Below are 72,089 nucleotides of genomic sequence, written 5' to 3' on the forward strand. Positions count from 1 at the left end.
CCCCATGTGTTCATTGAAACCTCTTTACATCCTGAAAAGGTTGGTGTTTGGGCAGCATTAGTAAAAGAAGAATAATTGGACCAATATTTTTTGAAGGTAATTTTAATGATTTTAAAATCAATTTTTAAAAATTAATATCTGGTTTCAGGCAATATAAATGCAGCAAGGTATCGACAAGAAATTTTGCAACCATTTTTTGAGGAACTGCATGATGATGAACCGCAGGAAGGATACTTCCAACAGGATGGAGCAACTCCACACTGAACGAATGAGACGTTGACAATGTTACAAGCATTTTATAGTGATCGAATTGTAAGTCGAAATACTAGCATACCTTGGCCTCCAAGATCTTGTGATTTGGCTCCGTGTGACTTTTTCTTGTGGCCCCATATTAAAAACAATATATACACAACACCGATTAATGATTTGGATGACCTTAGGCAACGTATTAGAGGAAAAATTGAAGAAATTAATAACGCCCCGAATATGTTAGAAAATGTAATAAATGCATTAAAAACGCGAATATTAAGGTGTAGTGAAGAAGAAGGTAGACATTTCCAGCACCTCATTTAATAAATTGATTAATTTGTGCGTGAATTGTAATTGTGTTACCTTTTTATCATAACTCATGTCATGCTGTTATTTTGTAGTGAGGTTATGTCGTATTTTATCGCTGCGACATCCGTTTTTTTAAACAAAAGATTTCCATTGGTGATGCTAATGAACACCCGATATATCGTTTATAGCGAAATCTAATATAACGACATATCGCTTTAAACGACAAAGTTTAAAGTCCCGGCCAGAGATAGTACTTTTCTTATGTGAGGCCTATCGTTAATAACGAGATCGGATACGAGTATAACGACGAAACTTATATGGCGACGAAAAAATTTGTGATATTTGAGAGCTTTATAACGACGGACTCGCTACGCCCTTGGGGAAGTACCAAATTAGCTAGGGGAATTACCGAGTTCCGAAAAGTTGACGCGACAGAAAAACAACAATAAACGTATTCAGTCAATTCGTGTTTAGTTCATTGGCCAGTGGAGTGGACGCTGGACGAGTGATTCAACATTTTTTCACATTTAATGAAAATTTAAAAGAGGCTCTGATACATTTGGAAAAAGTTATTGAGACACTTTTTAGAAAACAAAAAAAAAATTACAAAAATAAATTTAAATGACAGATTTTTTTGTTAAATTGTAATTAAAATTATCTGTGCTACGTTGCTCGTAAGATATGTACACTTGCTTTCAAAACTTTCGCGTACACCTATTTTTCGCTGTATTAAATCAGGGTTGTAATTAATCAACTCTGACATTTAAACTTTTGAAAAGTCAAAATGCCTCGACTGACAGAGCAAGACAAAGTTTTGATGCTTTCCAAATTAGAAGATGAGTGGTCCATAGGAAGGGTTGCTACTCATAATAGGCTAAATAAAAGCACTGTTCTACAAATAATAAGGAACAAGAAGGGACCGTGAGTAGAAGACCTATCATAATTTTTTTAATTGCTGTCAATGTCATCTTTAACCTAATTTCAAAATTACCCGTTCACACTGCTTAAATTTTGCAAAATCGTTGTTACTTGATTTTGAATGCGTACGCGAAAGTTTTGAAAGCTAGTGTACATACAGGGTGACTGACGAAAAACCTTTGATGCTGTATCTTGCTTATTTTTTATCTGATTTGAATAAATGATACATCAAATGAAATAATTTTGAAAACACGTCAATACCAACTAAATAAAAAAAAAATCTTGCCTCCACTTTTTGACAGATGAACATGAGTTTCTTTTTTTCAAATAGCACTGTACCTTTTTTTTATTCAGTATTGTAGAGATTTGTCTTCTGAATATAAAAATGTAAAGAACTATACCCATTCATTAAACAAAAGTCAGGAAATTAAAGAGTAAATGTACAAAATTTAAAAATCAAGTGACCAAAATAAATAAGAGAGAAGTTTGTTCTAAATGCTCTAAATGACTAAGTAAGCTCTGAATATTCATTTGTCAAAACAGTTTGATAATAATAATAATAATGTTGCTGTGGAAGAAAATTTCCAAAGACGATTTAGTGTTAACGTGTGGCGTGGCATTTTTGGAGATAGAATGGACTAGTGGCTCCCTTTTTTATTGATAGCAGTCTCAATCAAACAAAATATCATATTATTTATTATCAAACGAAATAAGCAACTTTCTGGATGAGATACTATTCGCAGTGGTGAATAGTGTCGTGTTTCATCAAGACGGCGCCATACCACATAATGCACGCATGAATTTTGTATTTTTAAATCATTTAAATCATTTTCGTGAACGATGAATGGGTGCTCATAGAGCTATTCGATGACCCGCTAGATCCCCAGATTTAAATCCATTGGATTTCTATATATTCATTCGAAATTTTCGAGACAATGTTTATTTGACCCTACCAGGTACCCAAAAAGATTTAAGAAAAAGTGCGAGTATATCAGGAAAAACCTCGAAATTTTTTACTGAATGCAAAGGTGGGCATTTCTAGAAGGGATCGACAGTGTCTGCAACACCATTGAGGAAATTTTGAGCAACTAGAATAGATTTTGTATTGTTTACAAATTTGATTACTTGTTTTTTGATTTTCAACTTTTTTCAATTAAAATACATTTTTTGTTTTTTCTTTTAATGTACGAATATTCAGAAGAAGATTCTTTATAAGAACGAATAAAAAAATATATAGAGTGTAGTTTGAAAAAAAAAAGTTGGCTATCGTCTGTCAAAAAATAGATGTCGAAAAAAATATTGAATAGAATAATAATGAACTGTTTCTCGAACTATTTCATTTGATGTGTCACTTATTTAAATCGGCTAAAGAATAAGTAAGATACAGCGTCATAGGTTTTTTTGTCAGTCACCCTGTATAATCTGTTTCAAAATCAAAAATCCACCAACAGTGCATTCTACCTCGAAAATATAACCGACAACGTCGCCGACTTTTATTTTTAGTTTGTCTGCAAGTGTCAGCAAAAAGTGGGGTTATGAAAGAAAACTATTGGACAGTCGTTTTGGTCGTAGTTCATCGTGTTTTTTATTCCCATTTTATTATTTCACTCAAAAAGTATGATATGGTACTGGTAGTTAAAACCTTTTTGTACATAATAATTATTTTGTGTTTCGTTTCAACAGTTCAATGTCAAATTTTGGCAGGAGCTTGTGCCAACCCAAAAAAAATAAACTTTTTCTAGGGATTTCTTTTTTCTGCCAACATAATTCAACAGGTGGTGGATTTTTGATTTTGAAACAGATTATAGTGTTAGGAACGAGATCCTATGTTTTGAAAAAGGACACGTTCTAGAACTCTAGACGTACTGAGTCACCGCCGCCTGTCAACATTCAGCACTTTCTGGCTGACTGTTGCCTGGAGCACACGGCTGTGCCATTTTCATATTCAGTAAATTAGATATGTAATTGTCCTGTTGGATTTTTGAATGTGTTGTGAGTTATTTGTTCTTTATGTAAAATAAATCTTACATCAGAAGTGGGATAAAAGACCCGAAAAGTAGTGTAGTGAAAAGAGTAGTTAGTTAGTTAGTCTCAGTGAATAAGTGCGAAAAAAAAAACAATGCCCCGTTCACGAGCCTCGAGGAGATCACGCTCCGGATCTGGATCCCAGGAGTTGGAACTTCGGGGTAGCAGGTCCAGGGCCAGGTCTCATGAGCGTCGACCCAAGCGTCGTCGGTCGGGGAAGGAGAAACGGCGTCATCGTCACCGGACCCCGAGGTCAACAACCGAGGGCCGTTCTGGGAAATCGCGGAGGCGACACCTGAGCGAGAGCCGCACCAGCTGCCAGCGCACGGAGGAGACGGTCTCCCGCGTGAGCGAAGTTATCCTCAAGGGCATGTCCGAGGTGGTAAGACAGGTTAAACCACGGACTGAGGTAAGCGTCGGAACCATCTCTAGCGGCATTCTTAATGAATTCAATCCATTGACGGGTAACGTCAACGACTGACTTCATGCGGCCGACGAATACGCGCAGATCTACCTACGGGTGGGACGACAAGGTGGAAATTACATGCGAGAGTACCGAATTGGTTTTTATAATCGTTCCGGACGGCATGTTGGATTTCGATGTTCTTATCGGTTGCAACTTATTCCACGACTCTGAATTGTTTGCTGTAACCGATCACTCTGGAACGCATGTTTTACGTAAGCAGGTTCCAGCCGTACGACGCGCCTTCGAAGGTCGGACGTCTCAGATTCAAGTTTACGACGTGCCTTCTGTGTATGCTGATGATGTCATAGCCCTATTGAACGCGTATTCCGAACTCATAACTTCAGGGTATAATGTTCCAGCTATAAAAACGGCTAATTTAACAATAAGATTAATTGATAACCACATAGTCAATCGACCGGCGCCTCGTCTTGCTTTGACGGAACGAATTGCTGTTAGGGAAATAGTCACAAGTTTGCTGAAACATGAGATCATTCGCGAAAGCGAGTCCCCCCTACGCTAGTCCGATCCTGCTGGTGAAAAAAAAAGGTGGGAATTACAGGATGTGTGTGGATTACCGCGAATTAAATTCCCATACAATCAAAGACCGCTATCCATTGCCACTAATCGATGACCAACTGGACAGGTTGGGAAAAGGAAAATTCTTCACGTCCCTTGATTTAGCTTCTGGTTTTCATCAGATCCCCATTAGTGACGAATCGATCGAGAAAACAGGTTTCATTACTCGTGACGGGCACTATGACTACTTGCGGATGCCATTCGGGCTCGCAAATGCCCCCGCGGTGTTCCAGAGGGCTTTGTTGAATGCGTTAGGTGCCTTAAAGGATTCCATAGCAGTAGTGTATCTCGATGATATTTTGATCCCGTCTGCAGCGGTAGGAGAGGGTTTAGAGTTTCTCCAACTAATATTGGAGGCCCTGAAAGTAGCGGGGTTTTCGCTAAATATTTCAAAATGTAAATTCCTACAATCGTCAGTCAAATATCTTGGCCGCGAAATTTCATCAGAAGGGATTCGCCCTGATGCGGACAAGGTTCGTGCGTTCGTGAGCTCCCCAACCCCTACGAACCCCAAACAGGTGCGCCAATTTATGGGGTTGGCTGGTTACTTCCGAAAATTTGTGCCCAACTTCGCATCAGCGACGTCTTGTATTACTAAGCTCACAAAGCTTGATGAACCTTTTCGTTGGGGTGCTGAACAAGATAAGGCGCGAGAATATGTGGTAACTCATCTAACAAGTAGACCCTTACTCGCTATCTACGATGCTACGCTCCCCACAGAGCTCCATACTGACGCGAGCGCGGTTGGTTACGGTGGTATTCTAATACAAAAATGTGACGGACAGACTCGAGTAATTGCTTACTTTAGCAAGCGTACTACGCAAACAGAAGCCAAATATCACTCGTATGAATTGGAAACGTTGGCCATTGTTAATTCATTAAAATTTTTTCGTGTATATCTTTTGGGGATCGAATTTATAATCGTTACAGACTGCAACGCGGTCAAATCCACTGCTAACAAAAAGACCCTCCTACCACGAGTAGCCCGGTGGTGGTCCTACATGCAGGATTTTAACTTTACCCTTGAATACCGTAAGGGCAGTTCATTGTCACACGTCGATTTTCTTAGTCGTAACCCTGTTTCCGTTCGTCGTGTGGCACATAACGATTGGTTGCGCGCTGCGCAAAGAGGCAATGAAGAAGTTCAGAGATTATTGTCCTCCCTTAGAGACGGAAAACTAGACCCCAAGCAATATGTTGAAAAAGACGGTATGCTACTCCATCAAGAGTTGAATTCCGATGGTACGAATACTCTGCGTTGGTTCGTGCCTCGTCAAAGTAGACTAGGGTTGTTGCGCATTTTTCATGACGAACAATGCCACATTGGCACCGAAAAAACATTAGAATCGATCCGACAACATTTCTGGTTTCCACGGATGAGAAATTTTGTTAAAAATTATGTAAAACATTGTCTCCCGTGTGCTGTCAAGAAGACTCGCACTGGTCCATTGCAGGGGTACATCGGGCCTCTGCCTAAGCCCGATGAACCCTTGCATACTGTTCACGCTGACTGTTTAGGACCTCTCACCCCGACAGTAGATGGTCATAAACACGTCTTGGTTTTCATTGATGCTTTTACCAAATTTTGTCTATTACTACCAAAAGAAACGAGAGAACACATACAAAATTTCTTTTCATTATTCGGGGCACCGAAACGGATTATAACCGATGCTGGGCGCAATTTTCAGAATTTAGATCTAGCTAAATTTCTTGACCAATGGGGTGTTAAATATCATTTTGTTACTCCCGACGTACACCGCGGTAATGGACAGGTGGAAAGGTATATGCGGACAATGATGCACTTAATTCGGATAGAAGTTTCTGTGCAGTCAGAATGGTCGAGCCACCTATGGAAAATTCAATTAGTACTGAACACCACCATTCAAAAAACAATCGGAATGACACCACTGCAGGCATTGTTGGGTATTAGGGCCTCAACTCCTTTAGTCCAGTCGATGGTACAAAATCTGACCGATGATGTTCGCCCGATACGCAACATAAATGCAGATCGCGAGCTGGTGAGGAAAGTAAACTCCCCTAACCTGGGTGCCGTAAATACCAGACGACGTAACACTGGTCGATACAATGTTGGAGATGTTGTCCTCATGCACCGTGATTCGACTATGCACAAATCTAAACAGGAAAACGAGTTTATGGGGCCGTATGAGATTATAAGTGTGACCCCTGAAGGCCGATTCGAGATTCGCCGTTTGGACCGGAATGCTATCACCAAGGCGGCAAAGGAGCAACTGCGTCCGTGGCCCAAAGATTGGAGTGTGGCCCTTGATATGGACGACCTGCTTGAGTTTTTGGAAGCAGAGTCGGAAAATGAACAATCAAAAATGTCTTTAACATCTGCGAGCTTTAGTCTTCAGATGGGTTGATCAAAAATGTCTTTAACATCTGCGAGCTTTAGTCTTCAGATGGGCTGATCAAAAATGTCTTTAACATCTGCGAGCTTTAGTCTTCAGATGGGCTGATCAAAAATGTCTTTAACATCTGCGAGCTTTAGTCTTCAGATGGGTTGATCAAAAATGTCTTTAACATCTGCGAGCTTTAGTCTTCAGATGGGTTGATCAAAAAATGTCTTTAACATCTGCGAGCTTTAGTCTTCAGATGGGCTGATCAAAAATGTCTTTAACATCTGCGAGCTTTAGTCTTCAGATGGGTTGATCAAAATGTCTTTAACATCTGCGAGCTTTAGTCGTCAGATGGGCTGATCAAAAATGTCTTTAACATCTGCGAGCTTTAGTCTTCAGATGGGCTGATCAAAAATGTCTTTAACATCTGCGAGCTTTAGTCTTCAGATGGGTTGATCAAAAATGTCTTTAACATCTGCAAGCTTTAGTCTTCAGATGGAACTCAATAAAAGGAGTTCGACGTCTGTGAGCTTGATCAGACGAATGTTTTGTTTCAGAGACGTCTTAGGACGGAGAGTTTGTTAACTTGTGCGCTTTCATGTTGCAGAATCGTTGTTCAGTAGTCGTTTCCCCAGTCGCCTCCTCAACTTCGAGAACGAAGTCCTGTCAGGATGGCCGTGTTAGGAACGAGATCCTATGTTTTGAAAAAGGACACGTTCTAGAACTCTAGACGTACTGAGTCACCGCCGCCTGTCAACATTCAGCACTTTCTGGCTGACTGTTGCCTGGAGCACACGGCTGTGCCATTTTCATATTCAGTAAATTAGATATGTAATTGTCCTGTTGGATTTTTGAATGTGTTGTGAGTTATTTGTTCTTTATGTAAAATAAATCTTACAATAGTATGTATTATTTTTATTGTTAAACCTTTTTGTACTCATTTAGCTTTAAAATTGAAGTATTTTTGAATATCAATATGGTGTTTGGAAATAACGACCTACGGTTATAACGACCGAATTTCGCCGTTTGTTATGTTTGGAAATGGAATCTAACCTGAGTTCATTTTATATGCAAATCATATGGCCCCACCAACCTTTTTTTTTTGTTCTTTGAGGGGGGCCTGGGACAATGCTTAACAAATATGTAAGGCGGATTGGCAGCCGCAAATATGCTGATTATACTGAAGATACTTTGGCAAAGGCAATTTTAGACATAACAACGAATAAGCTGACTTATAGAATGGCTTCAGATAAATATCAGATTTCAAAATCTACTCTCCAGAGGAAGTGCAACGAAAAAAATATGAAAACCGCCGGAGGTCAAACTCGTCTTTCGGAAAATGAGGAAAATATCGTTTCTGAAGCAATCTCGACGGCAAGTGATTGGGAGTTTCCCCTTGAATAGGAAGACGTAAAAGATCTAGTGCAGAACAGTAAGTGCGAAGAATGTGTGGGTTTGCTTCATGGTACGACTTATTCCAGTCAGGACGGAATTAATATTTGTAAGGCATCTGAAAAAAAGTTTCAAATGTTTCAAGCCATATATCCTATTAAGGTGAATAAACAAAAAGTATTTATTGAGATGTTAAGACAATTTGAGGGCGGCAACATATTTATTTATATGTACTAATTCCAAGCGATCCAAAATTCTTCCTACCAAGTGGGCCATGACAATGGAAACGAATGTCGTTCTTTGATTTTTTTTAATTTGACATTTTTTTTTATTTTATGGTATAATAATAATTTCATGGCTCACTTGATAGGAAGACTCTTGGATCATCGTAGTTTCCATAAAGATTGTTTTATTTTAGTCGATGCAATAATAAACTGTTACATATTTCGTTTTACGAATTAAATATAATTGTATTATTTACTCCAAGCAAAATGTAACAATTAGGAAGAACTGTACAAAATTAATTCATTTTAAAGGTCAATAAAGACCCCTAAAATTTCAATTAATTTCATTTCAAACTACGAAATACCATCATTGAATCAGTTGTCTCAAGGGAGTATGCACATGATCGTAAACAATATGATAAAAGATGGTCTTTAACAAAATATTTATAAATAAGATGATAAATGATTATGTTAGAATCACAATTTAATTATTTAAGTTGCATTGCGATATAATGAAAATTCCTATAAAAATTGTCCCCAGAAAAAAAGTTAAAGGGACGCCACTTCTAACAGTTCTAACTACGTTAGAATCCAGTCGATAAGTGAAAGGACATTAGGTGGGGATGTGCAGCAACGCTATTTCGTTCGACCGTTCTGTGGTTCGACCAGGTCCATTTATTGTCCCTTCACTAATAGACTGAATTCTACTTCGGTTTCGCTCGACTCATCCGAAGACCTTTTATTAGGTCTACAGAAAAGCGCGGTCGCAACCACTTTTTTGGACGATGCTGCCTCCATTCACCCTCTACGAACACAACAGTAAACCCATGGTACAAAAAAGAAAGGTATGTTCTTGCGCATGATGTGTCTGAGTGGGGGTAAGTTTCGCGCCGCGCTCGTCACGTGCTCGTCACCCACTTGACGCCATCTTGCTTTTCAATGAAAACAAATATAACCTCTTAGATGTGTCAAACACCGGTACTTCTAAACTTCTAAAGCAATATGCCGTATTGTGTTGTGCAAAACTGCCGAAATCATTAAAAAAAAAACAGTGGACATTAATTATTTTCGATTTCCTCGCGACGTCGATACAGCGAACCAATGGATCGTCGCCTGTGGAATAACAAGGCTTGATTTGAAAGATCGTATGTATTTAATGTGTTTAATAATACGGTTCTGTTTATTACAGTATCGAATACAATTTAATTTTGTCAATATGTAAAAGTTTATGTGTTAAATTATATGTATGGTGTCCTTAAAAAATTATTATCTACAGCTCGGATTTGCTCAATGCATTTTGAAGAAAAATATTTTGAGAATAAAGACTGGATTGAACAAAATTATGGTTTGCAAAAAAGGGGAAAACGTTTACTCAAATCTAATGCTATTCCAACTTTGCATTTGCCCTCTGCATTGGAAACCAATAATAATCTGTAAGTATTGGGAATTTATGTACCCGTTAATGGATTTTAAAATTGTTGTATTTTTTAGCACACACGTCGTCTTTAACGAAGAGTACGTATTATTACTAGGTTTAGACTATAACAAATTTTTTATTTTCTTATCCTTAAAAACTGAAATATTATTTACATTAATCTATTATATTGTATATCAAGGTTCAACAAAATATCACAAAAAACAAAGGAAGACGTTCAGGCAACAGAGCAAGCACGACATGGAATATGTACAGATTTTCAAAACCAAGTACAGCAAATGGAACGAGTACATGCAAATGAAAAAACCCAGCTGATGAAATCCTTCATACAACAAAAAGCAGAATCAATTAAATGGAAAGAGAAGTATAGAATTGAGCAGAAAGAAAAATTGGATTTAAAAGAATTGCTGGAGAAAGAGAAAGAGGCATTCGAGAAAGAGAAAGAGAAATTCGAGATAGAAAAAGCTTTGCTGGAAAATGAGAAAAAGGACTTAGAAAGGAAGTTACTAGACAGTACTCCTAAGCAACATGTAAACAACTATTTAAGCGCAGTCTTTACTCCTGGACAAATAAAACGTTTGCTGGACCCGTCAAAAAAACGTATTGTTTGGAATCCTGAAGACATTTCTGCCGCTATGAGTGCTGGTTCTTATGGCGCCAGAGCCTATCATTATTGGAGGACAAAACGTAACATGCCATTGCCTGGTATGTCAACATTACGCAAATGGGCTGGCTCTTTTTGTTTTGAACCGGGTGTATTGAAACCTGTCATGGACCACATGAAATTAAAAAGTTCGCAATTGCCATCAATTGAAAAATTGGCAGTACTGTCTTTTGATGAAATACACATATCCCAACAAATTGAGATTGATAAAAAAAAAAGAGCAAGTCGTAAGTTTTTTTTACGTACATATTATTAATAACTAAACATTGCAAAAAAATAGAAGTATGTAATTTTTATTGTTTAAACAGGTTGGTCCCCATAAAACTTCTCAATGTGCTGTTACTCGAGGATTCTTTGGACCTTGGAAGCAACCTGTTTACTACGAATATGACCAAGCTATGACTCCAGAACGCCTAAGCAGTATAATTTCCAACCTTTCAGAAAGTGAATTCACAGTTGTGGCAACGGTTTGTGATATGGGTACATCTAATCAAGGTCTATGGACTGCACTCAATGTTGGCATTGAACCTGGAAAAGAATGTTATTTTCCCCACCCTGCAGATCCTTCATTGAAGATCTTTGTGTTTGCTGATGTACCTCATCTGTTGAAGCTTATAAGGAATCATTTTTTGGACACTGGTTTCATATGGAACAACGCACGAATCACAACTGAATGCCTTGAATTTGTCATTCAAAATAGCATTTCGGATTTAAAAATAGCTCCGAAATTGCTAGAAAAAATGTTGAAGGTGGCAGGAAGCGAAAGACAAAAAGTGAAGCCCGCAGCACATTTATTTTCGAGGACAGTAGCGAATTCTATCATTTTCCTTGGCGAACGTGGTCTTTTTCCCAAACACATTGATTGGAAAGAAACAGCCGAGTTTATTCAATTAGTCAACGACTGGTTTGATGTCATGAACTCTAGTTGGAAATTTGGTAAACATCCTGGCGTGCAAGCATACGGACTGAATTTGGAGCACCAGAATTGTATTTTGGATAAAATGACAGAATGCATGACACAAATGCAAATGCTCCCTAAAAATTCGCCGAGTCAAATTCAGAAGATATCTGAAGAATCAAAGAAACCAAGTCTACAATCGAGAAAACCGAGAAAACCAAAAAAACCGGCATTACGTCCCTTTCAAAAAGGAATCATCCTGAGTTACCAGTCGTTGAAAGAATTGTTTTGCTACTTGCGCTTGAAATACAATCAGCAAAATTCGTCGCCCAATATTGATTACATACTTACGAGGCGGTTGAATTCTGACATCATTGAACAGCTTTTTGCAGTTCTAAGAGCCATGGGGTTCACACACGATAACCCATCTGCTTTGGAGTTCAAATACCGAATTCGAAATTATATTCTGGGGAAAAATGCAGCATCCATCATCTCTGCCAACACTGAAGATATTTCAGTTTCCAGTTCAGAAGGAAATACGACAATTGATGAAATTTTGACCCAGGATATGGGATACTTCGAAACGATGGAAGAAGAGTCATCAGCAGACAGGGAAGTGATGCAATTGTACCACAGACTTTGAGGGAGTTCAACATTCAAGCCGCAGTGAACAGAATGAAGATATCCTTTCATCTGTACAAGATCATGGCAACGAAATGACTCAATATTGTATATTCAGAGATGTCTTGCAAACTGAAGAAGAAGCAGAAGAAAGTAGCATACTTGAAGATGAAAGCCAAGTAATGAATTTTGAATTTATAATTATGCTCACTATATTTGAAAAAGTTAACAAAACGATTTTTTAATATAAGTAAATTCACAATTTGCAAATAATCAAGCTTCAAATATTTATTATTAATAATTTAATTAAATAATTAGTAGCCGATTGCACCGTCGTAGTTTAAAATTAAGAAGAGCTTAAATCCTTGGTTACAATTATTGAAATCGTAGCAATAATTGTTTTTAAGCTTGGTTTAAAAATGAGGAACGTCTTTTTGTACCATGGGAACGTCGGTGCAATCGGCCATAAATAATATTAATTTTTTGTTCGTCACAGTCAGAATTTGAGAATTTTCTCCTGCGTGAATGGATTTTGATAAATGTCGCAACTTGTCAAAACGAAAATTCAAGCTAATTTTAAAGATTTTAAGCGATTTGGAGCCTTTAAGGGACTCGTCGAACAAAAAAACGTTGTATTCAACTCGTTCGTATATAAATTGGGCCTTTTTTGGCATGAGTGGGCCAGTTTAAAACGAGCGTTTTAAAGGCCCACGAATGCCAAAAAAGGCCCAATTTACACACGAACTCATTAAATGATGTTTGCTTATATTTTTAATTTTATTTGTCGAGCTCTTTGTGGTGTTTTTATTGATAAATTAGAAATAGGTACTTGGAAAGTAAAAATTCGAAACTGTTCTATGCAATCTTAAATAAATTATACTGATATAAATGATATTGTTGACTTTTTTTGTAATGTTCTAGGAGCCTTTTCCTGCAAATTTACCAAATCCATTGTCCTTTGAAGAAGATACAAGCACCCTTGCCTTACCTACTGCTGAAACAAGTAGTGTCATTGAAACAGAAGCTCTTTTGTATGTGTGTGGCTACGTTGCAGGGCGCTTTCGGCAAAAATACCCAAAATTGGGTACTCAGGTTATGCAGCAAAGTGCTGCAAGTATGGGAAATTACAGCTGGATTTCTCTGCTTTCAAAAGGAAACCTTCTCCATCCCTGTGAAGAACTTGTTAGCGCCGCAAAAATCATGGAAAGAGTTTTTCAAAATGCACGAATCTGGATTGTGCAAAAAACCATTGGTTTTTCGGAGATTGAAAGAACAAATTGTCGCATGTCTTGGCAATTCAACGATACCTGACGAAGTTTTGCTCTGTTTAGCCCGCTGCCGAACTTGGTTCAGAGTAAGGAATCTTAATGCACAAATGAAATCTCACGTTGTTTACTATAAAAAAGCGGACAAAAAGATGTCAAAAGTCACGCAGAAGAAAGTTGTACGGATGTGATAAATTGTTTAAAAAATGTATCTAAAATTGAAAATGTTATATACTTATATTTTTTATTTTGAATAAACAGTTTTTCTATCACAAAATGTTGGTAGAAATATGTTTTTTCACTTAATATTAGTTAAATTATTCGATTGAACTTCAGCCGCATTTGAATTTAATAGCGGGAGAAAAAGCAATATGACCGCGAGTGGGCGATGCGCGAACTGAACGAAAACTCGTATAGCGGAAGAACATACCTTTTTTTTTTGTACCATGAGTAAACCCGAACAATATGCAACTGAAAACTACCAAACCAGAAATTGTTACGTTGGTCGACGAATTTCGTCCATCAATGTGTGAAGACATTGATGGTGTTGGCTGTTTTATACTTCGAACATGTTTTTCTCATGAACCAGCGCAGAACGGCCAAATTTGTTCACTATGTTCGAGCAGTACCTACTAGTGTTGTGTTTCCTTGCCTTTTCGTTGTGATTTTTGCTTTGATTTGAACAAATCTGTCTTTATCAAGACTAACGGGTCTATTTTGTAACTCTCAACGATCATCATTACTAAAGGATCCCTCGTTAGTTAGTGATTAATCGGAATATAGTGATCAAACAGTATTTTGTAAATTTTGCTGTCATCGTTAAATAGTTTATGCATTTTTACTATCCAGTATATTTCGTTCGTGTTGATTTGTCGTATTAAAACTTGCTCTTGCGAGTTTTTCTAGCGATGAACACAGACATATTGATACAAGTAGTGGTAGAATTGGAAACGAGTTCTTATAAACTATTATTAACTGATCGGTACAAAATATAAAGATCGTGATCGATTGTTAAATCAATATTTAAGAGATGTAACTGATCCGTTCTTTACAACAAAAGAAAATTTCAGAAAACACTAGCGACTTAGTAGGGAGGCTGGATAAGATTTGTTTTTAGAAATTTTACCTTACGTAGATAACGGCAGAGTCAAAAAATTCCTAAAATTTGTAGTAGCCCTGAGTTTTATGGCTCACGGCAGTTACCAAAAGCCTGTAGCCTGTAGGAAGCAATAAGCAATGTCTCAGTCCACAGCCTTTATGAAATTGTACAAATTATGGTAAAACACTTGCCCCAGATTTTTTTTGTTTTTATTTTTTTTTTTACTTTTATTACATATTTTTATTATTCCTGAAGAACATATTGTTTTCTAATTCGTCAACAGAGAGCTGATACTGTTGCTGAGTCGTCTTGCATTTACGCTTGAGCATTGTTTTTATATACAGCTTGCCCATTGTAGCTTGAGCTGTGAGGGATGCGCAAAGTTGAATAAAGAGGTCCGATAAAGAGGCCCAGGGGGTGTATTCTTCAATCTCGATTAGTTCATGTCGCATACGACATATCTCGAACGGTTGTTGTCGCACACTACATATGTTTTCCATTCTTGAATATCACGCGAATAGTAGTTTATTTAACGAGTTCGTGTGTAAATTGGACTTTTTTTGGCACGATTGGGCCAGTTTAAAACAAGAATTGTACGAGAATTGACAAATGTCGCATGCGACATTTATCACTCGAGATTGAAGAATACACCCCCTGGAAGCAGCAAAGAAATGCGACAAAATTAGTGTTAGACCACTGCGCATCCGACTCTCACAGCTCAAGCTACAATGGGGAAGCTGTAACTTTACACAGTCGGAAACTTTTCTTGCCGCTTTCGTATCAGTTGTTATTATTGATTGTGATCAGTGTTATTTACTTATTGCATTTTCAACATTTGAGCGGTAGTGGCAGTAAAAAACATAAAAAGTACATGAACTGTCATGAACATATAGGTACTATAAAGTTGGCCGTTGTGGTAGCTCGGTGGCCGCATGGCTGTCGGAGAAAGTACTCCGAGGTCGCGGTCCCGATGCTAGTGGGTTCGAATCCCACCGAAGGGGGAGGATTTTTTCAAAGGAAGGAACCTCCGCCGGGCCATGGATGTGTGTGTATGTCTCCTCGGGGCTGACGGTAGGGTGGTGGAAGGAAGAATCAACACTCTTTCGGCCACCACCGCGAAGTCAGCACGGGTTCGAGTCCCGTCGGGAAAGGCGCCCATGGGTGTATAAATGTTGTTGTGTATGTCTGTGAATGTGAGGTGGAATGGGCGTGGGTGGCTGGGGAAAGTGCCCCGGAGCCCCGTCGCATCACCTAAAAAGAAAGGATAATGGAAATGATAAAGGAAAATGAATTGAAAAACGGCCGACCGAAAGGTACCGTAAAAGCCGTATGGCAAAAACGGGAATGGCAAATTTAAAAAAAAAAAAAAAAAAAAAAAGTTGGCCGTTGTGCTACTATCCAACCTAAAATTGTAAACTTTTGCCATAACGATGGCTATCGAATTATAATGATAACGATAGGATTTAAGAAATACCAAATATGCTGAAATCGTTGTAGTTCAATAGCGACCAATGCTTAACGAGCATCACTATCGGACGGATAGTTATTTAACGATAAGTTACAAAATAGACCCGTAAAATTACAACTATTAATTATTATGTATTTAGGGCCGGTTGCACCAACGTGAGTTAAATTTAACTACAGTTTAAAATATACGAAAACATTGTTATAACAATCAGTGGCGGCTGGTCAGGGTAGGCAAGGTAGGCACCGCCTAACGTTCGAAATTTAGAAAAATAAAATTTTTATTTTAATACTGTTACGCATATTGTATTAATTTTAATTCTCATTTTCATCGGATCTTTTTGTAACTTTTGTAATGAAGTGCGAAATAAGTCGTGCGCCATAGCTATCCATCTCATTGCTCTATTCAGCCTTTAGAGGGTCAGCGACTGTTCAATACCGTCTATTTTTGTTCTTATGTACCTTGTTATGTACCTCTCTTTCTCTCTGACCTCAGGGGATTAGCACTCCCCACCCACTTGTATATAAGGGTGGGCGTCCCCTGAGTGTGGCCCATCAGCCTCAGCGGCAGCTCCACCCCTATCTCACACTTAACACAATATTAATAATGACATGTAATTACACAAAAATCTGAATAAATGTATTTGAAACTGAAACTGAGTGTGGGAGTTGGTCAGTGTTGTTGTACGAAGTAACATCTAAGTAAAAATCTAGAAAATCACACGAATTTGTTTCATTCACAATCACACTTCAAATTGAACTAAGTCGTTTGGAAACGCCAACGACTTTGTATCGCCGAGACGATACAGAACAGCGACAATCTGGAAGTTTTAAGGTTTGTCTGTTTTATTTTCCACTACGACAATTACAAAGCGAAAATCTAAGCGATCTTGCGCGAAATCAATGGTTGACGTGTTAAAATTCACAACAAAATAGAGGATTTCAGGGGATTTCTTCGCTCGCCTCCGCCGCTTTTCGTGGGCACACGTGAAAAATGTATCGTGCTCGGCTAATTTCAACTTTATGGCAAGTTTGCTTTAGTCAAGGTTGTTTCAGTGTTTAGCGGTAGAAGTTAAAACAGGTGATTTAGGTGATTCCTCAGAGGTCCTCAGGTGTTTTTCAGGTGTTGAATTGCTTTGGCAGGTTTTGTTCAGGTCAGGTCAGGTTGGTATAATAAGTAGGTACTGTCTGTAAGTTTATAATAAAAGACAATAACAGGTTGACCGTTGGATTTTCGGCGTTGGCGCGTAAACTAAATCAGGTTGATCTTTCAATATCACATACCTTACAGTATTTTTGATTTTTTGGAGACCTAATTAATACTTTCTCCCATTCTTATTTAATAAAATGGATGTATATAACGACATTATATGCAGTTTGATAGAAACGCCGTTTTCACGGCGAAATGAACAAGAACGCCGGGAAATTCTTAGCATGAATCGCCCCACACCGAATATTAATATTCTGTCTTCGGATAAAAAACAAGGTCAGGTATTTTCTCGGTCATTTAAAGTAAGTTGGTATGAAAATCATAATTGATTGTGTGGAAGTTTATTTAAAAAAGCTTTATTTTGCTGGCCGTGTTTACTTTTATCTACCACAAAACAAAATGTTTGGGTTTGTAAGGGGTATTCTGATTTAAAAAATCTATCAACGAGCGTAAAAAAGCATGAATCATCGAAAGAACATTTGACGAATATTTTAAGTCTCAAACGTTTGGAAAATAATACAACAACAATTAAAGATGCCCTCACTGAACATAGTGCTCTGTCGATTAAATTATACAATGAAGAAGTTAGGAAAAACCGAATTTTATTATCGTCTTCAATTGACGTCACAGTTACTTTGGCGAAACACGCTTTTCGAGGGCATGATGAAACAGAAAATTCTTTAAACGCCGGCAATTTTCGTGAAATTTTCCAACTTTTGATTAAGCGCGACACAGAAATCCAGGATCATTTGAAAAAAATTGAGGGTATTTTTTCGGGGCTGTCAAAAACCATTCAGAACGATTTAATTGAATGTATTTCAGATCATGTTCGTGATACTATCAAAAATGAAATTCTAAATACCCCTTTTTTCTCTCTTCAAGTAGACGACACAACCGACATTAGCAGATGCATTATATAATCTTGTAACGAGTATAATTGAACCATATAATTACAAAAAAAAATTGGTAGGCCAATGTTATGATGGGGCGAGTGTAATGGTGGGTTCGTTAAATGGTCTTCAGGCGAAAATTAAAAATGATGCACCTAATGCACTTTTCACCCATTGCGTTGCTTATCGTTTGAACCTTGTTTTGCAGAATGGCTCAAAGTCCATGAGAAGTTCCCGAATTTTTTTTGCCACTTTAACATCTTTGCCAGGTTTCTTCAATCAGTCAGCCAAAAGAACTTTTGTGTTAGATTCAGTAATAGGAAAATGAATTTCGAAAAGTTGCGAAACAAGGTGGAGTTCTAGATCAAGAATAATTAGTTTTGTAAATTCTGAATGGAATAATTTGAAAGTGTAGCCGGTTATTAAAACTGACAACGTGTGAGTAATAGTTATTTACATTAGAGTATGGGATGTGAATTTTCCGGCACGACAACTGGTTTCGGGCACGATGGCGCAGCCGAGTGCCTGATTAGTTGGAGGGCCGGAAAATACGTCCCGTACGACATTTGTATTAGACTTTTCGGCTGACCAAAATATTAAATCTTTTAAAAATCAAGACTAATTTTATTGTAGAATTTGACATCGTCAATAAAGAATCGAATGCTGTGGAATCAATTCCTTGACGACCGTGACCGCTCATTTGTTTTTTTCCTAACAAATTATTTGCCGGCTAAATTTTCACGGTCATGCTTCAAAATTTGATTTTGGTGTATTAATCGAGTGAAAAAAATGTCTAGTATATAATATAGAGTGAGTTAAATGTGACACCAGAGGCAGTACAACTAGTGGCAGGACTAAATTCTGAATTATTACCACAAAAATCGAAACAACGTTACATAGGACAATTTTTTCTCACGAAAGTATGTAATAACTATTCTTTAATTCACAAATTTTTAATAAACCATATTTTATTACAGACAGTTTTATTAATAGGTGTTTGTGGTGCCTGTCTCCGAAAGGAGTTATATACTCTGAAAATGGAAAATGTCAAGAGAAGATATTATATTGATAACTGACACAAAAACCAATATTTGTAGATCGTTTGCCATTACCAATCCAAACTGGGTTAAAACTGTGAAGAAATATATGGAAGTCAGGTTAAATTGGTAGGTATTAAAACAATTTCAAATAACATTGACAAATATTTGAACCTTGATTGCCCTATGGACACAAGATTGAAGTTCCTAAAATGATTCGTGATGACTGATGGCCTTCCTTCAACATCAAAAACAAAATGTACTATGTTGCAGCTATAGCTCCTCAAAAAATGGTGAGTTGTGTCACAAACTTCGATAGAGTGCTTTAATCTACTTGAATTTTTAGCAGTTGCTTCCAATGTAACCATCCAACATTGAGAATTCCATCATCAGTACCGTAAGAGAAGCACCAGTACAACATATTGACATTCAACCCAGAAGTAATAAAGCTGACAGTTACCAAATTGTTTCTGCATTGTTCTCTAAAGTGGAGAATTGTAACAATAATGTTTACAACTGTAATTTTACAAAATAAATTATGTTAATAATGTTGCAAATTATTAAAATGTCTTGTACTTAACCACTACTTCCTGGTGAAAACGAATCATCTTTCTTCAGGTGAATACAAGATTTTGGGGTTAGAATGTTTTGTAGATTTTTATTTTCCAGTTGCACTTTAGCACTAACAGCTAGTACTGGATAAAGTAGGTACACAAAACCATATATCAACTTCTGTGGTTTTGTTTTATTGTGCTATTTTGCAGATATTTATGAAATACCTGACAATTGTCAAACTTTTTGACATATAAAGCTGCCAACCCAATAGGTTGTATTTTCCCTGTTACGATTATTTTCTTTTTCGATCGATATAAATTAAACAAACACATTTATCGGAAAAATTATACAGGGAAATGTGTTTTTTTACACTAAATTAAAGTAACGTATGGACACTTTAATTTTAAAGTAACTGTGAAAAGAATAAATCAACGGTGTCCGCACATTTTTCCCGTACTCCACTAGATTTTTCCCACATTCCACTAGAAATTTTTGACATTGTACGGGAAATCGCACCTCCCTTGACCTAAAGTGTAAGATAACGCTATATTTCCCAGATTGGGAGGCCGAAAAATATATTGGGAGTGGGGTAGCGTACGGAGTGGTGCGTTATGGCGCTACTGCGGCACTACGGAGCGCTCTGGTACTAAAGGGCGCGTTACAAAAGTAGTTTTTCAAAATATTATAGATGATACTTCTTCGGCGGCAGAATCTATAAACGGTGCTAAAGGTTATTTGAAACATTTAGAAAGTTTCGAGTTTGCATTTTTAACTACAACTTACAACGAAATATTTAACATAACAAGTCCTCTGTTCAATGTTTTGCAAATTAAAAACCTGGACGTTAATTATTGCCAAAAACAAATTGATATAGCTGCAGATAGAATTAAAAAGTTGAGTACTGATGTTAAATTTGACGAAATTTATAAACTAGCAGAAGGAAAATTACCATTTGCAGCTGAAGTTAACGTAGATAGTCCTCCAACGAAACGAGTGAAAGTTTATAAAGGCAACGAAAATGATAGGCAATCATACAGAATTTTATATTTTGAAATTATTGACAATATTATTACTCAAATAGAAGTACGTTTCAAAGACTCGAAACAGTCTTATTTTTCTTTAGTAGATAGTTCGAAATTTCAGGCATTTAGTAACCATTTCCCATATAATTTGACAAATAGTGTATGCCAGCAATTCCAGAATGTTTTTGAACAAAATAAATTGATTAATGAATTAAGCGTTATTTACAACGATAATCAGTTCCGAAATTTGAAGATAAGTGAAATGTTGAAAACTTTTATTGATAATGATCTTCGTCAAATATTTTCCGAAGCTTATAAATTATTGGTCTTGATAGCTTCTGTACCTTCAACCACCGTATCAGTGGAACGGAATTTTTCATGCCTCAAACGAATAAAAAATTATTCAAGGAACACAATGTGCCAATATCGGTTAACATCCCTTGCGCTTTTGTCTATCGAAAAAGGACTTTTATTTCGGCTTTATCAAAAGAACGATTTTTCTGATGAAATAATCCGAAGATTCGCTTTGTTAAAAGACAGACGAATCAATTTGATATATAAAACCTAACAGGGACGGCTGGTCCATGAGGTCATTTGGGTAATGACCCCCCTAAAAATAAAGGTTTTAAATAAGGAGCTAACAGTAACAAAATGTGGAGGCGAGACGCCGGCAATTATGTTGATGCCGTGCCGCCGGGTGGTGGAGGGTTAAGTTGGAACGATTTAAGCATCATTTTAATAAATGATTCTATAAAAATTTTGCCGTCGGCGCATTAACCGAGCGAACGTTTCGAGCAGGCTCGACTTTCTCGGTGGTTTGTAACCGAGCAAGAGGAGTGTTCGAAGTTTTGACAGTATTGACAGTCAAAAATAACCTCGAAAAGAAATACAATTGGCGCGGTAAACGCAGAGAATGGATGTGAAAGGTGGAATTTGTGGTGTGTGCGGTCTCCAAGGACCGTTAACATCTGTGGAAAAACATTTTCTCAACGAGCATGTTGAGGAGGACCATGAGAATGGATCTATTATTACTAATGAAAGTAATGAAACTAATGAAAGTAATGAAACCAATGAAAGTGATAAGTCAAATGATAATGAAACGCACGGTTTTGTGAATTTATAGTTATTCTTATTATTAAAGATCTGTATGTGCAGGATCAACTTCTGAACCACAACGGTGGCCTCGAGAACATGTCTTATTAGTAATAAGACTAGTGGAGGAGCACCAGCAAATGTTTGATAGTGGACTTAAAAAAAATTTATGGCGCAAACTTGCTACAGAACTGTCCAAAGTAGCAAATAAACAATATAGTTAGGACCAAATTGACAGTAAATGGAAAGGTCTCAAAAAGACTTACAAAAAAATTAAAGATGGCAATAGGATGACTGGAAATGCTCCCCAAAAATGGGAATTCTTCCATGTCATGGACAGTTTTATGCAAAAAAAACCGGAAGTGACTCCAGTAGCAGTTTGCAGCAGCACCACTGGTGTGCACGTCAATGCAGGTAAGATAGTAACTTACACAGGTGACCCAGAACTCGCGGATCAAACTTAGAGTGCGTTTTCCTTGATGGTAATGAAGGTAAAAAACGTTTAGAAAAATATTCAGTTACTACCAAGGAAAACGCACTCTAAGTTTGATCCGCGAGTTCTGGGACACCTATATACAGGTGTCCCAGAACTCGCGGATCAAATTGAAACTGTATATTCCTTGATGGTAATGAAGGTAAAAAACGTTTAGAAAAATATTCAGGGTGCAACAGCTTGTTAGTTATGAATTAATCAAATTGACCAATAGAGCTCGATCTAATTTTCCCTTTATGAGAAAATTGAGTACAATTGCGGCCGTTGAAAACTCAGACACTTTGACAACGCCAAACTTTTGGCTTTGTAAATGGTACTGAAAGTGACGTTTCTCGAAATGTCACTCAAACATTATCCACATTAATTTCTCTCGCAATGGCTGTTATACTCACACCGTCCCTCTGTCAAACACATTTTTGCAAATCAGATAATTGCGGCATTTCAAAAGTTACGCCCGATTCTGACCTAATATGTCAAATACTGACACTGACTTTATAATCCTTGATGAAAATCCTGTTTACGCTAATCAAATTTCGGAATATATACAGAATGTTTAAATCTTTCCTGTCTGAGATTTCAACGGCCGCAACTGTACCTTCCCTCAATTGCCAAGCAACGTATAATTCGATGAATAATATAATATATTTCAAACCAGGGTAAGAAAGTGCTTTCTTGCAGACCGCAGGCAAAGATTATAAACCTAGCCGTAGGCGAGGTTTGTAAGTGCCTAAGGTCTGCAAGCGCACTTTCTCAACAAGGTTTGAATACTATTTTTTTCCCTACCGGCACAACTTCGTTGAAAAAAGTCAAAAAAAGATGGTCATATTCCTGATTAAAACGAAAATTTTGAGAATTGAATAGTAGGCTGGGTTATTTGTATAAGTAATTAACTTGTCATCGCATTTGAAGATTTGACGTTTGTTTTAATTAGATTAATTTTTAGAAGTTGTAGTACCTACCTAGCTTATCTGCTTATTTTTCAGATTATATGATTGATCTACCAACTTGCTCTATTGAATTGGCTTTTATTTATCAATAACTTATGATACTTTTGACACTTTTGACATTTGTATTTTGGTACAGTTTTACCATAAACATTTCATCATTAACTTTCTTACCTTAGCGAGAAAGTTGAATTTTCTCACCTCAAATGAGATATCCACAGCCTACATTTCTAACCGGTAGGGAAAAAAAATTATTTTCAATATTTATCTGGTCAACTTGTCGAAACAGACGTCAAAAGTGACAGCTACTTTTGAAATAACCAAAAATGGGATAATTGCGCCAAAGGCAGGTGAATAATTGTATAGAATCTAAATCAGGGAACGCAAGAAGTTTCTTCTTCCGACAATGAATGAAATATGGTTTGTTATGAGCGAAAATTTCCAGAGCAATTGTAACCTTGAGGGGTATGGGAAATTGACGGGAGGGATATGATGAATTGAACCTTTGTTGATGGAGGGTAAAATGGCGACGTAGCGTCAAGTGAGTAATACATATACTACCTTAAAAATCTTAGTAAAAAGTGAAATATGCAGGGCCTGTGAAGTGAATCGGAATCACAAGAAATTTATCCTGACTCCTGTGCATACACTCTGCATCTGCAACGTATTGGCGCAGCTACACGAGCGGGACTCGTCATCGTCGAAATGAAAGAAAAGACTTGACATTGCAAAAAAAGCTGGAGTTACACGTAGGTTTTGAACGACAGATCAAGCATAGTGGCAGTTCTGAAAGAAAGAAGACAAAACTGGATTGGGTAATCTTGTAGTTTACGTCGCCCAAACTGCGCATCTCATACGCGCAGCCCCATAGACTCTGCATTGTTGCCAGATGTCAATTAGAAATGAGGGCGTCTTTTAGTTGGATGTGTACGACTCCTATACGTTTATTAATTGATGTGTTTCCCTCGTTTAGTGTGCTTTTTTTAACTTTGTTTCGAAACAATGGGTGGTAGAGGGGCTCCTGCACAGAGTATAATTGTATAATTAAAATCACCGTCACGTGATCTTCATTGTGAATTTTCTCTTATTCGATACAAATAAATAAGTCTGGCAACGCTGTACACATTTAGCATGGTACGCGAAGCGATGCACAGTTTGGGCGACGTAAACTACAAGATTACCCTGGATTGAACTAACCTATTTATTTTAGCATCATTATTAGTACAAATTTAAGATCAAATTTTATAACTAAACGATGTAGAATGCAACAAATGAAATAAGAAACATGCAAAATAAAAAGGATAATTTATAACATGTGTTCAAATTGACCACCTTTCATCTGAAGGAATAGGCGAGCTCGTTTTATTAAATTTTCCCTTGCCAGTCTAAGCACATTAGGAATAACAGTAGCCAGTGTTTCGTGAATTTGGTCATTTAGTTCTTCTAAAATATTGATAGGTTCGCGGTAAATATAGTTTTTCAAATATACTTCTTCTACCGTCGTCATCAAAGGACTGAAGAACAGCATCTTCAGTCTCTGGCGTTCCAACTTCTCGCGGGGGACCACCAATTTCTTGTCAGGTAGGCACCAAGGACCCAGTGTCTCGAGCACGGTACACCAACCATAGAAATACGTTATAATTTGGATATGGCAAACGTCGTGGAAAACGTATTGCATATTCCCTTGCATCTTCACGTGCATTGCGCCGGCACTTATGAGCATTTCGACATACTCTGCAGCTGTATACATGATTTCAATACGAAGTTTGACAATTTCGAATCAAATTATAACTTGACGTTGTCAAAATCTTCACAGTTGCCCAAACATTTACTTGAAATTCCATACCATTCTTACTAGAATTATGTTGCTAGGCAATTCAAACCTTTGGTTAAATTTACGTGAAATTCAAGTTAACAGCGTCCTTCTGATTGGTCAACTTGAATTATTCATTACAAAAAATCGATTATACCCTGTCCTTTTTTTTAAACGCTATTGCTTTCAGTTATCACCAAGGAAAACGCACTGTAAATTTGATCCGCGAGTTCTGGGACAGCCTGTATATACGTGCATAGCTATCCTACTCGCCTCCACACATGTATAGGATTACCTCGCCTCCGCCTTAAAGAACACAGATACAAGTGTGTATTTGGCAGAAATGTAAACTTTAAAAAGAGACGAATCGGGGGAACTTGAGAGGGGTAAATTTTTTAATTATACAAAAATATGATACGTCGTTCCACTCAACTCGCCTCCGAAAAATGCAAGAGTAAACTCGCCTCTTTTGTATAACTTTAACTACAGGGAATTGTCAAATGGCCTCCAGCGCTGTTGTCAGGTTTTGTAAACAAATATTTCCACGAACTTATAAAACTACAATAAGCATTATTCCATTTTGTTTCTCATTCTGCTCCTATTCTTTGAGATGACATGATTGTGTATGAAGTGCTCCTGGATGTTTTCAAAAATGATTAGTACTCAAGAATGTCAGACCAAATCTCTTTGGTATGTATCTATATAAATGCAAATAAGAGTACCTAATAGTAATTTAATAGATTATTTACCTGTATACAGAGTGCGTCCTAAAAAACGCCGCAAGCCATATCTCCGTTATTTATGGCTCGATTTTAATAAAACATAAACTGAATTAAATCACTTTAAAAACACTATAAGCACGATATAGATTAATTGATTGAATGTCAGATGATAGTCAACTTTGTTTTTTCAAATAACTTGGTATATTTTTTTATTCCGATTTTGAAAGAGATTATTTTTCTGAATCCAACGATATGCCACATGTTAGAATGCACTTAATAATAACCTCGAAAATAAATAAATAAAATAGCATTATTGGAAATTTTGTCTTCGAAAAAAAAATCAGGTTACTGTGGAAAACAATCTTAAAAGCAATATTTATTACAAGTTCTGTCATATTACTTTTTGATTCTGCTTTTCATAAAGTATTGTTATTGCGTTTAAGATTATTTTCCATAGTATACCTGATTTTTTGTCGAAGAAAAAATTTCCAGTAATGCTATTTTATTAATTTATCTTCGCGGTTACTGTTAAATGCATTCTAACATGTGGCATTTCGTTGGTTTCAGAAAAATAATCTCTTTCAAAATCGGAATAAAAAATATGCCAAGCTATTTGAAAAAACAAAGTTGACTATCATCTGACATTGAATGACTTTTTGAAATTTTTTAATCTATATCGTGCTTATAGTGTTTTTAAAGTGAGTTATTACAGTTTTCGTTTTATTTAAATCGAGCCATAAATAACGGAGATATGGCTTGCGGCGTTTTTTAGGACGCACCCAGAAATAACAATCTTATAGTCTCCCCCTATATGTTATTCACGAAACTCGGTAAGGCTCGATAAGGCATTGCAAATTTAAAACCATGACAACTGACATTGTTGAAGCATTGTATTTGCTGTTTCGTTAACGATTTGCAAATTTGCAAAGTTTCATGAATCTACCCCTTAGACACGACTTTAACAACGTTGCGTTAAGTTGGTTAAAATGTGCTAGTTAGAAAGAATGCATTTATTCTATGAATAAACGTTTACGCAACTGAGCTCTAAGTACTCACTTACACTGTTTTTCTTTTGGTTTTCCTCTTTTCTCCATTGTATTTCACTCGTTCTCAAAACTATTTCCCATCTCTACTAAATGTCAAAGTGATGTCAAAATATGAATTAGTTTTGAGAAATAGTGAAATACAATTGACCAAAGAGGAAAACCAAAAGGAAAACACTGTTTTGCAGCAGCAGCAATCAACAGTCCAGAGGGAAACAATTATTGATTTTAGCACAACGGTGCGATGTGACAAAATATAATGACTTTAGTTCGTCTTCTGGTAAGTTAGTTATTACTTCTTTTTCATGCATGCAGTACATAGTTGCATTTATTGTTTTCTTCAAAATGTAATGGATACGTCGATTTACAATTCTTAAGACATGTTTTCCTACATTTTCACATACAGGGTGCTGGAATAAATTCAGTATCTTGAATACAATTGATTTTTCAAAAAATTCCAGAAACACGTTGTTGTTTTTAAACGGTTACATTTCAGCCCACCCACTGACGTGTTTCAGGAATTTTTCCAGACACAATTTGTATTCAAGATACTGAATTTCTTCCTGTTAAACTTTCCACCCTGTATACATGTTTCTTCTGAATGATTTCTTTATGTAGTACCTAAAGAGTGTAAATCAGTCAGTTTGTTGATGAAGGTTAAAATCAAATTTATTATTTCACCATTTAACGATCTTTTGTCGAAATCGCGAGAAAACTTATATGTTTATATGTAAAAAATGTAAAATGACGTCATAGGTAGTGCATATTTAAAACCATCACATCATAAGACTGATTTTTTAGGAACCGTAAAAGAAACAACCGTTTCTGATGGAAAAAGCTTGGATTTTTCAAGTGACGATGTAGACAATGATCCAACTTTTGACCCTGATCTTACTTTCGAAAAAAGATGGGTGAGTTTTTCTTCAAAAACTTTTTATCCTTATACCGGTGTCCCAGAACTCAAGGGGTAGCTCAAAACTGCAAACTGACGATCTTAAAAACAGTTAGTCCTTTGAAATTCTTGTCAAGGATATTTCGCTTCAGTTTTCGACAAAGAACCTATAGTTTTCCACTACTTCTTGAATTCTGGGACGTTTGGTACGTGATACTGTCATCATCCGAGACGTTCGCTAGTAATAATTGCGCAAGTTTAGGTTCAAGAAGTTATTGGTAGCCAAAAAAGTTCGACTTCTGATGATACATCTGTAGTGATACACAAAGCACCCGAAATAAAATTACCCGAACAAGAACCACGTGCAATAAGCTTAGCTGAAAAAGATCCACTTGGACAAAGTTTAGCAAAAGAACAAAGTAGTAAAGAAAAAGTGCAATCTTGGTTATATACAAATAAAAATGACAGAGTTCCAAAGATTCAAAAGTCTAAAGCGATAGCGGGCTCATCGCAAATTAGAATAATTGATCATGAGAAAAATGAAGTACGAGTAAGTACCTAAAAACTACTCTTTGCTATTGGTTGTATGTATTAATTGTAATTAATTGTAATTGTAGGACAAAATATGGCCAAAGAAATCGTGGAAAAAGAAGAAAACGGTTTGCAAGTTTTGTTTGGCAGATGTATCAAATTTTGAAAGGCATTTGGAACGGAATCATAAAGATTGCAAGGAAGTAACAGAAATGTTATCTTTTCCAAAGCAAAGTAAAGAGAGAAGAGCCATTATAGGGTTGCTCAGAAATAAAGCACATTTTACTGAATTTTTGTCAGGAAACAAAAGACCTATATATGGCAATTCCAAGCCAGACACAGAACACTATCCATGTATATACAGAGTGTCCCAGAACTGGCTCCCCAGAGAAAAAAGGAAGCCTTAGGGCGAATATATTAACGTGTGTTTTGAAGAAAAAAAGTCCTATCTCAAATGATAACCGAGAAAAGACATTCTGAAGTTGACCAATCAGAGCTGAGCACCATTAAGGTGGAATCATCGCAATTTTGCGTTGCCTAGGTGTCCTTTTTATCCGCAAACCTCTATAATTCTGTCCATTAGATTTGGTCCACTACATTTATTAGAATGATTGTTTACGTCAGTTTGACATTTGTTATACAATTTCGCTGCGATATTTAATTTAAGTGTATCATTTAACATGTATTCTTCCTCTGAGTACGTAGATATGATTCTTACTTTTGCACGATGTGGGAACAATGCGCGTGAAGCAGTAAGGTTGTACCGTGAACAATTTCCGCAAAGACAAATTTATTCGGATCATAAAACAATCCTGAAATTAATCGCTCGGAGTCGAGAAACGGGTCAGATACAGCCAGTTCGAAGAGAAGTTGGGGGTGCTCCAAGAAATGTAAGGACTGTCGAACACGAGGAAGCCGTATTGAATGTCTTTGAGGAAGACGGCACCCGGCGTATTCGAACAGTTTCTCGTGAAATGGGTTTATCCAAGAGTTCGGTGCAGAGAGTTCTAGCTGATAATAGGAGGCATCCGTACCACTATACACGAGGACAACATCTTCTGCCAGAGGATTATCCAATTAGGCGAGAATTTTGTCTATGGTTAATAAACCAAAACGATGCTCCACACTTCTTGTCACGGATACTGTTTTCTGATGAGTCGCTATTTTGCCGGTAAGGTTGTTCCAATTATCACAACCTTCATATTTGGGCAGAGGAAAATCCAAGAGAATTAAGAGAAGATTAACGGGGGCAAGATATGCTCAGTTCATTGGCACGGAGCTACCTGATCTACTTGAAATTGTACCTCTTGCTTATCGCATAAATGACTGGTTCCAACATGATGGTGCTCCACCACATTTTAGGAGAAACGTTCAGGAAATTTTGGATAACCAATATCCACAGCGCTGGATCGGTCGAGGAGGACCGCCTGCCAGGTCTCCAGATCTGAATCTGAATCATTTGAAATCTATCATTTATCGGCGGCCCATAAATTCAGAGGCTGATCTGAGAGTTCGAATTCAGGTGGTTTTTGTTTCAGTTACTGAAGAAATGATAACTAACGCTACTACAAGAAGTTTGTTAAGGCTCGCGTTTACCTGAAAGAAATTTCGAACTTGATGTACAGTGGGTCCTCTATTTACAAATTTATATTTTGGTCAAACGGGTCAAACAAACCGAGAGTCACAGTCACAGTCACAGACGCTCAGTAGGGTGTAGAGGATTACGATCCTGTCCTGTTCCGTACCTAAATACGGAGATAAAATTTTGTGTTGGAAAGACAAGTCCTACAATGCCAAATCTGAATTGGCTGCACTGTAAACTGTTGTTTCATTCCATTTTATTATTTATTAGCTGACCCGACAGACGTTGTCTTGTCCAATCCAAATTTCAGTAAATTAGTTTGTGATGATGATTTATTTTCTACCATTAAATTTGAAATAACAATGAATCTCAAGGTGTTTTATTTACATTTCGATTGCAAGATCGATGTTCAAGTGAACAATCCGATAGCGAAATAAATTGGTATAGAAATAAAATAATTAAATTTTTTGACGACCACTATGAAAAATGCGTAAATTCGCACAAATAACTATTATTGAAAGTTGGCTATTGCATGCAAATAGCGAACCGTGTGCAATGAAACTGGTTAGCCAATCAGATACCCTCTAGCCTGTGCGCAATGAAATCATTGCACAAGGTTGTAGTAACCATGGCCACCAATGTATGTTTTGTCCGCAGCTCTGTCGAATAATATTTGAAGTTTGAAGGAATACCGAATATTAGCGTTTTTTTTTGTGGTCGTCGGAAAAATATCGTGTATATCACGTGTTGAAAATTCGATTTCACACTCGTTTGCTTAAGCCACGCGCCTACGGCTTGTGGCTCAATTCTGCAAACTCGTGTGAAATCTTTCATTTTCAACTCTTGATATACAATATACTATTGTTGGACAGATCGCGAAACAACAGAAAAGTAAAAACGGATGTAATTTTAATTTAGGCTGGAATGCGTTTTTCTAGATTTTTCTCCAAATTTTCCAAAAACATTTTTTCAATTGAGTTATTTCCATCCCGGGAACAAACCGAACAAAAAAAAAGAGTCAGTCGTCAGTTATGATAGAGAGTGCATATTTATAATTTTTGAAGTTTGCCCTAATTTTCCGACTTTCCTTTGTAATTCTCCCGATTTTTTTTTAACAAAAGGAACATTAAATTTTAAAAAATTAAAAATATTGAGCTAAGAATTTGTTTTAGTATTTTTTTGTAGGTACATAATATACCTACAATTTGATCGTATAGGACATTTTTCTGACTTTGAAGGTCCGACTAATAAAACTATAATATTCACCAAATACAGTGTGCAGCAGTGTGTAGTTGTATTTTCCTAAAGTATTACGATTAAATCTGCATTTACTCCCTGCAGATGAGGGAATGAATATTAGTTCGGAGTTTCTACCTGATTTGTCAAGAATTATGAATGAGACAAAAATGACCCTTATGGTAAAATATTTTTAAGGTAAAATTACAATGAAACGGTTGGTTTCATCTTGTGTCCCTTCGGTGAATAATTGAATATTATCGGTTTATTAGTCAAAAAAATTTGCTATAGATAAAGTATAGGACTTCGTCTCGTGCTCTTATTTGCTAATTTATGGATGTTTTCGTTCATTAGCAAAAAAATTTCCGATAAAAAATTTTGCACTTGGGATATAATATGTGATTATTTCATTCATTATCATTTTCGACCAATCGTAAGGCTTTATTTTTTGAATTACAGCGATAATTTTTCGATAATTTTTTATTGTCCTTCAAATGTTTTTTTTTTAATTTTTAAGACAACGGCGAATACTAGTGTCACATTTTTTATTTTTATATCAAATGTCAACATGAGTCGTCAACTTCTGACAAGCAACTTGCAACCATTTTAAAAAATGACATTCGTGGTTGCTAATCAACTTTCGTATTACAACTCGATCATTTCGAAGCACTCAAGTGAATATTTTTCGACTTTTGCACTTTTCAATGTCAGATTTGATTTGTATAAATAAAACAGTCTCTGATACTGTTATAACTAACCTACCGGACTCAAATGGATAATGTAATCGAACATCTACCGGACAGTATAAAATGAAATATTTTAAATCGTGAATTTTGACATGAAATAAAGGAAAAAATTGTGCTTATTTAATGGTGTTATTACTGGAAATTATTATTGTACGTAAAAAAAAAGGATAGAGATTTGCATAATATTAAAATGGGTGATATGCCGATGTAATTTGTACCCTTGTCTAGTCCCCTTTCCGTAAGCTGTTAGCTCAGGTAGCATGTAGGGTTGGTTGTCTACAACGTGAAATTTTAACGTTGAGAAATGACTTCATTTTTTTCGTTTTTTTCAACTAATATTCAAGTAGGAAACACCACCTTTCGTCTGCGTCACATTCATAACAATATCTAGTGAATGACGTGAGATATTTTCGATATCTCTTTTCAATTTGCCTACACAGCTTCCAAGCAGAGCATTTTATTTGTGATTTTTCACCAAATTCGTCAAAACAAAATTATATTTTTCTCTTCATAGTTCACTAATAGAAATGTTCATAATTTATGTAGTAAAGAGAGAAAACGTTCATCTCGTACTGTTTTCTCAACAAACGTGATCGAAAATCCACTTTTTCGACCGTTTCAAACTCAGGTAAACGCGAGCCTTAAGTAGAGCACAATGGTGCATACAAATGAATGGTGGTCATTTCGAACATCTGCTTTAACATTATTAGCTACCTATTTAAATAAATGGTTCTTTTTAGAATCGCCATTTTTATTGTTTTATTTTGAAGTTATCTTTTACAATTGTCAAGTTTTGATGTTGATGACAGATAAACGTCAACCAATTTTTATATCGGAAAACGTCAAAATTCCAGTTGCCCAAACATTTTATTGATTTGTGCGATATCAGAGATTTTTTGTTGTTGTTTAGCAACCGATCGGATTTTTTAGTAATACCTGAGGACGAGCTTCCGGGATTGGTGAAATTAAAAACTTTATAACTCGGTAATTTGAGCTAGCAGAAAATTTATTTTAGTCAATTTAGAGTCTCTTTTGTTGTCGGCACATGCCTGTTTTCTCTGGGGAGCCAGTTCTGGGACACCCTGTATGTATATACACTGCAAAGGATTATACTCAAAAAAATATTTGGCACGACATTCTCGCAAATGTATTGCAAACACCGATGCGAGCACTTCAAAAGGATTCAAACACGTAAGTGCTTCACAAACTTTGATAGCCTGCTCCCTCGATAAAAATGCCACTCTACAAAAACTAAGAATTAGGGAAGAAGTTTTTAACATTATGAAAGCGGATGAAATATCGTTAACGGCAAAGACGGATGTGCTGATATGTCATTTTGGAGAAAATTATCTAAAAAAACAGAAACGGAAACAAATGAATGTAGTGTGTTCAAATAAAATAAGGGAGTTGGCCAGATTATTGATAGAATTTAGACAGACCACAAATAATCAAGAAAGCCAATTAATTGATATTTTAGATCCTTCCAAATTTGATATTTGCATTGAATGTGCTAAAAGAATTGGAGGGTATAATGCGGAGGAAAAAACATACAAAGCGCCCAGTTTGTCAGCCCACATTGGGACATCTTTGAACCAAGTTTGTGAAGTTCTTATTCGGTTACTTTTAAAGAAAGATCCCTCCATAAAATGCGAAGACAGCGAAAAGAAACTGAAAGAAGTGAAACGTTTTAGAGAACTCATTATGTCACAGTGGACGACAGAAATAAGCAGTATGGCATTTAAAGACTTAAATGAAAAGAAGTGGAATAAACCTGTTATTTTACCACTTACAAAGGATATTTTAAAACTAAAAGACTACGTTTCTGAAGTTGCCAATAAGGCTATTGGTCATCTTAATACTGAGCCTAATGACAAGAAACAATTTAAATTCTTGGTGGAGGCGACTTTGGTCTTAACTATTCTTTACAACAGGAAACGGATTGGCGATGTTCAATACACTTTACTACAAACTTATTTACAAAATGTTTCCTCCATAAATCAAGAAGCGTGTATGAATGCTTTAACACAATCTGAAAAAGTCTTAATAAAACACTACAAACGTGTTGTTACGGGGGGCAAAGGCAGTAGAGCAGTAGTCATTTTATTTCCTCAAAGCATTCAAAATTATATTAACCGAATAATTGAAATCCGAAATTCTACTCAAATAGTTCCTGACAACAATGGCGACCTGTTTGCCTATCCTGATACCGCTCACTGGGCAAGAGGTGATGTAGCACTGCGTAAATTTGCAAAACAAGCAAACTTGGAATACCCTAACGAAATCACTTCTAATAAACTGAGAAAGCAGATTGCCACAGTTATGCAAATTTTAAGCGTTAATAAAGAAGAATCAGAACAATTTGCGCGTTTTATGGGGCATACCGAAAAGACACATAATGAATTTTACAAAATTTTATAAAAGCTCGACAAGTCCAGATCCGGAAATGTATAATGTTGATGTATATTGCATAACGTGAGTTCCTGCAACGTTGACATATCTACGTCAAGAAAAACACTCAGATCCACGTCGTCTTTGTCATAATGTTATAGTTTCGGTGCGCTGTTCAGCAAACCTAACCTAAAACTAACAATAAACATTGACGTATTTTAACCCTGTGTTTTAAATACCTATTTGTAACTGTGGTCTTTAACCGTGTTTTCAACTGTAACAGTAAAAGACCGTTAACAGTTGAACGTGTAGGGACATTTTTAGAAAACCATGATAACGCGTGGAAAAAAGTTGGTTAATTTGGCTACAGATGGAAAGCCCAATGTACTATCAAACGAAGGTAAGTTAAGATAGTTTATTCACAAGCTCCGAAGATAGCAGCATGGCTATTGAAACGTCAGCTACCCAGCAATCCAGACGACCGCGGCACAACCCGGAAAACAAAAACCCTAAGATAGGCCTTTTACTTGTACCGTAAAGTTACCTAACCTGGGACGATTTTGACAGTTCATATTTACCGGGTGAGTCCATCAGTTTTACGGCCCAGGCGCCCACACATTAAAAAATTAGTAAAAATACGAAACCTTAGGGTTACATTCCTTTGATATGAGACTTCAAATGTGTGCAATCAATTTTCCCTAATCATTTCATTCAGTGTTATAAAAAAAAAGGTTTTAAAAAAAAAAAATTTTCATACACGCTCATAATTCACAATTTATTCAGTAGTTTATTTATCGAGTTCGTGTGTGAATTGGACCTTTTTTTGCAGGAGTGGGCCATTTTAAAAAGCAAATGAAACGAGCGTTTTAAAGGCCCACGAGTGCAAAAAAAGGCCCAATTTGAACAAGAACGAGTTGAATACAACGTTTTTTAGTTCGACGAGCCCCTTACAGGCTCCTTAAAGGCTCTAAATTGCTTAAAATCTTTAAAATTAGCTTGACGTTTCGTTTTGACAAGTTGTCAAATTTATCAAAATCCGTTCACACAGGAGGAAATTCTAAAATTCTGACAGCGTCGAACTAAAAACACATTTATGAAATTTTCATCAAAAGCTTTAACATTAACAACGAAAAATGGCCAAGATTTACAACTATAAATGCCTCATTGTTGCTAAACATCTGTTGAGAAGTATTCTAGTAATTCTTTAGTCCCCAAAGGGTACCATAAATACCCCATGTCAACGTGTTCTGTAGAAGTGTAGAAGTATGTATTGAATTAAAAATATTTACCTTAATTTGAAATTTTTACAGGCTATTCTACAGCGGTACATAAATCATTCCTAGAATTTTTAAAAATTATAAATCCACTAGAAGAGGGTGTTTGCTCTGGGGCGGTAAAACTTAACTCACCCGGTACAGAATCCTTCATGTTGTAAAAATAAAAATATCCTGTAAACTTTTGACGCCCTTAAATAAACGCTTCTTTATCGTCAAGATGAAATACCATTAATTGTCCTATTCCAACCCAGAGGAAAGCAATAAGTTTTTATTTTGAAAAAAGCGTCGTCTGTCTCATGATAATCAACGTGTCTCAAATTAGGTGACTTTATCATATTTCATTTATGGCCGGTTGCACCGACGTTCCTTATTTTTAAACCAAGCTTAAACACAATTGTTGCTACGAGTTTAATAATTGTAACCAAGGTTTTAAGCTCTCCTTAATTTTAAACTATGACGGTCCAATCGGCTGTTAATCTGGTTGATTTTTTTTTTCAATAGTGGAGGGATCAGAAGACAAAAACTCGGACGAATATAGTAATTACGATTATTTAGAAGATCAATATGCAGAAGACCCTTGGGAGCATTTTAAAAAATGGCAAGGAGCAAGGCAAATACAAAAACCATTGCACACTCCATATTGTGATCAAAGGGTAGGTGTGTTTTAATAAAAGATAGGTACGAGTACATGTTATTTTGCACGTGTTTTCTACCTGGACAAATATGCAAAAACTAATTATACAAAGTCATACCTGCAGGTTATAATTAATTTAATTTTACAAGTTATATATAATGCCAATAATACCTCATAGTCGTAAGAATTGGCATTTTAAATATTTCTAGGAAAATATTGTCACGGGAGATAATTTAAGTACAATATCAAAAGGCATCCAAAATATTGAAAGACCAGTGCTAAACCAATTAAAATCACTTCAGGTTAATTTAGAGCAACTACCTATAAGTGGTAAAATTATTTTTTAATAATTTGCAGTATTATAAGGAGTGACGTGTTTTTTAGAATTTCCAAAGTAATAACAATGACGTATCGAATAATATTAAAGGTGTTGGAGAACCTGTACTAGAGGAATTAAGACCACTTCAAATTAGCCCACGACCGTCAACATCAGGTCATAATTTTCAGGTATGTTGCGATTTATGTATTAAAATATACAGTGCGTTCATAAAGTTCGGAATACAATTCATAATACTTAACGTTATGTGATATTTTTAAGAAAATCGTTTGGACAGGTCGATTTTATTTTGAAAAATGCCATCCTGTGACGTGCAGCTTGTTTAAATAACGTAATTTGTTTCTACAGGGTTATTTAAAATCAAAGGTTTATTTTAAGCGACCAAAGAATTTAGACGATCGACCGCAGGGAATTTGCGCTGAAATGAAACAAATCAGCCCTGCATTATTAAGCGCAGTGCACAAAATGTTTACACTCGTGTTGGTAAAAATTTGGGGGTTGTTAATTACAAAAATTGGTGATGACATCATTGTACAAAAACCATTGACGTTATTTAAACAAGTTACACGTCACAGGATGGCTTTTTTCAAAATAAAATCGACCTGCCTCAGCGATTTTCTTAAAAACATCGCATAATGCTATTATAAATTTTATCGTATCATTGACGATTATGATCACTTAATGTTACACATTTATTGATAATTATGAAGTCCATAATATTGGAATAACTCAGCTTCTTTAGTTACTGATAATACGTTAGTTACTCGTAATAATACATTAGTTACGCTCTCATAATATCATTTAATAATAACTTTAAAATTAAAATCTCGTAGTCGGTTTCGGGGAGAATTTCAAATTCTGGAAGGCGTATTTCAATTTCAATAATCAGAACTGTGAAAGTAACTTAATTCTTATCTCTATTTTAAACTTTACTGATGATTTTACAAAACTTATAATATAACCTTATTTTTAGGAAAATGCCGAAAAGAATGATCTAGAAAGTGATGACGAAAATTCGGATGTATCGGAACCGTTTGTAGATTCATCAGTAAGTAGTAAAATATTATACAGTATGTCCCCGGATTTAGTTTGCAAGAGGATATTTTTTTATTTTTGATTTTGCGTAAAAACTTCAGCGGAATAACATAAGATTTGCTTCATTTGAAACCCCCACTTCCGTTATTAAAATCTCAGTATTGATACACTGTATTCTTATATTAACATTTTTGTCTTTGATAAAAAAATCATAAAGTTATGGTATGAAATAGCAATTCTAGCGTTTTATTTGCTTGAATTTTAAATCAAATATTCTCGTTGATTAAATAATTTTTATTAAGGTTTCTTGGAAAGCGGATAAGGAGGATGGTGTCAGCTCTGAAAGCGGTTGCACAGAGGCAAGCAAATCAATTCCCATACCGTCTCCTATATACTTTCACACTTCCCAGGAATCTCAAGTACCAAATCTTATCAAAAGTTTGAAAAAACCGATAAGGCACGAGATAAGGCTGCTTTCAAAAAGTCCAAAACCCACAGATACATCAGACTGTAATTTACCGGTATGTGTATTTTTAATAGCATGCAACAATACAAGTACCTAACCTATTTACAAGGTTTTTATAGTAGGTAGATATATTGCATCTAATTCTTTTAGCTAAAGAAATTACCGAAATTTAAATTAAAACAGATGGCTAAATTTAAACAAAGAATCTAACTCCACCTGTGTTTTTGAAAGTGACATACATTTTCCTGCTTTAAAAAAAAACAAAATTACAGCTTTGTATACAATAATAAAATTTTATTCTTTTAGGGCTCTATTCGAAGAACATTAAATAAAAATCCTGTGGAACATAGCTTACGGAAGGGAAGAGTATGGGACAAAAAGGATCTCTGCGCCTATTGTGACAAAGATGTCACTAATTTTTCAAGGCATCTTTTTAGAAAACATGCAAAAGAAGAAAGTGTGCGAAAAATCCTTGAACAGCCAAAACGTGATCCGAAAAGAAAAGCTATGATTGATCTCCTAAGAAAACAAGGGAATTTTACGATAATTGGTGAGAATATAACGAGGCCTGTTCAAAGACCCACTTCAAAACAAAATGAAGATAAGGTTCTCCCAACAGACTACCTTCCATGCATTTACTGTAAGGGGTTGTACAACAAAAATTCGTCACGGAGGCATGCTCTAACTTGCTATTACAATAAGGAAAAAAGTGAAAAACGCAATTTTGCAAGCGAGGGTCAGACAATGATTGCTTCTACTGAATCTCGCCAAAAATTTCTTAAAAAAACAAGATTAAAATCCGAAGTGTTTACCAAAATGCATGCTGACAGAATATCTTTGAATGAAAAAAGTGACCCAATAATTTGTCAATATGCAGAAGACTACCTGCGCAAACATAAAAGACCACATATTAAAATTGCGGTTTCAAACAAAGTAAGGGAATTGGGAAGACTTCTCATTCCACTTCAAGATATTTACAAAATTAATTCCATGCTTGAAATGCTAAAACCTGAACACTTTGATAAAGTAGTTTCCGCCAGCCGCATAATTTCTGGTTACAATGAAGCAACACGATCTTTTAAAGCACCGTCTCTCGCTCTTCACATGAAAACAATATTATTAGCTGTATGTTCGGCTGCCAAAACTCTTTTGCTAAAAAAAAACTGAACTAAAAGTTGCTTCACTAGTGGATATGCCGAATCACCAATTAAATGTCCATTTTGTGGAAACTGTCTATTGCCCAAATTTTGACCTAATTCTGATCTGCGGAAAAGACATGCATCGTGGATAGAGCCAGCTTCTCCAGCATAACAATCATAAAAAAACTTTTTGCTATCACACACACCTTGCAATAAAACAGAATGAAAGTTCTTTCTATTGATATAAGAAGCTGGGTTTATTGTAGGAGCTTTTATGGGTATGTGACTTCCATCTATGGCACCTACTATTCCTAGAAACCCATTTTTTCTAGCAAAATTTGCAATAATTATATTGCATTGTGCTTCATTTGGGAACCACACAATGTGGTACTGAATGTTCAGCACACGTTATGCACACAACGCCAAGCTGTAGATTTACTTAATCCAAAACGATCTGCGACTCCTCTGCAATGATACAATTCTTACACACACTAAAAGACATATACAGGGTTATTCACGTAAGATGACGAGTCTTGCCAGGTAAAAATGCAATCCAAAATATATTTTACAAAGCATTCGTTGTATTTTGGTATGAGTGGGTCAGTTTAAAACTCGAGTGAAACGAGAGTTTTAAAGGTCCACGAGTGCCAAAAAAGCCCAAATTACACAAGAACGAGTTGGATACAACGTTTTTTTGTTCGACGAACCCCCCCAAAGGCTCCAAACCCTGAAAATCTTTAAAATTAGCTTGACGTTTTCGTTTTGACAAGTTGTCAAATTTATCAAAATCCGTTCACGTAGGAGAAAATTCTCAAATTCTGACAGTGTCGAACAAAAAATATGTTTTTATCTACGGCTGCTTGGATAAGTCGTTATTACCACACTCATTTACAGTCATTTGAGTTGCGTAATGTAGTTCATTACCGCACTGGTTTCATTACCTAACGCATTTTTATTTAGAAGCAAACAGACAAAATTTATTGAAATACAACAATACAAAAGAAAAGCTAGGTACTTATTGTAAATACGTAACACAGTCCTTGCATTTTGTTCGCCCAGTAGCCGGCATCGACTTCGTTTCGGTCTTCAATCTCTGGGCTTGGCACAAAAAGACTCACTTCCACTTTTAATGATATCATCTACTACTCTCTTTTGGGTTACTCGCACAAGAGACCACTTTGTAATACACGTCATACTGGAAAAACGACGCAAACTGCAGTGACACCTCCAGAGACGCTCGTCTCTTGCAGTCCAGGTCGTCCTCGAAACAGGATCACACACCTTTCCATTCCAGGTTCTGGTACTTTTCTCACTTGACGTCGGGGTAACCCTAATGTACATTTTTCGAAGTCACTTCACTTCCGAGAGCCGCGATAAGACGTAAACGACCCGGTTCTCAATTATGAAAAATTTAAAACAACGCGTTGTTTACAAACAGAATTAGCTGGTTGTCCTGGTATTGAGCAAATTGTTTCAATCTTGTTGCTTTGATTTTGAATTAAAACGATTGAAACTGACATTTAACAATTATCAAAATATATTTTTGTAACAAGACGACCGATAGGGGACGCTGTCCAACGAGGTATTCCCCACCGCCCGCGCACAAAGATCGCCATCTTGGTTGCGCTCTCTTCTGTCTGGGCCGTTGAAGAAGTTACACGTGACAGTTTAATGAGCAGTTTGTAATTTAACACAAAAGTGTACGCATTCTTACAATAAACTCGTTAAAACGTTACACTGGCGCTCCAACTCGGGCTCGAACTGTGAAGAACCGTTTTCAACAAACACGTGAGTTTTGCGAAGAACCGTTGGAAGAAAAGGCCGTCGTTCTCAAGCACCAGTCGGGATTGGTCTGAGAAGTCGCGCTTAGAAGAACAGAAGCACCCCAGAGAGTGAAAATCCAGACTGCGAAAGAAGAGCAGAAAAACCGTCGTCCTTCAGCGCTGAGCGAAGTTGGCCTTGGGAGACGCGCACGACCAAAGAAGATAAGGGTTTTGCACTTCAACCAGGAACATTTTGTGAATGAGCAACGAACCACACGCATACGGCTTGAGGTCAGGTACGCAACCAACAACGAGAATGCCAGGAAACGCCACATCGGGAAACCTCGTGATGAGTCCGGAGCAGTTTGAGAGACTGTTGGCCAGTCTGAAGACCGGATCAGGCCCGACGCTCCCGACTACAAGTGGGAATCTTGCTGACTGCAAAAGTAGGTTCGCAGGAGCCAGAGGAGAATCTGTTGCAGCCTTCATCGACGCCGTGACGATATACAAAGACTGCGTCGGTGTCTCCGACTTGAATGCGTTGAAAGGGCTGGCGATGCTGTTGGACGGAGCGGCGGCGACTTGGTGGCAGGGAACCAAGGCCACCGTGGACACCTGGGAGACCGCGATCAACGCGCTGCGGCGAAGCTTTGGTGAGGTCAAACCAAATTACAAAATTTTTAGGGAGCTGTTTTCCCGGCAACAGAAAGACACGGAGGCTACAGACATGTTCGTAAACAGTGCGAGGGCGCTGCTGTCGAAACTATCCCCCACGCCTCCCCTTCACGAGATCCACCAGATCGACATGATCTATGGGCTTCTCAGCAGCAAAATCCGAAGGTTGGTTCCCCGAGACGAACTTAACAACTTCGAGACGTTTATCGCGAAGACGCGAGGAGCTGAGGACGCCCTGAAGGAGGAAGAAATCCCAGAGATCGAAAAAGGAACCAAGACCCGCCCGAAGTGTTCATACTGTGGAGCCCATGGACACACAGAGAAGGAGTGTCGGAAGCTCGCGCGGAGTCAGGAAGCCACCCCAGCACGTCAAGCGACCACGACGCGAACAAATCCAGGGCAAATTTGTTTTGGCTGTCGCCAACTGGGACACGTGCGCTCGCAGTGCCCGAACGAACGCCAACGGAGGAACTCGACCACCGCCGAGATACTGACTGCAGGTCTGGGTGATGTCTGCAGAGCGTTCATGCCGGTAACAATCGCCGGAAAAGAAGGACTCGCTTACGTGGACTCGGGTGCTAGCCGTAGTATAGCCGGACACAACCTATACGGGCATCTGAAGCGGATAAAAGCGCCGTTCACTAGGTTGACGCAAGAGTTGACGATGGCAGATGGAGAACCTGTGGAGATGGCCACCGAAGTCTATAAAGTACAGGTAGAAGTGAACGATCGAATAGTACACGCTTCTGTTACAGCCATACCTGAACACAGCCGAGGCAAGACTCTGCTGGGTATGGACTTCATCAAAGCGGCTGACGTTATCTTGGACTTCCCAAGGATGCAGTGGCGTTTCAGAGGCCAGCCAAATTGGGGCCCCTTAGTTAGTGAAAAGGAAGTCTCCCTGGCGGCAAGCACCGTCCAATTAGAGCCATTGCGAGATGACGAGGGTACGGAGCTGGACAAAGTTCAGAAAGACCAACTGGTTCGACTGCTTGATTCCCACAAAGAAGTATTCGAGGAGAGTGATGAACCCACACCATACGCGGAACACCGCATAACTTTGACCGACGATCGCCCCATAGCCACTACCCCGTATCGCATGTCCCCTCAGCGGCGGGCAGTCCTTGAGGTGGAGATCCAGAGAATGGTTGAAAAAAATGTCATCGAAGAGTGCGAATCTCCATATGCAGCCCCAGTGGTAATGGTCCCAAAGAAGGACGGCAGTTTCCGCGTGTGCGTAGACTTTCGAAAGCTGAACTCGGTGACGGTGCCAGACTGTTACCCGCTACCGCGAATTGACGACGTGTTGCACGCTGCTCAACAGAGCTTTTACATGAGCACGTTGGACCTTAAGAGTGGATTTTGGCAAGTCCCCGTAAGACCAGAAGACCGCGATAAAACTGCATTTGTCACGCCGTTCGGACTCTATCGGTTTTTGAGGATGCCGTTTGGATTGCGTAACTCGCCAGCGACCTTCCAACGGCTAATCGACAGGTTTAAAGCGGGGTTACCTAACGTGTTTCTGGTAGCGTACATGGACGACATCATTGTACTCTCACCGACGCTTGACAGACACTTAGAGGACTTGGAGGAGGTGTTCACCCGTTTAAGACTATTCAAACTCGGCGCGAACCGGAGGAAGTGCGTGTTCGCGTGTGCAGAAGTTAAATTTCTCGGACATATCATAAAGAAGGGAGGGATATCAGCTGACCCGGATAAAGTTTCCGCCATTTTGCACATGGAGGCACCAAGGAATGTGAGGCAGTTGCTGTCTTTTCTTCAGACGTGCAGCTGGTTTAGAAGATTCGTACCAGGATTCTCAGATGTCGCCAAACCTCTGACGGAGTTGACCAAGAAGACGGCAGTGTGGACCTGGGGAACGGCACAGGAGGACGCGTTCGCAAAGTTAAAGGATTTACTCAGTGCGGCGCCCATACTACGTCAGGCAGATTCCAGCCTGTCGTACACCTTGAGAACGGATGCCAGCTCCTACGCATTGGGGGCATGTCTACTACAGGGGGAGGGCCCGGACGAGAGACCCGTGGAATACGCGAGCCGGTTGTTAACACCAGCTGAGAAGAACTACACAACAACAGAGAGAGAGGCTCTGGCGATTGTCTTCGGAGTACAAAAATTTCGAGGCTACTTAGAAGGCGCAAGAGTGATAGTGGCCTCCGACCACCAGCCCCTGAAGTGGTTAATGTCACTGAGATCACCATCTGGTAGGTTAGCACGTTGGGCTCTTTTGTTGCAGTCATTTGATTTGCGCGTCGACTATATCCCTGGAAGAAGAAATGTGGTAGCTGACATGTTATCTCGTCCCCCGATCGCCGATCTTGACGCAAGTTCCAAGTTGGAAGCCTGCTTTGCGTCCATCAATATCCCCACAGTCTCAGCAACAGAACTGCGAAACGAGCAGTCGAAAGACGAAACACTTAAGAAAATTGTACTATGCTTCGAAGACGGTGCCGACGAGGGTCTGGCGCGTTGGACCGACCGCGGTTATGTCATGTCCGGTGGTATCCTCTACCGCTACGTTCCTGATTCCGAAACGGAAGAACCGCAACTGGTGGTACCACAGCAACTGGTTCCTGCGGTCCTGAAGGAGTTCCACGATTCCACCCGGGCCGGCCATCCAGGCGTGGAAAGGACCATCGAGAAAGTCAGCAGACACTACTTCTGGTCCACGCCGAGGCATGATGTTCGAAAACATGTCCGGCAGTGCGCAGATTGTCAGAGGTACAAATTCTCCAATATGAAACCCACTGGACTTTTACAGACCCCTACGTTAGCCCGACGTTTCGAGACTCTAGCGATCGATCTCTACGGTCCATTACCCGTTACCTCTGATGGAAAGAGGTGGGTCTTCGCAATAGAAGATACCGCCACACGTTGGATGGAGTTGTTCCCATTAGCCAAGGCCACAGCTGAGGCCTGCGCCAAATGTCTAGTCGACGAAGTGATCCTGCGATATGGGACACCCCGCAAGGTCATCAGCGATAACGGCTCGCAATTTGTGAGCGAGATCATGCAGCAAACGGCCTACTGTTTGGGGATTGAGCAGATCCTGACCCCTGTGTATTACCCGGCCGCCAACCCGGAGGAGAGAAGAAACCGCGAGTTGACGGTGCAGCTAGCAATAGCGGTAGAAAAGACACACGACCGGTGGAGCCTTGCGCTACCTTCGGTGAGGTTCGCCATGAATAGTACCGTACACGCGGCGCTCGGAAAGACACCAGCATTCCTCTGCTTCGGCCGCGAGCTGAGAACCCCCCTGGAGGCCCACCACGATCTGCGTGCCGTCCTCGATAACGAGAACTTCGTCCCGGAGATAACTCCGCACCTGAGGACGATGACTGACATCTTAAAGGACGTTCGCGAAACGTACGAGCGGCAGCAGGACAAGGTCAAGAAGTACGCCGACCTGCGAAGAAGACCTAGTCCACCCTTCGAAGTCGGCGATCGAGTCCTCGTCGACGTGCACGCCCTAAGCAGGGCCTCCCACTCGTATACCAGCAAGTTCGCACCACGACGTGACGGCCCCTACGTCGTCATAGCAAAGAAGGGCCCTGTCGCCTACGTGGTGGCTGCGGTAGATGACCCGGAGCGTCCCCTGGGTAAATACCACGTCTCGGCACTGAGACCTTTTGTGTCATCCGTAGGTGAAAGCCACTCCGAACCTGTTGCGCCTCTCCGACGACGAGGTCGCCCCCGGAAAGCGCAGCCCGATGACCGCCCCGAAGACGAAACAACGCCGAACCAACCACGCTCTCCTCCACGCCATATCCGAGGAGTTCGTCGAGGCCGTCGAGGTGCTGCTCGACCACGAGAAGTCCAAACATAAGCCGAGCGTGCCCAGTTGGATCCCACCTGAGGGCAGCTAGTGGAATCCAAAGGGGGAGTGTAACAAGACGACCGATAGGGGACGCTGTCCAACGAGGTATTCCCCACCGCCCGCGCACAAAGATCGCCATCTTGGTTGCGCTCTCTTCTGTCTGGGCCGTTGAAGAAGTTACACGTGACAGTTTAATGAGCAGTTTGTAATTTAACACAAAAGTGTACGCATTCTTACAATAAACTCGTTAAAACGTTACATTTTTGTAAATGTCAAATTTGACGTTTTTGCCAAAAATTGATTTTTTTAATTAATAATTCGCAGCCGTAGATAAAATGTTGTACATAACACGTGGGCTAAAGCATATTACAGGAAACTCGTGTGTTACAGATGAACTCGGGCTAACGCCCTCGTCATCTGCAATCTTCACACTCGAGTCCTGTAATATTGCTTTTATCCCACTAATTATGTAAATAACTATTATATGCATTACGATAATGTAATAGGGATCGAGATAGCTTTATAAATCGTATTTTGGGTTGCATTTTTAACTGGTCAGGCTCGTCATCTTACGTGAATAATCCTGTATGTATGACTAATACCTAAAACTCTCAATATTTGCAAGGTACCATAAAGCAACCAGCAACTGTTTTTCTAAAGACACTTCTACATTTCCTCCAGCCCTTCCAACTATGTTATGTTCTACTAAATTGTACAGTCTAATCAACAGATTTTCAAACGTTTGTGGAGACATTCTAAAATGTGACTGGAACTGATGGTCTGTGTAACGTGGAACAATTTCTTCAGCATAATTAGGCACTTTTTCCAAAGTATGACGGGTGTTATCGTCGTCGTCATCCTCGTCGTCAAAGAAAAATTGCACAAACTGCAATATAAAATTGTCATCCATCTTCGTTTATTATCTTTGAAGCTCGGTTATTTTATTAAATATTCACAATAATAATGACGGAAACACCGCAAACGTTTTGACATGTAAGTTTGAGGTTATGTCCTCTTTCACCGGATCCACATTCCACTTTTACGTTCGTTCTCAGCCAGAGCGGGCAATGTGACGTCATCTGCTCGGTCCCCGCGCGGCCAACTCTACCGAGCTTCAAAACGAACGCACCAATAATGTAGAGGTTAGGGATGGGCGATTAAAATCGATACTTTCGTAAATCGATTCTTTTTTGTTAAGTTTACGATTTTTTGAATCGATTTCAAACTAAACGATTTTCTGGTGAATTTATTTTTTTTTGTCCGAAATCGATTTTTTTGATAAATGCAAATTCCAATCAAAAATAGAAGAAAAACTGAACAAAACATTCACGCCGAACTTATCCGAATTTGTTTTGTCTCTCCGAGGTTGTGTGAACGGTGCGCTTGATCACGTGCGTAATGTGCGACTGCGCGAGACTCCGAGTAACAAATGTACAAATGTGTTCCATGTGTTCTGTGAGTGTGAGTAACAACGCAACACGTGGGATTTAGTCAAGTGTTTATCTTATTTTGTTGATAAATAGATATACAGGTAGGTAAATTTTCCTAGAACATTTTTTGCTTATTGTGCTGTTTATTTTTATACAATACAGATGATGAGAAGAAAGAAAAGTCCGCTGTGGACATATTACATTTTAATTGAAAATGGTAGAGCTGGGCCGATACCGATACTCAGTATCGGTTATCGGCCGATACTGCAGGCCTTCAGATACGTGCCGATACCAAAAAACTTTCAGATACTTTTATCTGAAAAATATCTGAATTTAATTGAGCAAGCGGCAAGCCGGAAAGCGCCCACGCTGGTTTTCCAAGAAAACTGGCTAGACAATAACTTGTGGACGTGTTACACTTACAGTGGCGTTTTCAGTGGTGTTTGGAATCTGGATGCATGCTGGTTGATCTTAATTTTGTAAGTTGTGACTTAGGTTTAGGTACTAATTAGTCTTTATACTTTATTACTTATTACTTATTAGTATTACAAGTTTGAAAATGTCGCACGTGTGGAAGCACTTTACAAAAACAATCGACAAGAACAAGAGTAACACAGTAAAGTGCAACTATTGTGGAAATCAGTATTCGAGAGGAGGTAATAACAGTCGTAATTTTAATACTTCCAATTTGACGAAACATTTAAAGCGATGCTCCAAATATAACACAGAAACATCAGCAGGTAGGATAGCCTATTAAACATTATTAATTTGAATGATTAAGTTGATTTTACCTGACATATCGTAGTTATTATTAGTTATTATTTATTTTAGCTATCAAAAGAACCTTAAATAGTGCCCAAACTTCTCAATCTCAAACTTTACATTCTAAATTTGATGCTCACAATGCAGAACTAGAAGAAGTAAACCCACACGATGCTGACGACGCCCAAATGGAAGATGACCCAACTACCAATTTGTTTGTGCCTGAAGGTAACAATTTTTATTGATAGTGAGATGTTATATTTTTTTTATTTTGCCTTTTGTTTTGATTCAGAATCAGATCATGATGATAATATGTCTTTATTATCGTTGCCGTATATTGCTAGTACAAGTTCTGTTACTCTCACTACTGAGAGCAGGGATACAACTGTCATGCAACCTACTTTGCAAACATTCCTAAACAGAACAAAAAAATTTGACATTAATAATCCAAAGGCACAAGCTATCCATAATGCCATTACTAGGATGATTTGTACAGAATCACTTCCCTTCAACTTTGTCGAATCCGATGGCTTTAAACATTTAATTAACAAATTATGTCCTAAGTACCAAATACCAAATCGCAAATATTTTTCCGATAAGGTTGTACCCAAATTGTATCGACGAGCTAAAGAAAAACTTCGGGAACATCTGAATACTGTCACCGCATTTGGTTTTGCCGTCACCACAGACATTTGGACAGCTAAAGGCAATCACGACTATATTAGCGTAACCGCACATTTCATTGATAATACTTTAAAAAAAAATCATGTCGTGTTGGATGTAATTGGCTTTGAAGGAGCAACACACAATGCGGTTTCAATAGCCGAGAACCTAAGAGAAGCTTTCAGAGAATGGGGTATAGAACAACGGGTGAAAATTGTACTTTCCGATAACGCCGCTAACATGAAAGCCGCGATGAGACAGTTACACTTAGAAAATATAGGTTGTACCGTACACACCTTGCAACTGATTGTGAATTCTGGATGCCTTAATAATTTTGGGTCTATAAAACTATGCTGCATTCAGCAAGAGCAATAGTAACACACTTTAAACATTCTGTTTCTTCAATGAAATCCCTTCATTCTGCACAAAAAACGTTAGGAATGAAGCAGAAGACTTTGCTACAAGATGAACCAACAAGATGGGACTCCACTTATATAATGTTGGAGAGATTATGGGATCAGAAAAGCGCTATTTCTATGGTTTCATCATCTGCTAATTTCAAAAATAGGAGTAGGGCTGAGTGGTCACTAGCAGAAAATGTACTAAAAATTCTAAAGCATTTTTATGAGGCAACTAAAAGTTTTAGCAAACATAGTTCGGGTCTGTCTGATGTATGGGCTTTAATAGAATCACTAAAAACTATAATGAAAGATTATTTGACTGAAGATGATGCTGATACAGATGTTACAGCGGCAACGAAGGAAATTTCATCCCAAATCTCTAAGAGGTTTGGAGAAATAAAAAACAACGAAACATATATTCTAGCCACTGCTTTAGACCCACGCTACAAAGCGCAACTATTTTCAGATGAAACAAAAGACGAGCTTAAAGATTTGTTGAAGGAGAATTACCCTTTGCGTTATGCTGATGATCATGAAAAATCACCACAACAGTATCAAGAGTTTGATAGTCTTGATAAAACCGAGGAAGCGGGCACAATTACATTATTTGCTGTTACCAAAAAATTACTTCTTTCTAAAAACAAATCAGACGAACATTCAACCGGTACAACTAGCAAAAATAAAAATATTGATCGCGATATTGAAAATGAAATCTCCGTATATTTTCATGAGAGGACAGAACCATTGGAGTCAGATCCAGTGGAATTCTGGAAAAAGGAAATAAGGTTCCCTCATTTAAAGAAACTAGCAGCATATTACCTAGCTATTCCAGCTGGTTCCGTATTTTCCGAACAAATATTTTCGGAAACCGGCTGTATTGTAACGAGTAAGAGGACGAGTTTGACTGCAGAACATGTGAAACAATTGATTTTCCTTAAAAAAAATTGGATGATCTTGGAAAAATAGGCAAAGGATTTTAAATTTTTCGCAAAATATTGAAGGAGAATTACCCTTTGCGTTATGCTGATTTAAATTTAACTGTTTTATTTTATTTTTCATTATTGTGTACCTTTAATATTCCTACACCCATAATTTAGAAATGTGTTTTTGTTTTAATCTTCATTCTTCATTTGTCTAATAAAATAAAATTAAATATATTAATTTATTTATTCATAATCCATTTTTCTGTTTTATTTACCACTCAATCTAGTTCAAGGATAATGGTTTTTACATGATATTTACATTGTGATGTAAAAACAAGGTGAAATAAAATTTCAGATGCATTTATCTGAAGTATCGGTATCTGAAAGCTAGTATCGGAGTATCGGTATCGGTATCTGAAATTCCGGTATCGGCCCAGCTCTAGAAAATGGCAGTGGCGGTGTTAAATGTAAATTGTGCCAACGTATTATTAAATATAGTGGAACTACCACTAATCTTAAACAACATATAACAAGACATCACAAAGATGTTGACATAAATGTGGAGAACAGAAAGGTAAATAAAGACAACGCATTTATTTTCATTAATTAAGAGACTATGTACCTATTGTTTTTAGGTTTCAAATAAAAGTAAAGTTGTGGAACATTTTGAAACTTCTGAAACGTTATCTCAGTTGGATACAGCATCTGACTGTTCATCCTTGGATTCAAATATTTGACAATTAAATCAAAGTCCTCATTGCTTACATTTAGCAACTCCTTCAATTTCAACCTGCTCAGTTGCTTCTTCTAGTTCAACAAAGTCCCAAAAATCATTTGCAGGACAAAAACAGCAAGGAATATGTGAAAGTTTTTCAGAAATCTCGTCATTTAGTGGTAAAAATTGATTTATTAAATGAAATTATTGAACTTAATGTTACTTTGTAGATGGTGGGTTAAAAGGAGGAAAAATCACAAATGGAATAATCTACATGATTGCCAAGGACAATTTACCTTTAAGGACAGTTGAGAAAGAGGGATTCAAATATCTTATGAAAACAACTGCCCCATTATACAGGGTTATTATAAATGTTTGTAGTCCAAGTAGGTCATGAATTTGTGCCGCCTTGTTTCGATTCTGCACTGTATCTAGTGGAATATTGGTATGAGTGAGCTCCTGACCAACTGAAACGGTAAAAGTCGCTGTTAATGTCAAATCACTTGATTACCGCATTTTTTTCCTTCGAATCAAAATAAGTCTTTAGTAAAAGTTAAGAGTGTTAAGACCACAGACGACGACGATGAGTATACAACAGTGATCAAGGTTAGGTTAGTAAAATTCTGTAAGTTTCAAGTAAATTTATTTTCAGGTTAACTGTTCTCTTCCAAATTCTCTCTTCTAATTATCAGTTTCTCCTAAACACATTTTTTTTAGGATAAAAAGGATTTTTAGGATTGCAATGGGGTACACCGTGGAACAGACTACTTTCATTATTATTTCATTTTATTAAAATGGTGTACGAGATGAAAACAGAATGCAATCATGTAAGGATCAATATCTCGCAAAGTTTCCTAATTTAGAGATAGAGGAACAATCTTTAATGACCCACATTCGATGGATTGTGAATAGACAAAACTAGAGATGCTTCAAAGGAAAAGTCATCGAGAAGGCTTCAAGTTGGTGAAGTTTTGAGAGAGAGAATGGAACAAAATCCCAGAACATCATTGCTGTCAGCACAGTCAGGTGTAGCACTGAGCACATGTCAGAAAATTGTGAAGAAAAGATTAAATTTGCACCCTTATAAAATGTCATTGTTTCAAGAACTGAAACCAGCAGATTATCCACGTCGTGTTGCATATTGCAGCTGGTTTTTAAACAACCTAAATGATAACAGAACTTTGGATTTGTCATTCTTTTCCAACAAGGTATGGTCCTGCAAGGGCGTAGCAATGATTTTTTGCTGGGGTGGGCCAGACTTTAAACCAGACAGATGATAGATAGATATTGCAGATGTATCTTGTTTTTAATGTGTTTTACTTTTATTCTGGAGTGGCCCAGAAGGATTCTGGGGTGGGCCGGGCCTACCTGGCCTCCCCCTTTACTACGCCCTTGTGGTCCTGCTGTAAGTTCATAACCTGATTGTACTCAGGGAGATGTTAGAACTAATAAGTATACCTCCTCTTCCATATTTGTTGCTGATTTCATTAACAACTATTCCAGATTGGATCAACACATGCACCTGTCTGACGTCGCCCATCTTCTGTATCCTGCTCCTCCACATTATAACATTGGAAATCATTTAATGCACATTAACAACAATAAAACCTTACTGGACAGTTAAATAGCTTTAATTTGTTGCCATATAACACATAAATAAAATGTCTATTTACAATGATTTCATTCTCTCATTTTCCATCAACAGTTTTGGAATCTTGTGGTATTTAACATTGTTTCCTCGAAACTTTTAAAACAAAAATGATTCAGTACCCATTGAATAATTTAACAGCAACAATTCAGTTCTACACACCTGTGGTTAAACACCAGTGGATAGGTTTACAAAACTGAAATAGAGAAAATTAAATTTTATTGTCCGTATGAGATGGATTGAACCATATGAACTTTAAAATTCACTTTGATAACAAATCCCGTCTTGATGGATTTAAGTCACTGTTACTCACGGTATTAAAACGTTGGAACAATCTCTTTAAACGAATCTTCACTGTTGTGGTTAATAATTCAAAGAATTTTTTGAAGGTAAACATAACCTCCTAATGTCAAGAATAATAATCTACTTCGTATCATTTTCGTATTGAACTATGGAACGGCAAAAGAAAAAATTTCATTTGTTTTCATGGGCTCGTTGACTACAAACATTTATAATAACCCTGTATAAGACTCCTAGTAGGAGAACCATAACAAAGTTAACTTATGAAAAGTATGAAATACTGTCTGGGTTTGTTAAAGAGAATTTAAAGAATGTTGACTCAGTGACAATTACGACTGATTGCTGGACTGAAACAATGACAACAACCAGTTTCATGGGCATTACTGTTCACTTTTTATCAGAAGTAACATTAAAAAGTATTAATATTGGTGTGATACAATTAAGTGAAAGTCACACAGCTAGTTATTTAGCAAAATGTCTATCAGATACACTAGCCCTTTGGGGAATTACAGACTCAAAAATAGTAGCCATAGTAACAGACAATGGGGCAAATATTGTAAAAGCTATTTCAGATCGGTATGGGAAAAGCAAGCATTTGCCTTGCTTTGCCCATACGTTAAATCTTGTCCCTCAAAAGGTATTAAGCGAGCCTCAGTTTAAAAAGATTATTGACGAGGTTAAAGAAATTGTCACCTACGCAAAACATAATGTCAATGTGTCAGATGAACTCAGAAAACAACAGACTGCATCCAATCAACAAGAATTAAAATTGATACAGAGTGTCCAAACCCGCTGGAATTTCACGTATGACATGTTGGCTCGATTTATACAGTTGTCAGAATATATAGCTCCTATTTTTATAAAACACCCAAAAGCTTCTCCATTTCCCACAGGAGGTGACATTGAAATTATAAAAGATTTATTACAGATATTAAAACCTTTAGAAGAAGCAACAACCGATATTTGCGGAGAAAATTACGTCACGGCAAGTAGAATAATACCTCTAGTTCATTGTCTAGAGCATAATTTTAGTCAAAAAATAATTCCAAAGACTGATGAAGGCCGGATATTTAAAAATGCAATTCTTGAGCAGATTAATAAAAGATTTGGCCAAATTGAAAGTGTAAAACTGCTATCAATGGCCACACTAATGGATCCGCGATTCAGAAAAATTTATTTTACTAATCCACTGGCTTGTTCTTCAGCAATAGCAGATCTCAACAAAGCTCTTAAAGATCTGAATGGTTGTGTGGAAGGCGTTAAAAACAATGTTGAAGTTGAACAAAATAAAACAAGTGCAACGGATCTTTGGGCGTTTCACAAAGAAGTGGTGTCAAAGTCAGCTGAAATGGTAACGGAATTTGGAGAAGGAGAACTTCATCCCGAGTTCAAAATGTATTTGAGTATGAGCGTAATAGCTCTGACAGATAACCCAATAATATTTTGGGAAAGTTACAAGCACAAATGTGAGCAGTTTTACGTGCTAGCGCGTCGTTTTATGTCCATTGCGGGGACATCCGTTCCTTCCGAAAGACTGTTTTCTAAGGCGGGAAATATAATAACAGAAAACCGCAATCGCTTAAAAGGCAAAAACTTATCAAAACTCTTGTTCTTGAATTCGTTAGAATTTTCAGATTGGAAACTCAATTGATTTTATTTTATATTTTTTATTAATGTTGTAACCTCAGAATGTTATTTTTTTTGTTCAAACAAACACTTTTCTGTTTATTAAATTTTTTTTATATTGTTTTTTTGCTATTCTCCTGACAATATTTCACTACCTACTGCAATTCTGTATTAAATATCGATTTTTTGAAAATCGATTTTTTCGCTACCGATTTTTCACCAAATCGATAACAAGTTCGTCGATTTTTATCGGATTCAAAAATCGATTTTTTTCTTTTATACGCCCAACCCTAGTAGAGGTCTTCCATTATCTCGTAAACCAGCGCAAAACGGCCAAATTTGTTCGCTGCGTTAGATACTGGGCGACCCAAAAACATTAGACAAATATTTTCATTCTCAGTCTGGCTTTCGAGTGGTACTGGTGTTGTGTTTCCTTACGTTTTCGTTGTGTTTTGGGCTTTAATTTGAACGAATCAGTCTTTATCAAATTACAGGAATTATGATATTTAGAAATATTTTTAATTGAAACAGTTTCATTTTGAGAATTTTCGAAGGATGATGTTTTTAGAATTCACTTTATCCCTAGCTGACTCCGCTCTCGTGCAGGTTTGGTTCACGAGTTAATGGAATACCTCTAACACCTCCAGTGGCGTAACCAGACGGGGGGAGGGGGCTAGGGGGCCCGGGGGCCCCTCAAAACAAATTGATTTTTTCAATAATGTTTAATGCTTGGAAGTTAAAGAGATTTACTGACTAAACGGTAAACCAGACATCGGTTTTGTTATCCAGTGGCAGTAGCCGTGGCCGATTCTCTGGAATTTCTTCGGGTCAACAAGGCGACAGCTTTATTGCTTCCTGGGTGGTTAAGTTTATAGGACATTTGGATTACTAAAAAAAACTTGCAGGTAAAGTACAAATGGATAATGCTGTATTGATTTTTAATTTGTCGTAATTTATTTGCTCGTCTAGATAAAACTACAAAGTGAGCCTTTTAAATTATTTTAAAAGAAAGGCCGAAAATTCACAAGATGCGCCAAACGCAAAACAACTGAAACTCGACTATGCTGTTCCCTCTACCAGTATCAGTAACGAGAGTTGCGATTTATCCGAGACTTCTAATAAAGTTACAAGTCTCTTACATGTAGACATTGGGGAAGTATGCGAAAAGGTTTATATACTCCATTCTTTATCTTGGTGAGTGGTCGATGCGATCAAGCAAGCCATGGGTAGCTTTGTAAGTTTTACTTTTTCCACCAAATCTGTGTGTCGTGTAAATCAAATATTAACTGTCATCGCTGTCATTCAGATTCAGAATCTTCGTCAAGCATTCATGTCCAAATCTCACGATCTTATGTTGCGAAATGTAAATATGTAAGCCGTACACATCGATTCTTAAATTTAACCGTTCTCGATATGAAAATTATCGGCGTTCGTCGTCGGTCAATCCGACCGTCGACCGAACATTATTCCCGTCCCGTGCCGGGCAATATTGCAAAGAAGTTTGGGTGTGAGAAATGAACCGGATTCTTAAACCATAAACCGGACCAAATTTGACCCGAAAGTGTGTGGCCGGCCTAGAACATTTTGAAATTCCCAAGCAAGTTATTAAAATTTTAGAAAACGATGCGATATGAAGATGACACGTTTGAGGTTATGTCTCGGTCGTCTCGGTGCGTACGAATGATGAGCAATTTAACCCGGAAAATAATAAATAGAAAGAGTTTGCGGCGTCTCTGTAAGTACATTATTGTAATATTTGAATATTTTTCAACAACTACCAACGCACTTTTCCATTGGAACTTTCAAAGATCCCTAAATTCAACTTGACGGCTGAAAATTTCCCAAAGACCACTCACCAAGATAAAGAATGGACAAGAATGGATGAGCAATAATGCTAAATATAACCTTATCAAAAATCCTTATGTCCCGGACAGAAGATTTGCCTTTCCTAAATCAGGATAATTGGTTATAGTGTTTTTCTCAGTGGCTGGTGTACTCTAGGGATGGGCGATATACATCGATGTTAGCCGAACATCGATGTTTTGATTTCAATCTTCGATATTTTGACATCGATGGTATTCTTTTTCAAACGTCAATATTTTATCGATGTTCGTAATAAAACATCGAACATCGACAAAAAAAAAAAAACAAACAGGAATACAGTTTCCAAGAGATGACGTGAACGGCCCTTCTGGGAAGTGCAAGTGTATATTTGGCCCTGACTTCGCAGATCGGGATCGGTTGATCGGTTTCCACTTTCCGCTGCGGCGCTGCCATCGCAATTGCTTTCTGAGTCTGAGTTGAGTTGAAACTGAACAGTGTTTTTTATGAACTTATTAATTTAATATGTTCAAATGACTATTTTCGCCCCAATTTTTAATACCATCGATGTTTCAAAATATCGATGTTTTTTGTTCGATGTTTCCTACCCATCAATGGTCGTTACCGATGTCAACACCGATATTGAACATCGATGTTTGTGTTCGATGTCCCATCCCTAGTGTACTCTAAAAAATATGATGGTGCTTTTTGCAAATATTGCGTAATATTTGCGAGATCGTCAGCACATAATAAACATTTCGGTGCACTTGTTGGTAAACCGTTGAAGCAATGGAAAAAAGCTCTAGAAATATTTTCGTTCGCACGAAAAAACCCTGTATCATAAAATGCTCTAGAAGCTGGAGAACAATTTACTTTAATTTATCAAAATAAAACCCAAGATGTTGTTTCTCAAATGTCCGCGGCGTTATCTGATAAAATTCGTGAAAATCGTTAAAATTGAAAAGCATTGTAGACACGATTTTATTTTGTGGAAAACAAAACATTGTACTTCGAGGTCATCGGGAATCGGCACAACTTCAAACATTGTATAATTCCAATGTTTCGAACGAAGGGAACTTTGGTGCTCTCTTGAAGTTCAGAGTAGAATCGGGGGACGAAATTTTGAAAAAACATTTTTTCTTCAAACGTCCGTAAATTATGACATTATTCTGCTGCATTGATAATGCTAAAGTGTCACTTCATTGTCATGGCATCTAACGAGCTGACCAGCGTCCGTGAAGTTATTATCTCCGGTGAGGAGCGTCCGTGAAGTTATTATCTCCGCTGAGGGCGTCCGTGAAGTTATTATCTCCGCTGCTGAGCGGCAGTAAAGTAAACTAGCTAAATAATTTGAAATTCCTACCTGGTTTCTTAACATGTCTTAAATAATTTGTTATGAAGGTTTGAAAAAAAAATAGTATATGTTATTCGGAGCAAAAATGGTTTAATGTGCTTTGGCTGGTTTGTCTGCCTCACTGCGTTCGGCAGCCAATCTACCAGCCGCAGCACATAGAACTTCATTTTTGCTCCTCATAACATAATATACTATTTTCTTCAAATGTCCGTAAATTATGACATTATCCTGCTGCATTGATCATGCTAAAGTGTCACTTCATTATCATGCCATCTAACGAGCTGACGAGCGGCAGATAAAGTTATTATCTCCGCTGAGGGCGTCCGTGAAGTTATTATCTCCGCTGATGAGCGGCAGTAAAGTAAACTAGCTAAATCATTTGAAATTCCTACCTGGTTTCTTAACATGTCTTAAACAATTTGTTATGAACGTTTGAAGAAAAAATAGTATATGTTATTCGGAGCAAAAATGGTTTTATGTGCTTTGGCTAGTTTGTTTTTATTGGGCCAGTGAACACCTCTAACGTCAATATGGAATTCTCTTTTGAACCAATCGTTGAAACAACAAATGAAGACTAGTATTGTTTAATGTTGTGGCGTTAGAGGATATAATTAAGTGCTAAATACAGGTATTTCACTAATATAGGGATAATGATCCCGACGGAATTAAAAATGCAACCCACAATACATTTTCAATATTTTAATTTCAGTAATTTCCGGCCCATTATCACTCGTGAAATACCCTGTATACAAGCAATGTAAGATTATTAAAAAGGCGCAAAAGCATTTCATTTGTGATGTTTGCATTTAAAGTACAATTATTCCCTTTTCAATAAAGTTTCTCGTTGTTGTATGTGACAATCCTGCATCATTATTTTTATAAAGACAAAAATTACTTTGGGTATAGGTAATTTACTACACACACGATTCTAGTTACGGTAAAATTGCCGCTACAATTTAGGAGCTATAGTGGTACAATTTGCAGCACAGCTTCCTTAAATCAAACCATATGTAAGCATATGGCAAACTATTATTAACTTTTTCCATAAAATGCAATAGATGAATGATCAATGGAAAAGTGGGCACTATAAAGCAAAAAGTGAAGTGGTATGACAAAGAAAACTTTACTCTTTCTCTGATCCAATAATACCCAGGTTTGTCAAATCAGGGAATAATTTATTATACTCGAACATGACCACAAATGGAGTCAAATTTTGGAAAGATTATAAAAACTTTGGAAGAGTTACCTATTTTTGATAACAAGAAAATTTTGTTTTATTGGCAATGTTGTCTTTGTACTTAGCTCTAGTATGCAAATCTGTGTGACATATTAGTTAACACTGCTTCTGGTCATATGTAAAACTTATATCTTTCATTGGGTAATCTTTCTTATTCTTGAAATCAAATTGAGGTATCTTACACTACACAAATGCAGGGTAGTTTCTTACAAACACTGCAACTGACATGTCAAATAATTGACCTATTCTCAATATGCTCCAATATTTACTCCAACGATGACCTGCGATAATTAGATAAATACCCACTTACATAACATATTTATCATATTCTGAGAAAGCCACATTTAAATACTTAGAAACTTACCATTCAGTCGTGAGTTGCTAATTGTTTCGGGTGCCCTTTAGTGACTTCCAAACCTGATGACTCCATTTGTTGGTATCAAAATATCAAATCCTGAACGATAACTCATCTCTCAAAATTCACACACAACGGTCCACTGATCGGCACAATTCACTCTATAAAATACAAAAGAATAAATAATAAACACGTCCGGCAAAAACTTCGATTTTACAAAAAGTTAACATAACCTAAAAATGAAGCTACTCGCGTTGCATTCGCAACCAGTAAATCTTAACCGTAAGCAAACAAACTATTGGAAGTGAGCCACTATAACCGTGATAATGAAAAATATAATCAATATTGACCTTAACAAACAAAATATGAAAAGAAAAACTTACAATTCCACTTGTCGCACTCTCACTCCTCTCACTTTTTGAAGTTTGAACTTAAACATGAACATGAACATGAACACCACCACAACACCAGTCAGTACCAGTCCAAAACAAAAACAAAAACGGCTTTCTGCTTGCACGCTGCAGGTGCAGCTAAATCACAAGTGTGCGCGCAGGCGCCTTTGGCTTTTTCGCCACTTAGAAAAAACTAAAGAATTGGCTCTTAAAATCCCGCCAAGTCGCTAACTCATTAATTACGCTTAAAGTGGCCGCCTTTTATAATTGCCTGGTTGCTTAATTTTTTTTCTACGGACTGTTTTTAGGAATAACTATTTCGGTAGGGAATACTCCAGCGAAAACCTGACTTTCGTCACCAGTAAAAGAAAATCCCATAACGTTAACTTTCGTCTCTACTGACGAAAATTACTTGATTAATTTTCATTCAATCCCGTATAATATCCTGACGATTTACAACTACTCAAATTAAATAATATGATCTGGTTGGAACATCTTGTTATTTTTAATTTTTATTCAAGATTAAATTGTTTACTTTTTTTTTATTTGTTATATGGTATAATGGAGATCGTTCAAAAAGTATAAATATATCAATTAACATTCAACTGTTCTCTTCGTTTAAATATATTATTTTCGTCGCTCCTTGAACAATATATGTAATTATAATACCACGTAATAATTCCTTCAAATTTAGCGCCGTTGGTATATCATTAAAGCCAAAGGCGCCTGCGCGCACACTTGTGATTTAGCTGCTCCTGCACGCTGCGACCGTGACCACCAATCACAAATCACCCCGCCATCCCGCCAATACGCCAATCGGCCAATCGCAATAAATAATAAGCGCCCTCCACAACTCGCAAGAACTAAATTTGAAGACAAAAGCTGAAATTTTGAATAACATACTGTCGCGAGCAAAAAAAAACTGGTCGTCAAAATCATGCTCCATTGTAAAACGATCGTAAATATCATAACATATATGCCGTTCACGATTATTTTAAACACGCAGGAGGCCGCGATATTTTTTTGTTAGATTGGCGTCAGGTCCTGTCATATAACGTTTCGTTTTTAAATATTCGCATTAATCCGTCATTAATTTAGTTAATCAGAATTTACCCAGAACTGCCCTTCAAATATGTATGTTTCATATCAATTACAATTTTACGATTATTGTTCCTATTGCGTTCAATTATTTAAAAAATGTAACAACTTGGGAGCAGTGTTCGGTTGAATTATAACCTAAAATAGATTTATTAAGACAAATCACAATACTGCCAACTAAAATGTCAGATTTTCATAGATAGTCCGAATTTGAAATAATTGTGAATGGTTTATATCATCATGTTGTATGACATTAATATTCAACACTCAATTATAAAAGAAAATTTAGAAAAGCAATTTTATTTAAGAATTAAATCTATTTTAAAATCAAAATTAAACGGTAATAATTTAATTAAAGCAGTTAATACATATGCTGTTCCATTACTGACCTATTCTTTCGGTGTTATAAAATGGTCCAAAACTAATTTACAGAACATAAACATTAAAACTAGAGTTCTTTTTACTAAATTTAGTAAACACCATCCTAAATCTGCTATTGAAAGATTTAATTTACCACGCGAAAACGGTGGTAGGGGTTTTTCAAATCTAGAAATACTGCTAAAAAATCAAATTGCTTTACTAAAAAATTATTTCCTCAATAGAGCTCGTGATAACACCTTTTTCAATGCTTTGGTTTCAGCCGATAAAGGCTACACACCTTTAAATTTAAGTGATAATATAATTTCAGACATTGTTAAGCCAAATATACCTGACACAATAGCAAATATAAAACAGAAGTCTTTACATGGGAGATACTTTAAAGAACTGGAACAACCAGAAGTTAATATTCAGGCCTCTCATGCATGGCTTAAGAAATCAAATATTCACCCTGAGACGGAGGGTTTTATATTTGCAATACAAGATCGTGTTATAAATACAAGAAATTATAAAAAACACATATGCGGTTTACAATCGATCATTGATAAATGTAGGATTTGCGGAACTGAAGGGGAAACCATTGAACACATCATTTCTTCTTGCACCGTTTTGGCTCAAAACGAATATAAAAAACGTCACGATATATTCGCTAAAATTATACACATGAATTTAGCTGTTAAATTCAATTTATTAAAGAATACACAACCACATTATAGTTATACACCAGAAAGTTGTTTGGAAAATGACAGTTACAAGTTATATTTTGATAGAACAATTTTAACTGACATTCATATTAAGCATAACAGACCAGACATTATAATTTTAAATAAACAACAAAAGCAAGCATATCTTTTAGATATAGCTGTTCCAAATTCACATAATATAACACAGACATATAACACAAAAATTAATAAATATTTAGAGCTCTCCGTTGCTATGAGAAATCTTTGGTGTTTAGAAAAAATTTCGATTTTACCACTTGTAATTTCAGCAACGGGAATAGTACCGCAACCTCTTTTTAAAAATTTAAAAATTCTGGATTTAGATAACAAATTGGTAGTTGAAATTCAAAAAGGTATATTATTATACTCATGTCACATCGTGAGGAAGTTCCTTAACATTGACACAGAACATAATACACAACAAAATCAAAATGCGGAGGCGAGACGCCGGTAATTATGTTGATAAGCACTGCACTATTACTTGATAGTAATATCCGTAATAGTGTATGTACTCCGGCAAAATTGCCGTGCCGCCGGGTGGAGGTGGGATAGTAGTTGTTTTATTAATGTGTTCAATTCTTTATATTCATATTTCGCTCTTTAGTGTAAACTTGGACACAGTCCCGATAGGACTACTTTCAAGCGTCGATGCGACGTTGCCAAACGTAACAGCACGGCTTGCGCTAGGTATACTCCGTGCTGATAGATTGCACGTTTTTTTTACAGACTGTATCTACGGGGTCATTATAAATGATTGTACCATCGTAGGTGGCTGTGCGCTATGCTTTAGGTGCGGCGCTACGCCCAATAGTTGTTACAAACATTTATAATGACCCCGTAGGTATAATGAACCCGTATATTCAAGAGCCAAAAATATTGCACTAAACGAAAAAGCGAATTAAAAATTTTGTTTTCGCGATTTGAGAGCTGGAATAGTAGATTACATATCGAGGTGGGAAGTGTTTCATTCCTATCGAGAGCTAAGATAGTATACCAAGGCGTAGCCGAGGTGAACTAATGCTCGAGACAGAAATGAAACATATTTCCACCGAGGTTTGTATACTATTGTATTCGGAATCCTTACATTTTTAGCAAATAAACATTTAATTTGACAGATTCATTTCTACTGTTTTTCGACTTTCAGTAAGTACGCCACTGGAAAAACCTTATAATAGGGCGGAAAGTGGCTTATTACTGACCAAGAGACCAAGAGAGGGGAGTAAAGATAAAAAGGAATGGTTAACTTTCTGCCCTCGTATAAGGTTAGGAATGTGCATACAGGCTGTTTGATAAAAAATGCCTCAACCCATAACTGTTTTATCTGTTATCCGATTTCAATGAACAAAAAAGACAAAGATATGGTTTTTCATGCGCTATGAAGCAGCCATAATTTTTTTTTTTGGGGTTATTTTCAATGGCTAACGATAGTCAACTTTTTTTTTTAAATGGACACATGTTGTTTTTTAGGCTTAGTCTGGTAGAGGTTTTTTTTCTGAATCTAATGATATATTAAAAGTTATCATGTGATCCCTAGCTAATTGAAAATAAAATTAAACAATTTTTAATTGTGGTTCAGCTTATTATAAAATTTTCAAGTAAACCGTGAAAAACATATAAATAGCAACAAATGTCAAGTGTCAGTTTGAAAATTTTCAGGTGCAGTCTTGAAGTGTTTTATTATTATTTTCTCGGAAAACATGAATTATTATTTTTCTATTAAATTTTTGTTTTTGACTAATTGCGATTTTTATTACACTCAAATATAAAATAATAGTCAAATGACTGCTATCCTGCATGACTGGCAATGTTGTTATTTTATACTTAAATAAAAAAAGTTTAAAAAAGCAGATGAAAATTTCACGGAACTCTTAAAAATTTCATAAGCTGAACTACAAATTTTTAAAAAAAAATTTTTTCAGTTATCTATGGACCAAATGATAACTTTCAATACATCATTAGATTCAGAAAAAAAAACCTTACCCGACTGAGCCTAAAAAAACTACATGTGCCCATTAAAAAAAAAAAAGTTGACTATCGTTAGCTATTGAAGATAACACCAAAAAAAATATATTTTATGGCTGTTTTGTTTTTGTAGCGCATGAAAAACCATATCTTTGGTTTTTTTGTTCATTGAAATTGGGTAATAAATTATTATTATTACAAAACGATTCCGAATAAACTCTTTAACTCTTTGTAGGGCAGATTATGGAGAATAAAAAACAGCTTCTTTCTCTAGAAGCACTTGTTTATTGATGGTGCAAAATGGTTAAAATAGAAAAATAACATTGAAACAACTGTAATTTTTTTTTGAGCAGGTCGATAATGCGACCAGTATCGCATTGGGCTAATATCGAGAGATCAAAAAGAGTCATCCATGGATTTGAATTCGTAAGTCTTTTGCGATTGATATGTCGAGATCTAACCTATGTTTCAAGCTGTGTTTATGGAGCATGTAGCCCAAGTAACGACATACGATTTCGGATTCATGGATAACACGATTACAAATTAATTGGATCGCTCTTTACCTACGAGTCTAAAAATACTGGTTGAAATATAAACCGCTCTATAAAAATGAAGTAATGTACTAAAATTAACATTAAAAATGAGATGAAGTATTATTTATGTACCTACCTACACTAGATGACAGTATGAAATTAAAAAAGGAAACTATGTTATTATTGTACTCGTTGTGAAATGGCGCAAAACAGGGTACGCATAGCGCTACCTGGCATTTTGAGCACGCTACACTGGAAAGTTTTGTTTTTTTTTCTGTGTTAGGTACATCTTGCGTATCTTCGGGAAGTCATGTGTGTTGGTAAGTGCTCGCCAATATTTGTCATTCTAATTGTATTGTCTGTATTAATTGATCTGCCATCAATTTTTTTCGTTTTATTTTTCCTGATTATTAGCCAAAATCTTTGTGATTTTCTTGTCGTAAAATTCCCTATCATCTGAATTGCAACTGTGCTTCTGAACACGAGATGTGATTTTGGTTTGAACTTAGTAGAAGCACCCGTTTGATATAAGATGTAAGAATTTACGACAGAAGCATCGATCAAATATTGTGAAAATCTCATCACCTTTTTTCCTGTTTTTTACATTGAATATTTTTTGACTTTTTCACTTTTCAATATCAGATTTGATTTATAAAACTAAAACAGTCCGGTAGGTGTTGCTTAGCGACACGTTCCGGCTCTGATGCTGTTATAACTCACGTAGGTACTATTGGGGACAAAATACTTTGGTCGTCATTCTTCTGTCACTTCAAAATAAATTAATGTAAACCAAACATTAACGTCAAGTCAATAGTGATGACAATTTCAAATTATTGACTTTTCTCTTGCCAAAAATATGGCACCTTTCACCATTCAAAAATTTAGAATCATCTCCCTCGATTCTGGGGGATTGTCCATGGGTCAAATTGCCTTGTGGAAACCTTTTCAATTCTTCCTCCTAGGAATATCTCCTTCAGTTGTCCATTTTTCGGTATTTAACATTTTGCAATGATGAGTTTGACAGTGACAGTGGTTGACAGTAGTAAAAAATAAGGTTAACCGTCCTAATGCTTGCTTTACAACTTTATGTCAGTCAACTGACTTTGACGACCAAAGTAATTTGTCCCCAATAGTACCGGACTCAAATTGATCATGGATAGTCCTACAGAAACTCTAGTGGAATTTGCCTTTGGTTGTAAGTTTAACAACAACAACCGAAGAATAAGATTTTATCATCAAGTAATAACCTTTGTCATAAATACAACTACCACTAAAGTTTGTCTCAACATAAGTGAATTTTACGGTTTTAACAACTAAAGTACTTTATGAGGGATGTTGTAAAAGTGGGAATAACCAAATCTGCAGCTTTTCGTTTAACAAAGACAGGCACGCGTTGCAAAATTTACGACAGGGTAGCTAAATATCTGTTGTGATGGATTTGTCGTGAACAACCCTAAAATCCCTCATAAAGTACTTTAAATGTTAAAACCATAAAATTCACTTATATTTAGACAAACTTTACCTGTAACATTCCTGTCTGAAGCTAACGTTGCAAACCCCAAACTGACGAACCTCATTAGCATTTATGAGTAGGATTATTGCTGCAGCATAAAATTCTACTTTTCAAGTGACAAACATAAATTTACAACCAAAGCCGAATTTCACTAGAGTTTCTGTTGGACTATAATCGAACACCTACCGGACAGTCTGAAATAAAAATGGATGAACTGTAATGACAACTCATTGTTCATTTTTGGGACTCCAAATTAAAAGAGGGGACATGGTGTGAGTGTGACAAAGATACAGGATTATTCTAAATGATTGTAGTCTAAATAGGCGTAAAAACTGAATGTATAATTTATGGTTGCCGCTCCGCATATAAAACATCAAAATAATGTGCATAAGTGTGTACGGTGGTCGGCAAAAAAAGTTAGCCATCATTTAAATGTCAGTCTCATTAAAGCATTAATTACACCGTAATTACACATTTGGATTTTGACGTAACAGAAAAGTGATGGCTAGGTTTTATTGCCGGCCATTGTACACACCGTTCACACACAGGAGTTAAATTGGGTGCAAACAATTCAATATTTTTAGAATTGGTTGCAAAACAACTCAATATTTTTGGATTCAATCGTTAATTTAAAAATAATAAATAAAATCCTCATCACCGCACTTTTCATGTAAAAAAATTACGGTGACAGCGACAAAAATTGACAGTTCACATTAAAGCGGCAAAAATTTCATAACATGGACATAGCCTGCTTCGACTACAATTATTTAGAATAACCCTGTCTGTAGAAGCACAGTATAACCAGTAGCGACAGAAAGCTTGATTTGCGAACGTGACCCTTATTGACTTTTACTACCCAAACCGTCACTTCTCAAACAGCGTGGGATATGAATAGGCAACTCCTTATACATACAAAATCAGGCATATTTCAGAAAACAGAAAGTTTTAGTGGAATTTATTTATTAATCAGAGAATTCATAGTGATTCAGGGCTACCACCACAAATTTCAAACGAATTCAAAACAAATTCAAGGACTTTACCGGTTTCAGTATAGTAAGCCTTGGTTTACATTCACAAAAGTTGGATGGTAGGTGAGTCATAACTGTACTAGTACAGTTATGCTGTAGGGTAATATTGCCATAGTGACATGTCAACAACAATCAACAAATGAAGACAATATCTAACTTTATTCATTTATTAATTCAAACAGACGGAACTAAAAACAAAAAACAATAATTACTTAAATAGACGGAACTCTGCCATAGTCAAAATGAACTGCACTTCATAGCATGGGGCATCGGGTAGTACCTACGTCCATAATGATGAGGGGCAGAGGGGCTATATTTCTTCGACTCTATAAACAAAAAGATAAATACGCTACGGAACTAACACTACGAGCACTTACCAGTTCATGAAAATACGCCAACATCACTCTCATTTACACTTGTAACCTTATTTAGATCCTGCCCTTGTTTGAGTGTCTCTATGATTTCAGATTAGTACCTCCTGCCTTTCGATTTTTCCGGTATTAAGCTATTTAAAGCTTGTTCTTCTTCATTTAAGACGTTTTCCGGTAAAACACTATCATTCAAACTCATTTTGCGAAATGTCTGTTTGTATAAACAACCAAATGTAACTATGACACTCGAACATATCATGCAAACGCGATCAACTCAATCTATTTTAACACGAGTGTTGGGATTTAATTGTTTTAAATTCTCTTCGGCTTATTCTGAAACCGGTAAACTATTGAACAAACCGCGGATGTTATGAATCATAACAACCTTAGATGTCTTAAAATCCTCGCTCTACGAGCTCGGATTTCAAACCGACATCTGCGGTAGTCATGATAGTCAAAGCATCGCTAGGTATGTTAATACAGAGTGATCAACAAGGACTGAAGCTGTTGGCAACAATGACAACATGATAAAAATTTCAGTGAAGTTGGTAGCATTACATTTTCAGTTGTGAGTTTTGACGGGCAAATTCAAACTTCAAAATCAAGTGTTATTTTTGTATCAATTTATTAATTAAAATGGTTTTTACACTAGAGCAAGACATTTTTATTGGTATGGCGTACTTTCGGACTGGAAATTTTGATGCTGCTAACGGTTGGCAGTATTCCACGGAGAGCACGGACGATGCATTTAATCAATTTCAGCAAATGTTCCCCGAGCCAGTTGTTACTTTAGTTGCGTTTAGGCAGCATTGCACGAAATTGGTGCAACGTTACCTGCAAACAGGTGATGTGAAAAAGGCAAAACCTACAGGTAGAACATCTACACTCACAGAAGATGTAGTCGAGAACGTTCGAGCTAGAATGGAACAAAGCCTTCGAAACTCAATGCGAAAACTTTCACTCCAAAAGGGTGTGATTCTTATTTAAAACACACGCATCCAATGTTCTTTGTTGGGCACGTTTAATGCAGGGCTTAATAATTCTTACCATTAAAAATCCCGTAATTCCTTTTCCTTACTTTACAGGCTTGTCATATGGAAGTTGCCTAACCATTTTAAAGAAGAAATTAAAGTTACCCCCTTACAAATTTTCCCGGATCCAATCTCTCCATCCCGCAGACTTTCAGCTCGAAAATAATAACGCATAAAACATGTTTCTGTTTCTCAGGAGGGGCATGCGGGCACGGCCTGTCGCTTTTATAAATATCGAAAGAGTGGGCCATTTAATTAAGTATGGCTAATTACTTTTTATACTGTTTTTGGTCGATTTGTACGTATCGTGTTTTAAAACTGCCAACTCGTAACATAACCTAAATTTTTTGACATTCACAACTTGCAGCGGGTGCCAACACTGACGCACAAAAAATTTTCATACTTTGGTAATATTTTGCTGTCATTTGCTGCCAACAGCTTCAGTCCTTGTTGATCACGCTGTAGCTATTACTACCCAAACCGTCATTTACAGACCTATTTTGTAAATTGACACATATCATAACGGTGACGTTAGCGAACGAAAATCGACGAAATAACGACTTTTTCCTAAAAGCAATTTTGTATTAACTTCGATAACGTTGGTGGACGATTTATCGTTAAAATTGTATCGTTATCAAACGATAGCCTATCCGGCAATCGTTGACTTCTGACAATCTCGTTAAGATTAATAATTTGTGGATATTTGACATAAATTAACATGGAAAGAGAAGTTTTGGCTCTACTTTTGGATGAATTAGAACGTAGGTAAGTGGGTTTGCAACTACATAGGTAGAACAAAATATTCATTGGGCATTTCGGGTATTCTCGATCAAAGAGTCCCTTTGCTGGTTCTGATAACAATATTGTTTTACAGGCGGCGTAGTAGAGAAATGAATAGGTATTTGCGCGATGTAAATGACTCGTTTTTTCTACCTGAAGCATTATTTCGACAACACTATAGGTTAAGCAGAGAACCTGCACGAGATGTCTTTTTCCAAATCCAGGAACACCTAGAAAATGGACAGAGAGTTATCAAAATTCCAGCTATTAGAAAATTTACGACAGCTCTCCACTTCTTCGCTCATGGCAGTTATCAAACGCAGTTGAACATTCAGGTCTGTCACAAACTTCAGTCAGTAATTCTCTTCATGAAGTGGTATACGTAATGATTAGATACTTTGGAAATGCTTACCTATATAAAATTTCCGCAAACGTTGGAAGAGGTTGTTGAAGTGAAAAGAGGATTAAAGTTTAATTTTCCCGGTGTCATAGATTGTATCGATGGATCGTTTGTGGCGATTGTTGCACCTCCGAGAGAACATCCCGTTTATCCACGAAACGTTTTTATAAATCGTAAAAATTTTCATTCGCTGAATGTCTTGTTGGTTTGTGACTCTGATTTGAAGATTTTAAGTGTTAATGCTCGTTATCCCGGATCAGTACACGACTCAGCAGTTTATATGACGAGTGCTGTTAAGAGAACATTGCACCAGAGATATGCCGATGGTGATAGATCCACTTGGCTACTAGGAGATTCTGGTTATCCATTAGAGCCATACCTTTTGACCCCAATCGAAGGTGCTAATCCTGAAATGCCCGAGGGAAGGTACACACAAGCTCATAAAACAACTAGGAATTGCGTAGAACGGTCTATAGGTATGTTAAAATCCTATTGAGATGTCTTCTGAAAGACAGAGTATGTATTACATTATGTTCCTCCATTTGCCGCCAAGATTGTGTACTCATGTGTCACTTTATACAATATTTTAATTCAAAGAAATATTCTGGATGAACATATTATAATACAGTACGATGACGAATTGGATGATTATGAAGACTTGAAAAATGTGAACCTCTTTCATCAAGGACAACATTACTAGAAATAACTTGATATTCAGACAGTTTATGTAATATGTATATGTATAAATAGTACTCCATTAATTAAACACCATGAATTTTATTTAAGTAAATACAGGAGTGAAAACATATTTGAAAACAGAATTAATCAAAAACAATTCTGAATAACCTCAATCTAATGACATGCTGGTTCAACGGAATGAAGATAGCAATAAACGTACACTCAATGTAAAAATTACCGCTTCGTCGATACAATTCGATAAGTCGTTGTTTTACGATTATTCATAATGACATGTGTTACAAAATCCCAATTTTCCTTTCAATCGTTATGCTCTCGCTATTATTTCCTAACGATTACCGTTCAATAACGATGTAGTAATTTTTTCGACATTTTACAAAATAAGCCTGTTAGTCGTGTTCATAACGATCCAATGTTTTTCTTATGGACCTGTCATTTCGTGTCGCTACTAGTTATACTATGGTAGAAGTAAGTACACTATTTTTAGGGATTTTTGTGACTTGAAATTTTACGTGTCAAACAGATTAACTTTAACATTACTCCAAATTAAGTGAGAGGGAAATATTTGTCACAACCGTTGTCCTTACCTCATTTATCATCGAGAACCTTATCTGATTGGCGGCGACGGTCACTCGCACAGTCGCACTCTCGCAGTCTCGCACTCCACCGCTGCAGCGTGCAAGCAGTTTTGTGTTTTTACTTTTTTAGTTTTTGTTTTGGTGTTCAAGTTTAAACAGGTGTTAAACAGTGAGACCGCGGGAAGTGAAATTGTAAGTTTTTCTTTTCATATGTTGTTTGTTAAAGTCATTATTGATTATATTTTTCATTATCACGGTCATAGTAGAGCTCACTTGCAACAGTTTGTTTGCTTACGGTTAAGATTTACTGTTTGCGAATGTAACGCGAGTAGCGCCATTTTTAGGTTATGTTGACTTTTGTAAAATCGAAGTTTCTGCCAAACGTGTTTATTATTTATTCTTTGGTATTTTATAGAATGAACTGTGCTGACCAGTGGACCGTTGTGTGTGGTTTTTGACAGATGAGTTATCGTTCAGGATTTGGTATTTTCATACCAACAAACGGAGACATCAGGTTTGGAAGTCACTAAAGGGCACCCGAAACAGTTAGCAACTCACCACTGAATGGTAAGTTTCTAAGTATTTAATTGTGGCTTTCTCAGAATGTGATAAATATGTTCAGTAAGTGGGTGTGTATCTAATTATTGCAGGCCATTGTTGCAGTAAATATTAGAGCATCTTAACAATAGCTGCTTTCCAGGTATCTACGCGAGTAGTTCCGAACTACTCCAGGAGTACAACAAGTGTTCCATGTAATTTGTGGAACTACTCCAGAACTACTCCGTTATACCCTTCCCCTGCCCCCTGAAGTACCTACCTAAATTTTGGTACTCGGAGTTTTTTTGTGGTGGGGATGTTAAGAAATGTCAAATATACGGCGGGAATCGGACTCAGATGGCACTAATGACAGTGTACAGTGCAGGAGTAAATTCAGCGTTCCAAGCGGCACAAACCAATGAACAGTTCGGCGTAGAACTGTTCGGAGTAAATTACTCCCACTTGGAAAGCAGCTATTAGGTCAGTTATTTGACATGTCAGTTGCGATGTTTGTAAGAAACTATCCTGCATTTGTATAGTGCAAGGTCATCAATTTGATTTCAAGAATAGGAAAGATTTGCCGTACGAAAGATATAAGTTTTAAATATGACCGGAAGCATGTTAAATAATATGTCACACAGACTTGCATACTAGAGTCAAGTAAAGACAACGTTGCCAACAAAACAAAATCTTGTTATCAAAAATAGGTAACTGTCTTCCAAAGTTTTTATAATCTTTCCAAAATTTTACTTCATCTGTGGTCATGTTCGAGTATAATAAATTATTCCCTGATTTGAGAAAACTGGACATTACTGGATCAGATAAAGGGTAAAGTTGTCTTTGTCATACAACTTTTCACTTTATAGTGCCCACTTTTCCATTGATCATTCAATTATTGCATCTGCTAATGGAAAAAATTGAATAATTTAACACTTTCAGGGCAGAATAATGTGTAAAAAAAAATATGAATTTTTTCGAAATTATTTATTGATTAGTCTTAGGGCCAGTTAAAGTTAATTGTATGTGATAAAATCAGAGTCAGCGTCGAAAGAGTTAACAGTTTATTTTGAACAACAACAAAGGTAGAGTTACGAGTATAATCGGTACATGTTACCACTTTGATGGTCGAAACGGCAAGAGAGAATCTTGTCTTACATTAGTTACATTTTAAGAGAAAAGTGAAAGCGGCGCCTTCTCCTTGTGCGCACTTAGAAGTTAAAAGTCCCTAACTCCAGTGTTTACAAGTTCAAATTGTGGCGCCAATGTCCACTTCTTAACAGTAAGTTAAAATGCTTCGTTACTTTTGGCAAATTTCGGCGGTTTAACAAAGTATAACTATGGTCAAATCTGTACCTGAGAGCGAGACAAGCGTAAGTCCAAATTGTCCACTTTTGGATAAACACTGAAATTAACATTTACGCTCAATAAATAGGCACAAATATTTTATATGTAACTTGATGAAAATCAGCTTTTAGTTAATTGTCGTTTCATACAGAATCGTTTTATTGAGAAC

General features: G+C 37.1%; 6 long non-coding RNA genes across 10 annotated transcripts; 3 read left to right on the forward strand and 3 right to left on the reverse strand.

Annotated features, from left to right (window-relative positions):
- Window positions 1-18,986: 18,986 nt before the first annotated feature.
- LOC138126675 (uncharacterized) lies at window positions 18,987-20,759 on the reverse strand. The gene is made up of 2 exons (XR_011157915.1): window positions 19,684-20,759; window positions 18,987-19,618 (listed from the first exon to the last, which is right to left on the reverse strand). It is a non-coding gene; the product is annotated as an uncharacterized lncRNA (long non-coding RNA).
- A 4,622-nt stretch (window positions 20,760-25,381) lies between these two features.
- LOC138126656 (uncharacterized) lies at window positions 25,382-28,587 on the forward strand. Its single transcript, XR_011157901.1, has 5 exons — window positions 25,382-25,711; window positions 26,975-27,066; window positions 27,588-27,697; window positions 27,941-28,228; window positions 28,296-28,587. It is a non-coding gene; the product is annotated as an uncharacterized lncRNA (long non-coding RNA).
- A 10,863-nt stretch (window positions 28,588-39,450) lies between these two features.
- On the reverse strand, window positions 39,451-59,079 carry LOC138126112 (uncharacterized). The gene is made up of 4 exons (XR_011157633.1): window positions 58,941-59,079; window positions 58,567-58,718; window positions 45,925-46,208; window positions 39,451-39,514 (listed from the first exon to the last, which is right to left on the reverse strand). It is a non-coding gene; the product is annotated as an uncharacterized lncRNA (long non-coding RNA).
- On the forward strand, window positions 46,971-48,227 carry LOC138126229 (uncharacterized). 2 transcript variants are annotated; one of them, XR_011157700.1, is made up of 4 exons: window positions 46,971-47,231; window positions 47,296-47,492; window positions 47,584-47,742; window positions 47,807-48,227. It is a non-coding gene; the product is annotated as an uncharacterized lncRNA (long non-coding RNA). The 2 variants fall into 2 exon arrangements; XR_011157699.1 differs by having other exon boundaries at window positions 47,584-48,222.
- Window positions 50,545-51,894, forward strand: LOC138126228 (uncharacterized). Of its 4 annotated transcripts, none has more exons than XR_011157697.1 (2): window positions 50,545-50,841; window positions 50,934-51,894. It is a non-coding gene; the product is annotated as an uncharacterized lncRNA (long non-coding RNA). The 4 variants fall into 4 exon arrangements; XR_011157695.1 differs by having other exon boundaries at window positions 50,952-51,894; XR_011157698.1 differs by having other exon boundaries at window positions 50,545-50,827.
- A 7,257-nt stretch (window positions 59,080-66,336) lies between the features above and the next one.
- On the reverse strand, window positions 66,337-66,996 carry LOC138126444 (uncharacterized). Its single transcript, XR_011157822.1, has 2 exons — window positions 66,561-66,996; window positions 66,337-66,509 (listed from the first exon to the last, which is right to left on the reverse strand). It is a non-coding gene; the product is annotated as an uncharacterized lncRNA (long non-coding RNA).
- Window positions 66,997-72,089: the final 5,093 nt, after the last annotated feature.

Source organism: Tenebrio molitor, chromosome 3 (genome assembly GCF_963966145.1).
Source record: "Tenebrio molitor chromosome 3, icTenMoli1.1, whole genome shotgun sequence".
Classification (NCBI taxonomy): domain Eukaryota; kingdom Metazoa; phylum Arthropoda; class Insecta; order Coleoptera; family Tenebrionidae; genus Tenebrio; species Tenebrio molitor.